The sequence below is a fragment of the Lepisosteus oculatus genome, chromosome 5 (assembly GCF_040954835.1).
Source record: "Lepisosteus oculatus isolate fLepOcu1 chromosome 5, fLepOcu1.hap2, whole genome shotgun sequence".
Taxonomy (NCBI): domain Eukaryota; kingdom Metazoa; phylum Chordata; class Actinopteri; order Semionotiformes; family Lepisosteidae; genus Lepisosteus; species Lepisosteus oculatus.
In genome coordinates, this window is record NC_090700.1 from 51,922,722 (window position 1) to 51,983,669 (window position 60,948).

The 60,948-nt window shown below is 36.4% G+C and overlaps 2 protein-coding genes across 2 annotated transcripts; both read left to right on the plus strand.

Annotated features, from left to right (window-relative positions):
* Positions 1 to 11,705: 11,705 nt before the first annotated feature.
* chrnb4 (cholinergic receptor, nicotinic, beta 4 (neuronal)) lies at positions 11,706 to 25,062 on the plus strand. Its single transcript, XM_015343422.2, has 6 exons — positions 11,706 to 12,005; positions 18,181 to 18,326; positions 19,383 to 19,427; positions 19,987 to 20,096; positions 21,853 to 22,861; positions 23,311 to 25,062. The coding sequence occupies exons 1-6, from the start codon at positions 11,915 to 11,917 to the stop codon at positions 23,449 to 23,451; spliced, it is 1,542 nt and encodes a 513-aa protein (XP_015198908.2). The 5' UTR covers positions 11,706 to 11,914; the 3' UTR covers positions 23,452 to 25,062.
* Positions 25,063 to 35,046: 9,984 nt separating this feature from the next.
* Positions 35,047 to 52,994, plus strand: chrna3 (cholinergic receptor, nicotinic, alpha 3). Its single transcript, XM_015343408.1, has 6 exons — positions 35,047 to 35,248; positions 37,422 to 37,561; positions 41,916 to 41,960; positions 47,906 to 48,015; positions 48,954 to 50,070; positions 50,610 to 52,994. Exons 1-6 carry the CDS (start codon positions 35,188 to 35,190, stop codon positions 50,736 to 50,738), a joined length of 1,602 nt encoding a protein of 533 aa, XP_015198894.1. The 5' UTR covers positions 35,047 to 35,187; the 3' UTR covers positions 50,739 to 52,994.
* Positions 52,995 to 60,948: the final 7,954 nt, after the last annotated feature.

Below are 60,948 nucleotides of genomic sequence, written 5' to 3' on the forward strand. Positions count from 1 at the left end.
ACTTTCTCAGATTGTAAAAAGTACTATTCTCTAAGCTTATAAAAAAACATGGTTTTTATTTTAGCAGTCTTCCATTTATCAAGGTCTTCTAGACTTTATACTATATGAAACCAAATTACCTTGCTTTTCTTATGCACTTCTATAGCTTTTAGATGCATTCAGTGTGATATATGACCTATGATACTGCATTTTGTGCATGGTTAGTATTCCATGATGACAGTAAACCACAGCACTTAAAATTAATTAAAATGAAAACAATAGTATTAAACATAGTGTGATAAATCATTAAATTATCATGATAACATACTGTATATACAGTATGTATACAGACAGAATAAGAACTAGTAGCTTTGAGATAATCATACAAGATTCAAAAAGACTGTCACTCTCCCTCACCAGCACTACTCATCCCCCATGCATACGCATATACAGACACTTTTGAAGGCATTAAGATCTCATCTTGGTAATACAGAGATTGATTCCAGCCAGCTGTGATTGGGAAAAGACTGTCAGTTAAATGGTGGTTATGAAAAAGGCCAGGCACATGCCTGATGGAATCAATTTTACAGGACATTTAATCTGTGGAGGCATTTTGATGAAGCGGACTTGTGATGCATGATAAGATTGGAGTGAACAGATACTCACAGACTCAGATACAGTCCACACACTTACTGTACAAATACACGCAACAAAAGAACCAAAGGCAGATCTTTAAAAATATTCTTCAGCATGTACTGTATATATCTACTAAAAAAGGTTCTTGGCAGTTCTTGGCAATTACTTATTCATCATTTACTGCATGTAGTTTTGGCTTTTGATTTATTCATTTGCTTTCAGATTCCTATTTCATTTTTTGGGGTTAAAACTGTATTCCTCATATAAAATAGTTTGTTTTAGTTTTGGCCTTGAAATGGCTTCTATGATTGAAAGGACATATCTCAAATGAAGCAGTTCAAGTAGGGAGCTGCGTCAGCTTACATAAACTGCAAAGGAACAAGTTAAAGGTTTATTCCATGCTGAACACTCCACCTAACACCGTTTCTGGAAATGTGTTTATTTTTTTTCTCCAATTCTCTTTCTCGTTTTGAACATTTTATACAGGCACCCACACTGTAGTAGCACAGCATATTAAGTCCTGCTTTGTTGGCAATAACTTAGGGAATCCTGGGAACGTTACTTATTATTACAAAGTGCATTCTGGTGGAAAAGACTGAAGTTATTGAGCCAGACAATAAATCAGCTATTGCTATCAGTAGGAATCTGTGAGAGAACTAATCAATGGAGGAAAGATTTGTAGTTTACAGACTGATGATGCACTTTATTTCCAATGTGGCTATAAACCACAGCATTGTAGAATGGGAAATACATTTAATGATGTTTACCTGTAAGCCTCTCTACCACTAGTGGTTATATATCCTCAACATCTGACACTAGATAAGTACATCTTAGTAAGGTATGACAATTTATTGGTAATTTAGCTCACAGCACAGGATTAGCTAGGTGTATAATTACTTTTTATTTCCAGCAGTAGATTTGGTCATACTATGTGGTATTCTTTATCATGGAATTTAGCTCTACTTCAAATGATTTCTCGCTGCTCTTTTGAATGTGTTTGTCATTTCACACTGAATAGCATGTAAGAATGAAAAGACAGCACCTCTTACTTTTTTCTAGACATTACTGCCAGGAACTTGTGGTTATTTTAGGTGTTTTCTTCTAGAAATATAGGCAAAAAAGAAAAGTAAGTGAAATAGATAAATATAAATCTTCAAAGTCCTAATCTTCAGTTCTGCATGGCGGTCACATTTTTTGTCTGATGTCTTGTGAGAGGAAGATTGTTCAGCTTTCAACAGGAGCAGTGTCTACATTTCAAACAGTAAACACAGTCTTACATCAGTTCATTATAATTAATGCTTGGCATAATTAAAAGCTATTAGGTATTATGAGATATTTTAAGGAAATACAATTAATTCTCTTTTTGCAAGCGTTGAATCTGAAGTTTGCCATAAAAGAGGCAAACTTTAGGGTCCGTTTATAGTTCCTAGCATTCACAGATGATTTGCTTATGATGATAAAATCTGGATTCAACATATGACACTTAATATTTTTAGACACTTGCAAAGAATGAAAAAATAAACAAATACATTGTTGAGAAGGGAAAAAGAAGCCTGTTTCCTACGTTATTCTTCTGATTTTCTTCAGGTTTTGGTTGCCAACATCGTCCTATAATTTGCACTCAGTTCATCGCATTGTGTGAGACAGAAAGGCAATCTCATTCATAGACTTGTAAAACATTACAGAATACACAGAGGAAGCAAGCAGTGAGTGCAAGCTAGATGGTGTTATTCAAATTGAACACTGAGCACAATTCAAATTGCCTACACAAATATTCTTACCACACATCTTGTATTCATGTGACTGCAATCTATTTCTCACCATCAACAGGGCATTAAATTTCTGGGAGAGTTCAGTAATAGCTGGAGCCTGTAAAGGCAATGGATATAAGGTAATCAATAGCTTGGCACAACCCAAGATGCACTAGTGTTTCAGCCAAGCACTCCAGGTAATGAACTGCCTGTTTGATATATTCCCCTCCAAGCTATGGACTCACAGGATGCTGCAGAGCGATGCAACAGCAGCAATTCTTTGATTAGTCATTTCACTACCATCAGCCCTCCCCCCCCAGACAAATTACCTGTTACTCCATGCTATTGGATGCCCAGTTTCTTATTGGGAAATGGAGAGCCTGTTGGAGGACTAGGGTTAGGTTAAAGTCTTCTTATTGGACACCACAAGAACAAGGGAGGTTGTGGGGCCTAAATCTGTCATTTTTTCTGGTATCATGTCTTAAACGGCATTTGCCACTGCCGAGAATATTGTAATATTCATTGTAAAGTTTAATCGTTTTTTTTTTCTCATCTTGAGCATTGATTTGAGTAATAATGACATCAAGCTATCATTGAACATCAAAGTCAAATGTTTTGTGGTCAAACCTATGCATTCCATCAACAATTAGGACTTGTTATAAAAAATACAGCAGGGAATAATTTATTCGGGACTACGTGCTCTTACAATTAAAAATGGAAAGTAGGGTATCTCAGTAACAATACTTCCTGGAATGGGCTATGGTGGAGCACAAATTGTCAATTCTGGATACATTTAATTTACTGGAATAGCAGACTTAGACAATGTATGTTACATCAGTCAGTAAATCCAATAATATAATTATATTTCTTTTGAATTTCTAGAAAGCATAGAGATGTATCAGAGATACAAGGTCGGAGTCGAAATGAACTGCTGAGATTACCTACTGTATGTAGTTGCATTCTCTGCTTTTTCTCATTTCTTTTTTCTTACTCTGCCACCTTCAAAAGCATTTCCAAAGTTCAGCCAAAACACTAATGCTTTCACGAAATGAACTGTTTTCAAAGTACTTTATTAGCCTCAAGCACTTCAGTTCATCTTCATGATTGATGTTCCTGGCCTATTGATTGACTGGGCACCTGAAATAAATCCTCTTATTGGCGCAAAGGTAGGATTTGTGGAGGATTTATAAATAAATATCACTCATGACCTGTGGGTCAGACTCCACAGAGTCCATTGTATTTGTTATACTCCTATTCACATAAGTCAATAAAATACTTCTAATGAGATAGGATTTTGTGGACAACTGTGTAGACTCTTAATGCCTTGTGTAGACTCTTAATGCCTTGTCTTGGAATATAGAAGTTGTTCACAGCCTGTAGATATATATCTGTCTTGATATATCAGGCATGTGCCTGGCCTTTTTCATAACCACAATGTTTTTCATAACCACCATTTAACTGACAGTCTTTTCCCAATCACAGCTGGCTGGAATCAATCTCTGTATTACCAAGATGAGATCTTAATGCCTTGTCTTGGAATATAGAAGTTGTTCACAGCCTGTAGATATATATCTGTCTTGATTGGAAGTTCAGTTTGAGATATTTTCATATTTAATGTGAACTGCTTCTGACAAAAGAAATAATCAAATAATGAAGTGGTCCAAAGGGATGATTCAACTTTATGCTCTGTTTTTACATTTTACAGCTATAGTTCTGCTTCACATACATTAAATATTTGTTTTTAATAGTGCTCAAGCCAGGTGGAAATTCCACCCTACCAAAGTAACACTTTGGTTCCCAAATAACATAAAACAACCTTCCAGTTCTATAACATTCTAATCTGCACATGATGTGAATGTGCTGAATGTGCTGATTAATCCAATGTAATACAATCAGAATGTTTTGAAATCAGTGTTAGGTAGTAATTTGCTACTTAACACTATTGGTAGTCCAGTAGGAATGTGCTGACCATTTGAGAACAACCCCTGTTAACTCTTTACTGAACGCCATCTGTGATTGATTTGTAAAGCAAAAATGCACACAGATGCAAACTGTTGTTCTCTATTAAAATGTTTCCTCTGTATTTAAAGTGTTTCATGTGTACTATTTTTTACTTTAGTGCTTCAGATTCTTTTGGGAGTTCTTAAAGTACATCTATATAGGTCAAATATACACAGTGCATACATAACACTTAAATTAACAGTAATAGTCAATATTAGTAAAAAGTTCACTGGAGCCTACAAAGCCTATTCTTGATTTGTTTTTCTGAAAATGAAGCTCAGGCTTTAACAAGCAACCTGGCAATACAGTATTCCCTTCAAAGTATGTTAAAAACGTTTGCCTAGATTCTAACTGTTTGCAAACCCTTGTTCTAACCACTTAAAATGTTGCCTGAGGCGAGGTGATTGGTGTGCTTTTTAGACCATATTTGTTCTTATACGTTTTTATTTAGGCTGCATATTCCAGCTGATAGACTATTTTTTTTTCTCCTGATGATGATAGGTTGTGTATTCTACCTCAACAAAATGTGTAATTACTGTTATTCCCTTTTTATACCATGTTTTTATATTCAAATCAAATCTAATTGTCTAAATACATCTGTCTAAACAGCAGGGAATCAGAGACAACCAATGTAGGCAGGATTACTACAGTGACACTAAGACAATGAAGCCAGAATATAATTACATTTTATACAGTATTTATGACCTTCACCAATATTAAAGGTGCTTAACCTCTGTTTTTCTAAAAATTTCTTTGGGATGTTTTTTATATTTCCATACTTTGCACACAACTGAAGAAGACTCCACTGCTGAAATGTTGTGTTTCATTTTTTTTCCTTTCATCATGGAATGAGGCCTTACATGTTCCAAAGTGTACAGTGTTCTGTGTACTTGATAAGAAGGTCGTGCATAATAAGGTGTATCTCTAAGTCCCATCAACTACAGTACCACTGCAGTGGGAACTTAATGTCAAAGACCTCTTCTTTACAGCACATATCCTTCATGCAGTAGCCCACATGCATCGAATCAATACGCTTTCATTGTTAATTAAAAGTAAGTGTTATCTCCAACTGATGTACAAAAAAGTAATGCTGGCTTTGTATTTTTGCTCTGAATAAAACACAAACAGCACTGTGGAGGTAATGCTGTAGGCTCAGATTGTATCTCTTAACCCTTATTTGCCTTCCAGCCTTTGCAACAAAGGAAACATATCACTTATAGTTGCAACAAATTCATCAAGGTATTAGCTGGAAGGACTGTAGATATTTTTTGGTATCACATGCACTGACATAGGCAGTTATTGAACAGACTTGATACAGGTAAAATTCATTATGCTGCTTAACATTTGTTATTAACAAGGCTGATCAGCAGGAGTCTACTGTGGAAGTCAAGCTAGTTGTGTGTGTGGTAACCATCGGAAGCAACACAAGCTGTACATCTGTAACGCATGCTTTGCACCAGGTTGCAGACGCTATTTTGTGGGATTGTGTTCCATTCCTTTCATACAGCTTGGACAAGCATTATTGGTCCAGCATGCCAAATGACAGCCCAGTACATCCCACAAAATGTTAAGTGGAGCTCATGTTTTAGTGAGTAGGGCATCCACAACTTAACTGTCGCATGCCTACTTTATAAGACATGTGTCACTTGCTTTGCCTTGCTTGAATGTTGTTTTGCCAGGATGATCCTACAGGAAGGGCAGCAAGTGTAGTCCCAGGACATAATCGATGTGTCACTGTGCTTTCAGGTTCCCTTCAATCGCTGTAAGTGGAATTCTATAGCAACTTGATGTTACTATTCCATCTTCTCACCACTAGAGGGCACCTCAAGCACTGGTTGCTGGCTCGACTGTGCAGCAGAGGTGCAGACCATGCAGATGGATGTAACCAATCACAAACTGTGTACTCAGGGCTCCACACATGCCTCCTTTAGCTCCATATAATCTGAGCTCTCATTTTCTTCAGTACTCAATTTAATATACCTCTGGTTAGACCTCATTTACCTGGTTCGTTTTTCCTGAGCTTAGTTTCCTACATCTTATCTTATTGCTGTTCTATTAGAGTCCTTGTTTATTTTCTTGTGGTTTCTTTTAATTATTTTCTCCTGGTTACTTCTAGTTTCCTTTTCACTGCTTCTTGTGTTTTACTTTTCTTTGGATTGCCTTCACAGTTTCTGAATGTGGCCTTTTCCTGGACTTTAAATGAGGATTTAGTATTTTAGCGTTTGTTCAGTATCTCTGGCTGTTTGTACGTGCACTGGGTCCTGTTCACTTTATCCGTCTAGGCAGCACCTTTACACTTGGCACATGACAGCATACGAGCTTCTGTACAGCAATCATCACACTTGGAATTTCCTATTGTGTACAACGGACAACAGCATATTATTCTCCATGTCTGTGTCATTCCCACTGATGTTCATCAGGGTGGGCGTTATGTATTGACACAAGCGGATTAGTTACCAAGGCGATGGGTAGATTTAATTCACAAAGCTATGTATACCATTTTACAATCAACGACATTCTTTCACTGACCAACTACAGAAAACCCCTGAGGAATCAAAATAACTTTTTCAAATGCATTACATTGGTCTAAACAAAACTTTGATGAATCAATAAAAATGACTTTACTCTTGGCCAGTCCACGAGTCCACTTAAGGTGACTTAGTTTAGCTTGCATCATTCTGGTGACACAAAAGCATTGTTTTTGTGATTAGCAGGATAGAAATTATTTTCTGTATTCTTCCTCTTGAATATGTAACATTCAACCGGTTAAATCAAATCACCACCTACTGTATGCCTAATCCCCTTTCTCAGAAAGGAGGTGGCTGAGTGCTTTCAGAGCCTATCAGTCTGATATGAATGATATCAAAACAATGCCAAACACATTTAATTAATATCCAAAATATGGATACGTTATTTTTCTAAAAACATTCCTGCATGAAGAGTGATCTTTTTTGAATATCATTATACTGTATTGTTTTAATATTAGGTAAAAGTTCTACTCCAGAAATGGTTTACTGATTTTGGATTTATTACATAAGAAGACTAAAAATATATCATAAAAAGCTAAAAAAGACTTCCTTACAGGAAGGATTGTACAGAAAGAGGTACAGTGCCCATTATAAAACATCAAGCGTTACAAAAACTTTCCATTCCTTCCTTGAGAATTAAATATTATGTTTTATTTATTAATTGTTTTATGAATTATATATTATTATATATAATATATACTTTAATATATGTTTTCCGTGGATTTTGTGAAGATCATTAAATGCAGAATGTTTGTTTTGAAAATTACCGTTCAATTATTGCATTAAAACGTATTTTCTTAACCATTTGGGAGGTGGTGAAAGTGATTTGTGCTCTGAAGTTGACAGCTATATAGAAAACATTCGACTTATGAAGACCTGATTCACACTAGTCTGTTATGAGCCTTAGAAAAGAAAGACTTGGCACTACAAGAAGCTCATAAAATTAGATTTATGAAGATCGCCATAAAGCTCAGTGTGGGGTGTATGCTGGTAAAAGAAAGGAGTTATCACATGTTTCTGGGCCTCCTTCCACAAGGCTTTATAACAGCAGTTTTGCAGTATGTTACCATCTCTGTTTGCAAATGCCACTGAAATCTTTCACGATTCAGGAAACTTTATTTGCTGTCAACCCAGAATATGATGTCTCCTTAGAGTGTATGTCTCCTTAGAGTGATAAAATTATGTGACATGTGGACAATCTATGATTTACTGTCATAAAGGAATTCCTTAGAGAAAATATGCTTAAACCTTAAAGATCTGAGATTTCTGGGCAATGTTCCTCAGTTGTAGACTTTCATCTGAACTGAAAGCTATCACATTTAAAACTGAGTTAGACCGGTGAGTACATACAGTATTATACATATTTAGGAATCAGAATTGTTTTGCTGGTAAACAACATGTTGCAGTAAGTGCAATGGTTCAGAAGGAGAAACAGTTAATGAGGAGAGTAAATTCTTAATTTAAGCCCTAGAAACAGGTTAGGGCAGTATTCTGCTCTGATTAGAATGGGAACTGTGGCTTACTGCCAATGTGTTTGTAACTTGCTTAAATATTGCTGAGATTGTATATTTCCCAACTTGCATCTCAATAAATCGTAAACAGTGCTTAGAATAATTAAACAGGGAGCCAATTTCAAGATAAAAAAGCCCATTTCAAAATCTCAGTGAAGGAGCTCTAAACAAAGTAAATTGTGCCATTCATGTGAGTGTTTTAAGAATCTGAGTAAAGCAGTACTTTCTTCACAACAACAGTCTTTAAAACACAATGTTTGCTTCACCATGAATTACTGTCTTAAAGATCATTACAAAGGCTTCCCAATGAATTACATGACATAGTATCTTTCAGTGACCATAAAGGCACCCTGACATAAAGATGAAATGCAAATAATATAGTGAATTGTTTAGAGTCAATATGATTGTGAAATTCCATTAACTTTCCAAACAAAATCTGGATACACTTTTAATATTCAATTATTATATGTTTGTAAGCAGTTTTATGTTGTCTGTAATCAAATGACATATTTCCTCTACCAAATTAGGAAATGGATCACACAAGATATACTGTAGAACAGTATATGAATTATTTTAGGAATATTGAAGATAACAATGGTTACTTACAGTTAGTTGTGTAAAATTGTAATAGTATTTTTGTAGGAGGCAATAATGCCATGGGACTACACAAATGCTATATTTGAAGAGTTGTTTACATCAGACCTTGCCAATAGCCTCACGAAACCCCAGTAATAAAGTACAGTATAGGGAGTACAATTAAATCTTATACAGTTCATTGTATGAAAAGGCGTAATACTTTTGAGCAAGATCTACAATATGTTCTCCTTATTCTAAACTACAGAGAATATTAGAAGAAGGTATTAGTCTTTACATTAGCCACATTAAATGTAATCTAACTGAAGGAATCAAGAAAAGGCTGTGGTGTAGAGAGGGTGAAGAAGAGTTACAACACTTCTCCTATTAAGGTCAGATTTAGAGATTCATCTTGTGTACCCTCTCATAGTTCACAAGGAACAACTAGAACCAAGAAATGAATTCTGTCATGCTTTAGGAACCTTTAGAATATCTGGTGAGAGAGGTTTGTCTTAACACTCATGGTTAATGGGCAGCCTCCTGGCCACAGGACGAGGAGGTTCGGACCCCGTTCAGAGAGGAATGAAACAAGGGGCTGCTTCAAGGCGGAGATGAGGTGGAGGAGGGATGCTTGAGACTAATCTGAAGGGAAGTGTTTGTGTTTGATACATAGAGCTAATTTCCATAAAGATGGTGATTTGGTACAGCTGTGAGTGGTTGAGTTGTCGTGGTTATCTCTCCCGTACCTCAGTTAGGAGAAAATAGGAAAGCGAGAATGCGGATGGTAGGTTATACTGTGCTAATAGACTATCAGAACCAATAACACTCCTTTTTTCAGACTGTTTTCAAACTGTATTGCTCCTGCCAATAACATGCCCAGTCTCCAAAGCAGTTTGTCTCTTTTATACAAACAGCTCCTCTTTAAACAGCTTCTGGTCTTGGAAACCTGATATCCTACATAAAAGCAACTAGATGGTGTTCTTGATTTTTTTTTAAAACTACGGAATATTCTAGAGAGAAACAAGAATGAGGACATAGTTTTATGATGAGGTATTTTTAAGAGATTCTGCAAGTGTACCTTCATATCTCATTGTTTTACCCAGCAGGTATAAATATTTTAATCCCATTGCTTAACAAACCCATGGTCCTGAAGAGTCAAAGTACATCAGCACAAGTCAATATTAAATCATCATTTTCTAAAGACATTGAACATTGTGAATAGCATAGTAGGTGATTTATTCATTTTAACCAATTTAAAGATCATTTGGGACCAAAATGCAAGTACTTTACCCACAATATGAGTATTTACTTTAGGTCCACCTGCCGTATCCACCAAACGTGAAACAAACATGATAAATATTAAATTACATTAGAAGATGTAATATAAAATATAAAAAAATATGAATAAACATAGACATAATTGATTTTTTATTGTTTCTGTCATAAAATGTATGAAGGAAAATAGTGCAGAAACTAACAATGTGAGATAAAGATCCAGGGCCACCATAAAATTATGTAATAGAATTTAATGAAAACTTTAGACTTTCCTTCTTCTTAAACTGAAGCTTTGCATTGTGTTTTTTTACCAGCTTCACCTTGCCAGCTTTGACAGCTATATGCCCAAATTTTAAATTTATTTGCCTTCCAATAACATATACTGTACTGTATAGTTTAGACTGGCCTAGAAAGAGCAGAAAACCAGCATCAGCCTGCAAAACATGAAACTGGCAAATCTCACAGAAACAAATATTCAAATTTTCAGTAGGTTTCCGTACTTGATGTCACTGGGAATCAGCATACATTCTGACTCCCCAAGACCCATAATTAATCAAAACTGGGTTTTTTTTCCAGTGAAGTATTTCAATAAACTTCTAATAGTGGATATGACCTGATTGTTAAACAAAATTGGATGGTTTCTCAACATCTTTGAAATCAGATGAGGAGGGAAATACAATTGAACTATAGACCATGAAGTGTAATATGCAGCCTTATATGTGTTTAAAGTTAGTATAAAAAGAAAAAAAAACCGTTAAGATTTTTTAAACCAACAAATTTTATGTATTTGATTTTTATTCCTTAAGAATGAAATCTTGACAGTGTTCCTTTGTCCTATAGTTGAGTAATGCTTTGCATCTTGCAGACAAAAATGAAATTTAGGAAATAACGCTAATATTCAGTCAGCATTTAGTATCATCAGAAAATCAATTCGTATACATTTCTATTGAAGTAAAAATGATCAAAGTGTGGTTGTGATTTGCATACTATAAAATAATCATTCTTACCAACACTATTGATTCACATCGCTCAGTTACTGTAGCTCACGGAATGGCGCTTTCTCTTGCTTTACAGACAGAATTACTTTCCTTGTTAAATTATGGCATTGAAGCTGCACCAGTTCATTCTGAAATAACCACATATGAACTGTTAAAAATGCTAACATTGATTACGCATCAGAGGAAAAGTTACGATAATAGGCGAGATAGTGGCATTCTTATTCTAAGTATTTAGAGTTGCCTGGTGGTCTCTTTATTTATTTCAGCCGAAGCTGGTATTAATTTTCAGAACTACGGGTAAAGCAGAAAGTTTAGCGGGAGATATTACACAAAATAACGGGAGACAATAATTTAACGCAGGGTATCTAGGGTGTGTACGGCGGTCACCAGTCACAGAGCCGGAGATGTGTAAGAGGGGGTGCCATTGCAGAGCACCGGAGACTTGGAGCGGAACCCCATGGAGATCTCTAGCTGATTCCCCGCGCATGACAACTGCTTTTTCCCCCTGCGCTTTCATTTACCAACAGACATGAAACGCTAACAAACTTCAAAAGAAGAAAGAGTTCTGGCTTTAGCTTGTACCGAGTGGGATGGATCGCCCTTTTTGTGCTTAGCACCCATCAGTTAAATATGCACGGCATGCTTATTTTTAAGGTAATCGAATGGGGCTGCGTCTAAGAGGAATAGATTTCATGGCACCAACTATGAAACGGACTCTTGCACTCTGTGTTTGCTTCTTAACTTTGATTAAAAGTGAGTACAATGCAATTTTATGCTTATCTTCTTTACATCGATTAATGCATTTTTATTTGTATTAAAATGTAACATTTGTAAAATGCTCAAACTAAAATAGCCCAGGTACTGTATGCCCTAATGATATTACTGTACATATACCAGTACTGTACCGTATATGTTTCGTTGTTAGTGATTGCCTTGGTATTTAATGGAAAGTTTTGAGACAGTGATTTGAATGTGCAAATAGCCGTTGCACGGAAAGTTTTTAATTTTTTACTGTTTGGGAACAGTTTGAAAACACGAGTACTGTAGGTGATTCTACACTTGAATACAGTACAGTATGTACAGTATGTCATATGGCTCGGGTCAAGGCACACCAGTGTGCACTCGCCTAGGCTATTGCAGTTTCCCGAGGATACGAAAAGGCTATTGCAGCCATTTCACCTAAAATTAAACAATACTGTGTAACAGTCTTTCGTTGTAAAACGCAATCTCCTAATAATACAAAGCTTAGTGAACCAAACTACAGAACCTGTCCCCTAAGGCGTAAAACTAGATAGCGCTCATAGCGCTCTCTGGCTGCTTCGGGGAGATTCAGGGTAGCTGTGGAAGAACAGATGTAAAGGTGGTGGGGATGTATAGTTCACCGTTTGCAGTTTATAATTTGGCGAAGCAGTTTTCAAAACGGGATTAACACCTTGTTTGAGTTCCGTTTCACAGTATATGGAACCATAGTATATGGAAATTATCTAAAGTTTTCTATAGAAATGTCCCAATAACGTGGAGAAATCTAGGCCTTTTCTGTAAAAAGATGTGTCAGTTTTGGTATAAAGACGCTGTTATACATCCAAAAGATAAAGTCAGGTTGGACTTGTACCGTGATGTACAGTAGTACAGGTAGCTACGCGAACAGGCCTTTTTGTAAATTCCTCTTAAACTATAAACATAAGCAATACACAACCCCACAATAATACTAATAAAATAAAACATTTTAGAGGCTATATTTTATTCTATGTGAAGCATTGGTGTGTATAAATATACAACAACTTGGTTTGATGTAACTCTTATCAATAATAAGTTCAGCAATGTATGCAACATAACAGGCAAAGAAAAACTCCAGTATCGGTTGTTCCTCTTTTTCCAGTTGTATCCAATACCCCCTTAGTAAAGTAGATGTCTAATAATGTCTAGTTAATAAGATATATAATCTAGTTAATTCTGTTTTCACATTTTCCTTCCTTGGACATTAACATCAACTTCTGGAGAACAAGGAATACAGGTTTGACTCAAATCAAAGCACATTGTAAATGTGTTCATAGTAGCATTTAAGAAAATAGAATTTGTATGTTATGATTTTGATTTTCATATTATATGCATGTCCTACTGTAAGTACAGTAACAGTACAATGTATACATTTGTACACTAGGTTCAATAAAATACAACGCTGAAAGTGAAATAACTTCATAATATTGACTAGTTAGTCTCTGATTTTTTAAGATCTAAATAAAATTATTTTTTGCTGAAAGCAAAGAGGTCACATGCAGGCTACACCAGAAACTGCTGTATTTTTAAATGTTACATTTTCTTCCACAGGAACTTCTGTTAACTCAAAAATGACCAGTGAAGTGAGCTAACTATTGAAACTCCCTCAGAATATGTGAGCTGGTTAACAGTTTTATAAAAAGAGATTAAATGTGCTCTTTAAACTTTACATGCTAACACTAGGAAGACCATACAATGTATAAAGGGGCAGTGCTAAATGGAGAGACCTATGGTATAGTAGTCAGTACACCACAGAGTGGGCAAATATAATTTGTAACTTGATTAAATGTTTCATATTTTACATGAGGGTTGGATTTTTTTCCTTTATTACAATAAAAAAGGTCTAGCAGTAAGTAATTAAGAATTAATTGCAATTGTAATTTGTGCATTTACAAAATGAGAGGACTGACTAAAATACCATAACATTTCATTGAAATCTGTTAACACTGTTACCAGTGGATGGACAGGTGGAAGGATGGAGACATACAGAGAGACGGATTTAAAAAAAACCTTAATTATCCAACAATGTGCTGTAAAGCAATAATACAATGAACTCTAGCAATCTGCTTTTTAAAAATACATTTTGAAAGCTACAAACCTACTCAGTAAAAACATCGTTAGCAACATCAAATATTAAAACTAGGCTCGACTACAAAAAAAATCAAAATATCAGCCCATAATAATAAAAAATACATACTTTACACAGAATTCCAAAGAAGACACTGTCTTTGGCTTTATCTACACAGCAGTATATGCCATCTGCTTGCAGCTGGTGCTGTAGATCATTATACTGTCAAAATAGCCTCAAAATGACAAGGGGTAACTCCTTTCCATCAATCAAGGTGAGCTTTCGAGTACCATTTTCAAAATTAGCACTAAAATTTTAAGACCACAGGGACAATGCACATACAAAAGTACTGGAGGTTATGTAAATCACTATTGATTTTTGGAATAATGAAACACCACGGTGACCATTAACTACAGGAAGTAATTACCAGATTTTATTTAAGGTGAGTGTTGGGTTGTCTGTGATTACAGTGCACAATGATTCAGAACATCTGTCATTCCATTGGTGCTGTTGGGTCATGCAGTTGTCAGTGTGATGTGCTCCTTTCACCTCAGATAGCGTGTACGTAATACTAAGGTTTTAAAGCCACGATGGTGGTTTTAAATGGAGGTTCAGAAGGAGGTCCAGCTTTAATTTCACTGTGTCTTACGCATAAATATCCTGCCTGTTGAGCACCCTTTTGTGCATCTCTCCCTCCCCTCCCCCCACCCCACGTTCACCTTTCAGTGGTTCCCTGGCTCACACCTCGCAAAGCAGGAGGGCTTCTTTCAGCCTTGACCTCATGATGAGGTCATCACTTCCTCAGCCAGGCGGGTTACACCAAACCGACTCTAAATGCCGTATCCCTGTAAACTTCTCCATCATGTCACATAAATTAGAGTTTGACCAAGATAGTGTAAGGGCCAAAGAGGTCTGTTAGCTTAGTACGTTGCCTAATTAAAAAAAAAGTCAAAGGTAAAGGTTTATCCTATTCTGAAAGTAAAAGAGACATATTTTTAGTTGTGGAGTATTCTTCAGATGTAAACTTGACTTACACGTCTTCAGGTTGTAAACATTTCCGCTGTGACCTACTATGCCTTCCGCTAAATCTTTTTTTCTAGATCTCTTATCATTCCTTCTCCTCCTCCCTGAGCTACTTGCCCCCTTCTCTCACTAAACTGGCGTTCTGTCTTTTCACAGAGATCTGTTCCAAGACCAGGCTTTCTAACCACCTCCTACTGTATTCCTCTTTTCTGCTAGCCTGAGCAGATGCGACCCAAAATTATCCAACCATTGCCCTTAAATAGAAAAACTCCTTAATAGTAATACTTGTGAGTAAAGTATTTGCATGTTAATTATTCAAACCTGCTGCCAAGAACACAATGTTGTACCTTTTACAAGCTATTGTACAAAAGGGTAAAGAGAGGGGTAATTAATAGGACATTTTTATCTTTTTTATTTTCAAATGCAGTATATAATTACGGCTTAAATATGCACAGTAATTTCAGTACCTACCTGTATATTTAGAGAATACAGGTATTCTCCATGTTCCAACGATTTAAATGTACTGTAAGTATAGCAAGACATAAATTGAGATTGGTGTTAATTTTAAATGTGTAATTCAAGAAAAATGTAACTGTCCTACAGTTTTTAAAGCTGACAAAATGGTCTATTTTGTAGAACTAATGGATTGGGAAGATGTTATACTGTAGGTGAGCAATTCAGTTACATTGAGGCACAATAGTTAAGATGAACAAAAAAAAGTGATCTGACAATAAGTCTGATTTGCAGAAGTTGCAAAGTGTTACTGTTAAAGAAGTGGTCATCATCCAGTAATAGTTAAAAACTGGTGTGGTAGAGAACTGTTTCAAACATTGTACTGCAGGCTGCTGTTTGCTCATTTTGATGCAGTGCTTCATTTCAGGAACCAGGCATGGCTGCTGTGTCAGCAACAAGTCATGAGACAGGGTAGTAAAATACACGCTATAAAGTTAAAAAGTGAAATAAAGACATGTCAGCCCAAAAGAAGGTTATAATAACCTGTCTTGACATTTGCTGTCAGTACAAGATTAATTTGAGCTCTGGATTTCCCATATGCTGCTATTTAGATCAACTATAGCAATACAAATCTAGATACAAGATGTTTGTTAAAGACCTAAGTAACTTGCTTGTTTTATGGAATCAATTACTGTCCGTATTTTGATAGACAATGTGTTTCACATACTGTTATAATGGATATTTTCACTTTTCTTAATTTCATATTATCTTTTATGAGACTGTGATTCTAGGTAGAATTTTCATTTGATATATCCTATAGTACAGTACATATACAGTAGTATATACAATACATTTCAATTTATGTACTGATACATGCTTATTGATAAGCTCTTAAACTCTAATTTGCTTTTGCACTCGGTGTTGCTCATCACCTGCATTTCCAGCTTCAGAAACACAGAGTGCTACTGTCACAGACTAGAAAGAATGGGTGTTTGGTGCCGATGTGGGCTGCATTGATCCACCAGTGACATCTTGATGTTGATTCAGTTTCATGCCCTATTCTTTGAGTTCCTGCCCTGATCAAAGGCCCTCTTAACACAGACACTGGACAATTACTACACCTTTCAGCAGGTAACATACAGTACAATGGGGAGTACAGTTTTGAGTGGACCTGTGATTGGGAGGTAGGCCCGAGAGTGGGATGAGACAGAATGCTGCATCAGTATACAGTATCTGCAGCCAGTTCCTGAAGAAGCACTCAAAGCTTACTCCCAGGTTAAGAGCCTTTTGTTTCGAAGGCAGAAAAGCCCCAGTCGGGACAGAAAATTGACACCTTTGGAAAAGGGAAAGTTTGTGGCACAAATTGTGGCAGTTGGACCCAGGAGAACACTCAGATGGCAGGGACTAGGGGCAGTAGAGCAAGACCCCAGCTTCATACTGTATGTCTCCCCCTTCTACCCCAAACCGGACTCGGAGACAAACAGATTAGTGATTGACTCAGTCAGGACTGAGGAGGAAGTCTGGAATTTCCCTGTCCCTTTGCTGTGGCATAATGAGACACACCAGGCCTCTGAACTCAGAGAATAATGTGGGCCATTTTCTGGAAACTGGGGTGCTGGATAACTCTATGGGTATGCTGTGTCATGTGATTTGTGTATTGAGCTATTGGTCATAGGAAGCCTGTGTTATAGGAAGGGTTTTATGTGAAGGGAAGATTCTTTGCTGTAAATAAATAGCACATATGATATTTTAACTCTCTAGTGTGGTCTGTGGATGCACTGGTGATTCTAGCAGGATGCATAGGACCTGCAGCAAGGAAGTAAGGGACCTAGCACCCTTTATAATTGCTGGGTGGCATAGTCGTATGTGAGGCAGGAATAATTCTTATTTGAGGGGTCATCCCTATCTGTGACACCGCTCCTCAGAATACAGTGAGTTCTGCTCGCGCCATGCAAAATGAATTCTGCATGATGGTGGACAGTTCCATTTTGGATCTAACATTTCTGTTAATTCTGTGAATTAGAATTCAAAGGACCTTTTGTGAAGTTCATGTTCTAATTCATACAATACTTTTTTAACAGAATATTAACTAGCCCTAATATAACGTGATTAGTCTGTAATTATTGAAAAAAACAATACAATTATTCTTGACAAGCAGTTGACAGGCATGCCAAATGCCAGAATAAACGACTTTATTATCGTTGGTTTTTACACTTTCAGAGAAACTGGAATCAATTTGTAATGTATAATAATTGCTCAAGTGACAGGGTTAGCTCATTACTTTAAATCTTGAAATATAACATGTCTAGAAACTCAAAACTGTTCCTAACATTTTAATTTTAAAACAAAGTCGACTGAGTATGTACAGTATAGTACGTTTTATATATGTTGTGAAGCTACAAATCTACTGCATATTGGAAGAAGCCATTATATAATATTCTTGTTGTACTGTATAATCACATATCATTATTATATAACGAACAACAAACAAGACCCTGCAACAATGTCACAGTCGTGGTTTTGCAGATATTAAAATGATCTCGTTGGTATTATTAGAAGATAACTTTCAGTTCTTGATCTTATAATAACAATATTTGTTTTTTGCAGAGTGCAGCTCGGCAGATGCAGAGGAAAGGCTTATGAACTGCCTCCTTGGCAAGGATCGCTACAACAAGCTGATTCGCCCAGCCGTAAACAGCTCAGAGCGAGTGACCATCACCTTGCAGGTGTCTTTGGCTCAGCTCATCAGCGTGGTAAGCAGGCCCAGCAGCAGACTCTATGTTGGTGGACTTCTCACCCTGCCAGGCCTTCTGCTTTTAAGGAAGCAAATAGAAACTTTAGGATTTCATTTGAAAACACATGAACAAGCTGAAGGACTTCTCCGCCTGGTTTATGATTGCTTGACAAGCTTTAGAAGCACAGCGGTTGGTGCGTGTGCAATATTTATGAGTACCTTTTTGTTTTTCACTGAAAACTGTCACATCAATCAGTACGTCGGGGTACCAGCTTTGCTCTTGTCCTGCACCTCCACATAAGGCTGATTAGGATCTGCTTCAGTCAGTATAGATTTTTATTTCTTCTCTCGCCTCTCACTTTATTGAATAATATATTGCGTATGATTAATTTTTTTCATTCTTTTCAGTTCAGATTATTTGCCACCCATCTGAATTTTTTTTCAAAATTGGATTTGTCAGTTATTCTCTGTTTCTTAGCAATCCCTTTTATAATCTCCAACTATTTATCAGATAAGATGTACTGTATGACAACAAACACTGATGGAGACATACAGCTTTAGAGGACCTATGGACACATTCCTCCTATATACTTAACTGTTAAGCATTAATCCTTTTGACATACTGTCATAAAATACAGTTTTTTACAGGAGAGAGAGCAACCATTTGGATGAGCAGTGAAAATGTATCACTGTAAACTCACCTTATTAATTTTAAGACACCTGTCAGGTAGCAAGAGTTGCTGTTGTATCAGACAGCAAATGAGGGATCCAGAGGAAACAGAGAACCCTGAATGAATAAAGCCCAGCCAGTACAGGAAGTGCTCAGCCGCCTTCTGGTGTGATTGTGGGCACTGGTTTAAAACGTTCTGGACAGGCATTCCTAAAAGGAAAGGAAAGTGTGTAAGGCTCTTTCCTTTTCTGCTGGTGAGACTAAAAGGAGGTGGGCTGGGCATTTATAACAGGAGATTATGTGTACTTTTTTATTCAATTTGTAATCAAGTAATTGTTATTAAAGACTTTTCCAGTGGTTTTTGTCTGTAAATCTGATTAATGTGGCTGTCTTCTCCATCCTCAGAATGAGAGAGAACAAATCATGACCACAAATGTCTGGCTAAACCAGGTATGTATGAAGATCAAAGTGCAAGATTCAATGATCAGTCTATTAAACTTAAATTCACATGTGGTTTAATATGATTCCTTTGAATTAGTGTCTTGTCATTCATCATCCAGAGGCATATCACCACACATTAACAGATATTGTGAAAAAATATATTTTTAATCAAATGAATTATGTAATATTTGATGTTACAGATGTTGTTTTCTGTATTATGCAGTGTCATATTTTAGTTCGGGGTTTTTATCTGAATATCATTTTGATGAAAAAGAAACAAACATAGCTATACAAAATGGCACTTAACAGATACAGTAACTGTTTTGTAAAGTGATCATTTGCCTGAATCCCAAAGAGGTCACTTAACTTGGTGACTAGAAGTGACTCTTTGCCACTTTATAAATGTAAAATGTTATTGCCATTACATAATTTACACTAAGCAACACAAAAGGTGTGAACATAGCTACACTTAAAGTGAGCAAGGTGTTATTAATTTGTGGCCTGGGTTCATGCACTTTGCTAACAAATGAAAGAAAGTCTGACCTTTAAATGTTTTCTGTTTCCTTAGCTATGGGTTGATTACAGACTTTCTTGGGATCCTTCAGAATATGATGGGATAGACAAACTACGTATACCTGCCCGGCACCTATGGCTTCCTGATATTGTGTTGTACAACAAGTAGGTAAAGATTAGGCTACGCTTGTGTTATATTGTATGTGGTTTGTATGGGATTAACAGCAAACAAAAAGACAAGTAACAAAAGAACAGAAAATAAATATTTTCTTCAGTCTGATCAACTGTTGGCTGGGGTAAACGTCTTTGAGAATGTAAGAGGGAAGGCTTTAAATGCTTTGATTGTGAGGAGAGGTTCACCTATTGAAAGAGTACAACTTTAAAAGCATTGATGCAGCCCCAGTATAATATTTGCATAAGATATGAGACAACTTCACTTGTGAATTTTTTCATCTGCTAAGACAACAGTATTGTCACCTTCTAGCCTAAACTCACCAGTTCTCAGGAACTATGAAATGATAATAACAATAACAATAACAATAATAAACTTTATTTTATATAGCGCCTTTAAAGGTGGCTTCTCAAAGCGCTTTACAGGATGACAATAACAATAAATAAGAAGAATACAACGATAAATAAGGAGAATACACAAGATAAGACACAATTACAATATATAGAGGAGACACTGTACTGTATGAAGTACCATCCTTCCGATTTTAAACTGAGGTTTATTAGAACTACTTTGTCATTAAGGATCCCATGGCACTATTAATTATAAGTATGAAAGTGCCACACTAAACGTGCATAATCTGTCCTGCTTAAAGATTCCCTTTGATTGAAATGGGGAATAAAAATGCCTCATGTCTTCCACTGCTCAGCTGTCCATTGGAGCTAGTAATGCATAATGGCTCCCACATTTTACTAAGTAGAGCTTTGTGAATCTTTAGTTTGGAAAACTCTGTACATGTACAGGGAACTAATATTATTTAAAACTATAGTACTATATATCATTTATATAAATCTTTAGAAGATCTTTAAATGTATAAATCTTTATAATTGGCTCATAACATTGGTAATTTATTTAGTCGCACTAACAGTATATACTGTATAGTAAATTGACAGTGTACAGCCACCTGGCTCCTTAATTCCAAGAGAGTTTTATGAAACTGCATACTGTGAACTACAAACTGTACATGATAGACTTTGTTCGTTTTTGGTGGCAAAAGAGGAGAGTTCAATGAAGAAAGAAGCAGACACTTTTAGAATGGAAATATAAAAATAGTATGAAAACCCAGTAATGTTGTGGGTGGCATGGTGACACAGCGTGATTACTTACATTGGAATCTTAAAGAATCCATTGGATTCAGTTTTACAAATCCCGATAAGTAATATGAATCTGCAAAATAATCCGTGAACATGTATTTACAGTATAATCTTATTTTTTCAGATTCACATTAACTGAAAAATTCATCTTAATTCAAACACTTATTTTATGATTCATTCCAGGCTTATGCATTATTCAAGTGAAATGCTATATTGCTAAGCTGTATTGCTAACCTATATTGACAACATTGTAAAATTTATGCTGAGGTTACGTATATGCATTTCCTTTTCAGTACTTATTTTTCCATTTAGTCTTGCTCAGTGAATCTTTGAACAGCTCATTTATGTCTGGGTGAGGGAAGTTATTACACAACTTTGATTAAAATCAATTAATTTGTGGCTGAGAGGTGAGTTTCAAATTTCAATTAATCTTGAAGCCTCTCTGGATTATTTAACCAGGTGATAACCCTATGCCAAAGCCAAACCCTTTACAGACTAACAGATGTAATGCACAGAATCATTAGTGGATTACAAGAAGCTTTACTGATGAAATGCAGTGACTGCAAAAGTGTTTGTCTTTATCTCTCTCCCACATCAGTGCTGATGGCACATACGAGGTGTCCCTCTTTACTAATGCTATAGTGCAGTTTAATGGCAGCATCTTCTGGCTTCCACCAGCCATCTACAAGAGCGCCTGCAAAATCGAAGTAAAGCACTTCCCATTTGACCAGCAGAACTGCACTCTAAAGTTCCGGTCCTGGACATACGACTACACAGAAATTGACCTGGTGCTGAAGAATAATGTGGCTAGTATGGATGACTTCACCCCAAGCGGTGAATGGGACATAGTGGCTCTGCCTGGAAGGAGAATTGTCAACCCCCTAGACCCAACATACGTAGATGTTACCTATGACTTCATCATCAAGAGGAAGCCCCTGTTCTACACCATTAACCTCATTATCCCATGTGTTCTCATCACTTCGCTGGCCATCCTTGTTTTTTACTTGCCCTCTGACTGTGGTGAGAAGATGACACTCTGCATTTCGGTCTTACTGGCTCTCACTGTTTTTCTGCTTCTGATCTCAAAGATTGTTCCACCCACATCCTTGGATGTGCCTCTGATTGGGAAGTATTTGATGTTTACCATGGTACTGGTGACTTTCTCGATCATCACTAGTGTCTGCGTGCTCAATATCCACCACCGCTCCCCCAGCACCCACACCATGCCACCCTGGGTCAAGGTGGTGTTCCTGGACAAACTCCCCGCCTTGCTCTTCATGAAGAGGCCCCACAACAACTCTGCCAGGCAAAGGCTTCGGCAGCAGCAGCTGAGGGCTTGCAAGGCTGCACTGGGCTGTGCTCCACCCTCTGCCTTTCTGTCTTCCTCCTCCGCATCTTCCCCGCGACACTTCTACAAAAACGCTGCATCCTTCATCAACTCGGTCAGAAAGAGTGAGTTGCGGATACCAGATGTCCACAGCAGTTTCCCTGCACCTCAGGACTTCCGGCAACAGAGCTCAGGTTACTTCAGGCCTGATGTTCAGGAGGCTATCAACGGGGTGCGGTTTGTGGCTGACCACATGAGAGGCGACGACGATGACCAAAGTGTGAGTGACAGCCACTTTTAAGAATAGATTGGTCAACCTAATTGTAGACTCTTGAGAGAGTTCATATATGCAAATGTTATACATATTTTAATGGCCAATTTGTAGGATAAAATATTACTATTCTAAGAATCCTTCTGAGACTTTTATCAGTTTATCAATTGATACTCTATATGTACTGTTTACACGGTTGAAGTAATTATGGCGAATAATGATAAAAAAACAGTAATTATAGGGACTACTAATAAAAACATATTTTTTATTAACATATTATAACCAGAGGACATTTTTCTTAAACTGGGATCTAGTGAAGATGCAATGACCGCTAATTGCATTTTAAAGGAAGCTATGTGTAAAGGAAACATCAAAGATGTTGATCACTGCGTATACTTTATTGTCTTATCTTTGTGTATTTTAGGAGCTGTGCATTTTTATTATTATTTTTTTTACAGGTCATTGAAGACTGGAAGTACGTGGCCATGGTTGTTGACCGAATGTTTCTGTGGATTTTTGTTTTTGTTTGCGTTGTAGGGACTCTGGGACTTTTTCTACAGCCACTGTTTCAGAACCAGAATGTGGTCAGCCATTACTAAGCTTAAACAGCAGATCAGACCTGTTTAGGAATGACTTTTTAATTAAGAGATGTGTCAGTTTCTGCACAAATTTACATTTATGTACTCGTTAAACTTTTCCTTACTCTTGGATTCTAATTCAAGAGAATTATGGTACAGTATGTATTTAATGTCAAAGCTAAAAGACATAAAATGGTGCTCATAACAAAATTAAGGGATACGTTAATTCTGCCCCTAAATGTAAGGAAACTCAATAAGAAAAGTGGCACATAAGTTATATGAAATGTAATAAAAATGTTTCCATTCCTACTAAATTCCATACCAGATGGTAATTTTATCTGTATTAATTATAAGCCTTGGGGCAAAGCTCCCCTGAATTTCATATGGAAAACCTTAAACGGATGAAAGCTCAGTAAAGAAAAACAAGAACAATTTGCATCATAAGATCTTCATTTTCGAGAATGTATGCTTTTATTACCTTTTTAAATTTTAATTTTCCATTCCAAATTATTCTTTAACTCATCAGATTCCATGAGCATATTCAACACATAAAAATGCTTTGCTCATTTTCTTGCCATTTGAAATTTACCAGATGGGCTGCTGAGAAACTGACGATCCAGAAAGCATATGAACCAAGGGCTGGCAATTGCCGTTTTCCCATACCAACGTCCCACAATGCGTCTCATGGGATGAGAGCTTAGTTTTGCCTTCTTGCCCTGCCAATTATAGTGAGTTTGTATGCCAACATGAGAATTGCCTTCTGAGGCCTGGTGCGACAACATCTGCCCTTTTCCTTTTGTCATCTGATCCATGTTTTATCTCAGACCTCCTGAGAAACAGACATGGTGTGTCAAGTTTATAGGACCACTTTATCATTTATATGGGCCTTCCTACAACTCAGATCCATGGTGTTGGAGGATGTGTGTGTACTGGGGGCATCAACACTGTCTGATTTCTGGTTATTGTCCTTTGGTTGTAAACTTGGAGGGGGATAAAACTGCTATCGGGGAGATGCAGCAGAGTTGTATTATACTACTGTATTCTTATTTTTTTCTGTTGTTGAATATTCAATACTTTTACAAACTAGTTCCCAAATCTATCGTACTAACAAACTGTAATACAATGTCTTTCAATAAGTCTTCACCAAATTGAAAAATGCCAAATACCAACAAAGTGCATGCAAGGCCTCAAATGTTTTAGAAGTTATCAAACTAAAATGTTTTTAAAACTACAGTTAATTAAAAAGTTTATTTTGTGAGTAATCTCCTGAATTAAAAAAGGTTGTTTGGAGTGTGGTATCATTTTTCTTCTTTTTTTCAACATATACAGTAAGCTGCACAACCACTACAGTAACTTTATGTGAAAAGATTATTTAGCTTCTGCAATGTCAGATGTCTAATGTTTGTGTTTTAAGATGCTGGTGACTCCTTCATTAACCTGCTTTCTTAATGCAGATAGTATTACAGAAAAACAGAAACTCAGAAATTACTAATATGTCAGATATACTGTATTTAAAGTAAAGGTTTATTAAAGAGATTGTCATGTTCATTTTTGCAAACTTGAAGAGACTGAAGACAGATTCCCAGTGAAATGAAGCAGAGAATAGTAAAATATTCAAAATGAATGGCATATTCCTATACTTCCAGCGGAACTGTAATGCATTTAAACAACTGTGATTGGAACCTAATTGTGTGCTTTTACACACCTCACAATAGTAACAGGAACAAAGCAAAGGTTAAAATGAAAACATTAAACTAAGCCTTGTTGTATTTACTAAAAAAAAGATGGAGAACATTGTTGAGAGATTGGTGATGCACTGAATGTTAACTCCTTTACATAAATGACTTATTTGTAAGAACATCATGTCTGCATCTACATCTGTGTCTAAGAGCCATATTCTGTATGCCAAAGAGGCTTTATAGGTCACAAAGGGCTTTCACAAGGAATATCTAAAACTTTATTGAAAGAGATGTTTTGACATGCAATGTGGCAATTAATGTTGCTGCGTAACAGTTGGGGGTCTTGAGTTTGACTCTGCCTGGGGAGCCTTCTGTGTGAAGTTCTCCTCTTGTGCACATGGGAATTCTTTTGGTGCTCTAGTATTGTCCCACCTTCTAAAGACACACTGGTTAGGCTAATTGATGTCTCAAAAATGTGGTTGTCTGTGTTTCCTGCAATGGATCTGCAGCAGAGTGTCCCATAAAAAGTGTAGTTCCCATCTTGCGCCTTATGCTTACTTCTAGTTTGAGTTTAATGGCTTTCTGATGATCTTTGTAAGGAAGAGAAATCTGTCAAACAATTGAATGAAGCTTGTAGCTTGGCAATATTGGTATTGATACACCTTTAGTTTATAACTGAGAGCACAGTATATGCTGGATAGATGTATTAGGTGCAGTAAGCCAGGGATTGTAGTTAAACATTTAATGTTTCTTGCTTAATGTAATTATTAACATTAACAAATAAATGGACGTTTATCACCTCTTGGGTTCAACACAAAATGCTTCAATGGAATAACAAAACCCACACATCCTTTTAGGCCATTGCAAAGGCAATCAAACATCACCGAACAATGAAGTGTTACTATATGTACTGTACAGAGGCTATGCACACAGTTATATAATCTCCAATAATTTTAAGCCTTTTATTCAGTAGCTGAATATTATTGAATGCAGGTTAGATGTAGCCATAGTTTCATTACTTTTTTTGATGATTGGTTTTGTTTAACCAATTTTGTGGGATATTATGGTTTGAATCCTGCAATGTATTAACAACAACAAGAACAATGCTTGTTTGCATTTGTTTTTTTAATAAAAATTGTAACAAAACTCAATTAAAGCAAAAAATGCTTAAATGTATTTGAATATCTATATTAACATTCAAAACTATTTCCATGACAGTGTTTTTGTGACTACATGTACAGTATACCAATACATCTGTTTTCTGATTGTTTTTGTTACTGCAAAAGGAGACAGTGGCATCACAAAATTTTTAAAGAAGCAGACTTCCTCTTTTTTACATATGGTACAGATTGTAATCAACAAACTGGCCTTTTATAAAGAAAACTTAAATAAATCAGTCTTTAAATTGTAAAAAGAGTCAATTCTTTCAGAAATACTTGTGGAGTTATTTCCAGTTTTATATTCCACAGTTATGGGTGGATGCAGTTTTGTTGTATATTATCTGTATTTCAACATATGGGAACAGCAAAGTGAATAGTTTCTTCATACAGTCTGGCACAAGAGTGAATATGAGCACAATCACTCAAAAGGATCTGTGAGCTAAATAAGCGATCTGTATTGCAAGTAAGGGTACATCTTGCAAAACCGAAGGTGATTAATCATTATGCAATATTTATGTCTGTTCTGTTAGTAAATTTACCAGAGTGCTGCCTTATTTATATTCCTATCTTTGAGTAGTTTTTCTACTGATTCTCATTGTGCTTTCTTATAAATATGAAAATGCACTCAAATAAAACTCCAATCAGGATGGAAATGTTTTTGTCACTCTTCATTTAAATGAAGATGCCATTTGATTTACAAAAAGGTCAGGAGTTACTATTTCTCAGATTTTGTTCCCAACATTTTTAAAAGTACATGACAGTATGCATAAAAACAAATCTATGATTACATATTAAAATTTTACAGAACTGCTAAAAAGACTAAAGCAGATTAGAATATTCAAGCCTTGTTAATTTGTTAATTATAAAAGACATAAGCAAAGTAATAACATTGTGGATTTCTGTGCGTTATTGCCAAACATTCTTTTAAAAAGACTAATGAAGACCAGAAAAAGCATTTGCAATTAATGAGCTATTTGCTTGGTAAGAGCATACATTGATAGTCTGTTCATTTTTAATTGGTAACAGATGCATTTTTATATATAGTCTTTGGTAGGCCTAGCACAGAAGAGGTTGGTTCTTTTCGAGACTGGCTCGTATCCATCACATTCCTTGATATTCATCAGCCTTACTTATTTAAACAAGTCAGTAGATGTTATAAAATGACAAAAAATCTTTCAAATAGATAATTGACATTTGTTGTACATATTTTTGGTACAATAATCAAATGAACTACATTTTCTCCCAAGTAAAGTTTTCAATAGAGAAAAAGCAATTTGCTTACACAAGATTGGCTTATTGCTGCTCTCTGCTGGCTCTACTGTCTTCATATGTATAAAATAATATTACTGGATTTGAAACTAAACAAATCTAAAAAAAAACTCTTCTTGTTTTCTGCAACATGAATCCTGCATTTGGTCCACAGATAGTCTTGAAATCTCAGAGTTAATTCTTTGATGGGTTATTAATTGAAATAGGTGCCTAAGAGATGGGGCAACACATGTAGATTAATGTGATAATAAATTGTCTTACGGCTAAATTGTTGTGTCTTGAATGAGTACGTGTACCATTGCAATATAATAGATGTACAAACACACTACTTAATTTTCAAGATGGCTTTTTGAACATGGATCATTTGTGATAAACAACCCAATACAATCAAGACACTGACTGGTAATACGACTGACATGACAGTGAAAAACTAACTTTGTGGGCATGTAATACATTTCAGTATATATTTGGTCCTTTCCTTCCTAATTTTTTATGTTCTTCAGGTTACACAATATGGCTACCGTATCCATTTTAACTACCCCAGCGATATCATACTGTATGCATTAGGGAATATGATCATGTTGAAAAATCCCTATTAAATGCTTTAGTAGTGACTTGTTCTCTTTGATAAGTATAAACAAAAGCACTGCCTATTGCTGCTCTCTGCTGGCTATACTGTACACAAACACTGAGTGACAACACTATAGCCTGCACAATTTGTAGTACAGTAATAGAATATTTCATATTAGGTGTACAACTGCACCCTTTGTAAAAGAACACTAATAATACTGTTTGCCTTGGTATAGAAGGCCAAGTGATTTACATCATTCATTATAACTTCAATGTATAAAAAATATAAAAGTGAGTATTCTAACCATATTTACAAAAATGATTTCCTACTTCATCACACTTGTCTGTTTGGTAGGCCTGGATATACCATTCCATGTTCAACTTCACTTTAAAATTAATGTTCACTTTGAAATTTGTGTTTGCTGTCAGTTACTGAGGTCGAATATAGATCATGTTTTTATTCTGAGTATTTCCTATCATTAGGGTGTGTACAGCATAGTACAGTGGGTAAATCTCTCTACTCATAACCGCTGGGTGGTGAGTCCAAGTTCCAGGTGCAGACTCTTGTTCCCTCAGTAAGGTACTTTACCATGTTTGCTCAAGTCCACCCAGCTGTGTGAATGGGGTCCTGTGATTGATGGAGGTAGGCTCGACAATGGACTGATGTCCCAGGGATAATCTCTGGAGCATTGTGACTTGAATGTAGAACTATCTACCTCTTTCCTATTGCACAACAGAAAGTGATGTGGAACAGCACAGGAATTAGAAGGCTATGGGCTAAAATCCTCAGTGATCCAACCTTGTACCCCTGAGCAATGTATTGTGCCCAGAGTAAATCAGTAAAATGCCCGTTTTTGTAAATTGGTACAGATATAGAATAATTCACATTGAATACGATTATCAGACTAATTACTTCAATACTACACACAAATCACTTTTAGGACTTTTTAACTCATAAATTGTGATTTCAAGAACTCAAATTACTTAAGCGCTTACCAAATGAACTCTTTCACATAACATCAAGACTGTGCAGTGCATTATGACAAATATTTGCATGAAATCGTTTAGTTCAACTTTATTTCATCCTGGAGCAGAACCACTGATTAGTCAGCTTTGCATTTATTAACGTTTTTTTAATGACAAATTGTCTGTTAATGATAGGACAATAGGATTGTTCTGTACTCATTAAACATGTATTGCTAAGCCCTGTGGAAAGTGATAATCAGGTACTATTTAGAAGCCAGATGAAACCTCTGTCATCGTATATCAATAAAACACCAAGCACTCTCTTTTGTAAATTCTTTAATTTAATCTGTTTTGCTGTCTCTATCTTCCAGAATCAAATTCCCTTGCAGTGCCTTGCATATTAAATTATATATTAGTTATTTATGAAACCTTCCTTAAAACAAAAAAGACTGAAGTTTCTTACAATTATCTTATTCACCTATCCACACTACAAAACTGAAAATGAGCGACAAAAAGGAAGAAAAACTGAACTGCATTTCACTTATTCCGCAGTACTGCCCGTATAATCTGATACAGTCATTCCATTGTTAGTGTACATGCAGTCTCACTGGTTATTAGTCACAGTTCCATTAGCACTACTAGATCTAAGTACATCACAAGCACTGGATCATAATGAATACAGCATGCAATCAGGCTTTTAAAAGAAAAGATTTACAATTCTGTGTTCAGACTAGATGCTGTTACATTTTTTTAATTTGTTAAAATACAACTTAAAGAATGAATAACAGAAGAATTACAATTTAGGAATTATATTCAATTTAATTTATTCTGTAAATAGATATTATGCCAATAACTAAACCAGTATGCCAATTTCATGTACTGTAGTTTATCATCACAATCTCATGTCTTCAGTTGTGATTCTCAGATGATTCAGATTACTGAGAGAAGCTACACGTATCTTCTTTGTTTAATTTTGGCTACAGGGTGGACAGTTTTCATGATTGGCTCATTTCTGGTTTTCATCTGAAAATGTGAACCTAAAAAACATGCAATATCAACAACCAATACCTAAACAGGACATTGGGGCTTTTGTCATGTAGAATAATGCAGCATTTTATTTTTCTTGTTAAATAAATTCAGAACTAAGTTTTAAAATGCCTGAAGAATGTTTAGTTACTGGTTTCTTTCCTTCTGCTTTACCACAAGAAATTAACCTGTACTTGTTGCTTTATAGCCAATGCACACCAACACAGCTCCTTGTTCTAACCTCTAAATGTTAAAACTTTCAATGTTGCACTCTTAGAAACAAAGGATGGCTCTTTAAGTTTCAAATACTTGTATCTGCTGTGGCACCCATTAAGGCGATATCCATACTGAGCTGCAAAAGAAACCTATTATAGCTACAACACATTTATAGCATTATCAGAAAAATGCACAATCTTTCTTGTGGCAGGCTCACATTTTATTGAACAGAAATGAAATAGGTCATTTCATTATGCTGATTAACATTTGTCATTGTGGTTTACCATGAAAGTCACAGCACTGCAGCGTGTGTGGTCACTGTTGGAAGTAATACAAGCTCTACATGTGTGACACATGCTTTGAAGCAGATTGCAGATGTTTTCATATGGGATTATGTATTCAATGGCACACGCCACCTGTCATCCCACCTCATCACACAATTTGTTCCATGGGGGTTTAAGTCTAGGGAATAGGGCATGTATAGCATAAATGTAATATTCTCATCGAGTAAGTTAGATATTGTTACATGTACCTACGTTAATTCTGTCATGTTAGGATGATCTCATAAGAAGGACAACAGGCGAGTCCTCAAGACTTGATCAACGTTGTGCAGTCAGGTTTCCACAAATCACTTGCTGTGACCTGGTCTTTCTGATACAGTGGAAGTTGGAATGTGAAAGTTATCACAAAGATGGAACATGTTAATGCATCGTGCTTCGCAATGTGAAGTGACTCTGGTCTCCCAGATCGTGGTCAAGGACTGACATACTATTTGGATGTAATGTCTTGCAACTTCAGTAAAAAAAACTGGCTGTGAAGTACAGTGTGCTGACTTTGTCAAGCCTTCAATATAGAGAGGGTATGAATATACTGTTCCCCTGATAAGCTCAGCATATTTTGTATTTGTTTCTTATTTTTTACTGTGCTTGACATTAAACAGGTTAAACTATCTCATTACCTGTGCCTGATCAACTCTTTTACTAATGAGCTGATTAAGTACTTAAACTAAAGTCAACGTCAACTCAGTGTGTCATGATCAGGCATAAGTGATTAATTAATGTAAGTAAATACAGTGATACATTTCTTTTTATTTTGAGTATATATGATATACTTCACATGTGCTTTGTTTTTAACAGAAAGACGACAGTGATAAAATATCTCATTTTTATTATTTTCTGTTATTCTGTTAGATTATTCTATTATTACGTTCATTCAGTACCTACTACACACAATCTCATTTTAAAGATTTTTCTTTGTACCACATCGAATTCTCTTCATAGCCAAAGGAGTTACTAGCAAAGTAAAAGATCAACAGCTATATCATTATTGTTCCAGAACCTCTGCTTAGTTAATTACATGCCATCTGGCAGAGCAAAACCTGATAATAATAGATAAAAACTGCAGATGATTATCTGACTAATGCTACCAGTTTAGAAGCTGAACTAGTCCTGCATATTGATTGAATAAATATCCTACCCAGGTTCTGTCATTGCCTTCAGAAACTGGATATAAACAATATCACCCTTGAATGACAATTTTCCATTTCAAATGTCACCCCAGGGATGAGACAAACAAGAACATTTTCTGGTGCAAGAACATCTTGAGACAATGTAGACAATGTCTTATTTTCAGTTTTGCAAGAGTGTTGGAAAACTGTCTTCATACCTTCTTTTCTTTCAGTTGTCTGGCTGTTTAATTGCATTTCCTGCTTTACTGACCAGAAATACCACCATTTTGCATCCGTCTGAAGGGGGCTTGGAGCTATTTCAGCCAAGCAGCACTTTCTGTAAGTTACAAATACAGTAATGTACTCCACCAGAAAAACAAAACAACTGTCACACAGCTAGTCAGATTTAAAGCCCACCAGCTAAAAATCCCACCAAAATTTAATTTAATATATGCATTATATTGTTAAATAAGCCCTTAAATTAATAATGTAACCCTACCTCTATTTGTATTAGATTCATTTTAATTTTATAAGAGAATTCGTATTTCAATCTGTATGAAAATGTATTTGGTGGGCTATTTTCCAATGGGTGAGTAATTGCTGTTTTTTCTCATTCTCTACATTTTGCAGGGATGCCTAACAACTAAAAATGAATGATGACAGTAGACAATTTGAACTTACAATAATTACAGCAAGAAACTTTTTTCTTAAGGAACAAATAAGGAATACTAGGGTTAAGAATATTCTATTAGGTCCATACCATGTAAATTTTGCCTCATTTCAGACAATTTTATAATAATAAACTGTTAATTTTAGATTTTTTTTCATAACAATAGTTTTGGAAGATTAAGTATATTTAGCTGTAGAACCATAGAATTTATGGAGCTTGAAGGACACAACTACATTGCCATGAGTAGCTGTAACAAACAATAATGAGCGTACTGTAAATGATTAACAGAAAAACTCTGTTGTTACAAGGCTAGATCCACATATTAAACCTTTTATAGTGTGTTTTTTATTATTTTTGTCTGACCTTTTAATGATGTACATTTGTCCTGAGTGAGGGTGGAAGAATAGCAATTAGGATTTCTCTATTTATTTGTAAGGTGGTCAGGTGTCCTTTATGGTATTATGTTTTTTTTTGTAAAAATGTATTTTTTAGCATAATAGAATGTTACAAAATCATCATTCTTTTATTATTAACATTTAAATTCTAAACAAATTAATATTGTTCTGTTTGATCGCATTATAGTATGTTATTAAACATACTAGTCTTTGGTACTTGATGTTGATCAGTAACGGTATACATGAGACCTTGGACACTTATTTAATGTTTGTCACTAAATTTCATGTCAAATAAAAATATATATCATTCTTTTATTTGTTAAGGAACTAAGAAATCAATTGCCAGCCTGTGTAAACAATGTATATGTTACTAGGTGCCAAAACATGGTGGTATAAAGTCAATTTATAATATGTTTTCCCCCTAAAGGTGTGCCTTCTGAGAATCAGATATTACCCTTCTGTTTTTTCCTTCACTGACAAAAATAACAGTTTAGTTGCTTTCCTTTAAAACCCCAAAACATGACTGAAAGGGCTTGAAGAAAGGGCTTCTCCAAAAGAAAAACAATTTCAGACCAACAGTACACTTCATTTTTGCAATCAACATACATGGTAGTAAATACGCAACAAAAGTAAGATATCTGAATTTATAAGACAAACTATGACAAGTGGGCTTTAGGGGGTTAATTTTATGGTCCATAATAGGAGGCAGTTATGTCAATAAGAATAAAACAAATGTTCTACAGTCAACCACACATGACAACTGTGGAGGAAGAGGGGATTGTGGTAAATATTTCTAATTGTGATCCTTTGAACTCTATCTGCACTGACAGCGTCTTGTGTCTGTCAGGCATGCAGTGGTCATTTGAAATCAATATTGGATGCTGTGGGGTCAGACCATCTACTGCTGGTCTCAGATAGTAAAAAGGTTTATATTTCAAGTGTAGAAGAAACTGAATTAACCCTTTAAATTGAAAATCAACACCAGTATTGTACAACAGCCCCCAGGAGACAGATTTACTCATCCAGTATGTCCTTTATATTACTCTGAACTGAACTGGAAAATAATTAAAACTTGATACTCCTCCATGATCAGGTTAATTTTTACTGATTAGATTCAACGTCATTTGCCTTATGAATTACAAATTCAGAAAGAATTGTTTTTAAGAAATGGTGGTGGATTGTATATGTATTATAATATATTATTACATGGAATATATTGTCGTCTGCAATAGAGGATATATATACAGACCTCTAAACATGTATTGAGCATTATGACTCTTAAACTTAGCATTATGACTATTTTACAGGAATAAAAATAAATAAGTGAAAATGAAAAATATCGTATTTGAGTATAATTTCCTGTTTAGTTCCTTCTAAATGGATCCCAAACAGCAATGTGGTCTCTAATCTAAGATGTTTCCCATGTTTCCAATAAACTTGGTTGCACAGTATGGCCCTTATAATCAGTAAGTTGTTTTTTTTATTCAGGCCAAACAGTCAACAATGGTTTCCTTTGCCTCCGTCTGAACTTTGACATATTGAAAGGCATGATGAATATTATTCAGTCACTGATGAATATCCAAGTGTTTGTAGTTGAATGTGTTGATTTCCAGTGATTTTCGTGTAAATGATGATATGGTCCAACCCTTATGAAGATAGCCTATAGACAACCAATAATTTTCTACATAAATTCCAAATTTGTACACAAACCTTTAGGTTATTTTCTTCAGGTCAGTAAAGTATACCAGAACATCTACACATGTCATACTTTTTATTGGCGTACTGGAGTTTATCTCTCATAGTTACAGAGAGCTCGGATTAAGAGCTCTTCTTTAGATATGGGGCTGTCCGCAGTGCTGAAAGTTCAAGGCCTGTTGAAAATTATTGTTGGTTGCAACGTTGGCTGCAGTAGTACGGTACGGTCAAGGTGTTGCTGATACGATACTCAACACACGAAATACTCATTAATGTACAGCATTTTCGAATGAAAACACAGACAACGTTCTCTTAATACCCGCGCGAAAAGTCATGTACAAAAACATTCCTGCTTGCGTTCAATTGCAATAAAAGTTTTTTTTTAGTTACTTTCAAGATTCGTGATGGACATATATTCACATATTTAAATGAACACGCCTCATACATCTGCCCAGCGAGGTTTCTCACCTGCAGTCTCAAGGCCGTACCCTGTTTGGACTGAGTGCGCTGTGACTAACGTGCTTTCTAGCCCTCCCTCGCCGTGCTCTCTCCCCTGCTCAGGCTGTTGCAGTGCTGAAGCTATAACAACACTCCCTTTCTCCCACTTTCTCACCGTTTAGTCTGCGCTCAGAAGCTCTGAGGATTAAATCCTACGGTCCCCGCAATGAAAACCAAGTGTTTTGTGTTTCTGCTGACATTTTCCTACATTGTTTTTCTTCTCTCCGGTAAGTACTGCAAATCCTTGAGCTAAATTTGCATGTGGTTTTCGTTTTAGTATTCTAGTATGAGGGAATTATTTAATACGCTGTAACCTGTTATAGTACAGTACATATGGTACCCTACAGTAACCTATGTGTGCCGCACTAGCTTTCTAAGAAGGTACAGTATTAAACTTTTAGCTGTCTCTTTACAAAGCAAACTTTGAAATACATTTCCTTCGGAAACTAACAGCGACATACTGAGATAAGCATGAAAACTTGTGCAAATCTACATGTATAGATTAATTTAATGATTCTAAATGATGATACATGTTCATTGTTTTATAATGCAGTTGTAGGAAATAATTGAAAATAGAATTAAGTCAACATTTAGCCAGTGTGTTTTCACGATACAGAAAGTAGTTAAGGTATGATCACATTTAAGATCATTTATTCTTATGTAACTGGGATTATATTTTTAACAGTTAAAATGTAATTGTAATTTAATCTCATTAAACAGAAGAAAACAATCGTCGTGTTACAGTTAAAAGCAACAGTAATTTAAAGGACAGCAAATGTATCCGTTTATTAATCATTTATAGTAAGTTAATTCAGTTGAACTGTTTTTTTTTTTTCAGTATTAGCGATTAACAATTTTCACGCCCTACCTGCAAATAGACAACGGAATGCTCCCTTACTTCAAATTTGTATTTTTCATCAAGTGAAAGAAGTGCTACAGTATATATCGCGTTTTTACTTCAACAAATAACAGAAGAAAGGGAATATGCCGCTATATTCAGTTACTTTAAAACAGCGAATTACAGTACACACATTTACCTGAGATTTCACGAGCATTAATAACTTAAAACACACAAATTGTCTTTCTTCCACGGTTTGTTTTAAAATCGGTAAGCAAAAGAAGCTGTACTGTACAGTACGTGTCCTAAGCTGTTCTAAAAAAAGGGCACGAAGGGTTGAAGGTGTTCACTTTATACCCTTCTGAGAGTGAAGGTATTAAGGGTACAGGGGTCCAGTGTAATATTAAAAATGAACAAGGATGCTTAACGTTAACGATAACGTTGTTGGCATCTTTCCTTGCTGCGAAAGATATCTTGCTCTCGAAGTGACGTTTGGGTGCCTAGCGGGACGGACCAGCGGCAGATATTGGACAGGAGCTTACTGTACTGGAGCTACGCCTCCGTCGTCAGATGAAAGCCATCAATTAGGAGATTAATTGTTCGGTCAGTGCAGTGGTATGACAGTTACAGCCACTACCTTAGGCTCTAGGTGTTTGATTCTGGCCTGGAGTGCCTTCTTGGTGGAGTTATCGTGTTCTCCTCATTTTTATATTGGTTTTTACATTGATGCGTCTTTTTCCTTCCTTCTTCCTAAGCCTTGCCGAAAAGGCTAATTGAGGTAAATTATGCCTGTGTGTGTGCCCTCCAAAAGACTAGCATCCCATTCAATGTGCAGTCCTGCCCTGGGCTCTGTACTTTCAGCATAGACTAAGGGTTGACACGACAATTCACAGCAATAAATGTTTTTTTTCTGATAATGGATAGACCGCACAGCAAGATCATAATTCCTTAGTTATTCATAGAATGTGGCTTGAAATTGCCAAATGGGTTATCTGACACTAAACCGCTTAAATATTGTGCAAGAGGCTGACATGTAAATATTATTTTGCAGTGTTTGTCTATTTGCATGTGATAAATTAAAAAGATAATTAAACCGGATTTAAAAATTAGAAGGATTAGTAAATATCAAGACTTAAGACCGTTCTGAAATAATAAAAATGTATGTGTCCAGCTTTAAACACTGAAAAAAATGATGTAGCTAGGTAAAAAGAAAAAAAGTTAAGTTAAAAAACAAAGGAAGCATTGTCTTCCAGACTCTGGAAGGTGGTAACCCCTTAAGATTACATGCTGCTGTTGGTAATTATTATATTTCCACATACTCTTAGAGGTTAAGACGTCAATATACACTAGTTAATAAGGTGTAAATCTGTTTTACTGCTGTTGTTTAAAGGGCTGTTGCACTTCTGAAATATGTATTGTACTGTAGTGCTTTTTTCTGCTGCAAATTAAGTTCACAGCTTTGGAATAGTCAAAGAGAAAGTATACTGTATATCAATGAGAAAGCGGTGCATTCTTTTGTTATTTCGGGCGGTGTGACGATGTTTCTCTTCTTTTTTCTCCAGGTGGTACATGTTCTGAAGCAGAGCACCGGTTATTTTCTGTTATTTTTGCCAATTACAACCAGTACATACGGCCTGTGGAGAATGTGTCCGACCCAGTCATTGTGCAGTTTGAAGTGTCCATGTCCCAGCTGGTTAAAGTGGTAGGCATCAACTTTCTGATTTGTCTTTGTCAGGCTTATACAGGTGGCTTTTGTCTTGAATGGCTCTATATATTATGAGAAAAGGGAATGTGTAGCTATGACAAATCATTACTTAAATAAAACATTGGGGCTTTTGACTTAATCCAGAGAGTGCCATCATAGTGATGCACTTCCTTAAATGAATATGCATTGATTTATGATGCATCACAAGAAATAAAAAGCTGAAAGGGCACTGTGTATGTTAGCAGAAAATGCAAAGGCTATGAGGTGGTGTGTTTTAAGGTAGAGTAATGATTTCTGGGAATTAAAGGACTTAAATATCCCAATACATAGGATAGCTTGATACTGCTGCCTACAATAGAGGACCATAAACATACAACAACATTACCTTATTAACCCTTTACAATTTCTTGCATTAGGAATTATCTTTTCACATACCCCAGCTTGCTCTCCATGAGACACACAGACAGGGAGAGAACCTGGGGTCAGAGCACAGGGTCAGCCATTGTACAGCACCCCTGGAGCAGTTGGGGTTAAGGGCCTTGATCAGTAGCCTAACAGAGTTGGATTACTCTGCTAGCTGCAGGATTTGAACCAGCAACCTTCTAGCCACAGGAGCAGATCCTTAGCCACAGAGCCACCGCTCTGCCCAGTACAGCCTATTAATTTTTGGATTTCAATGTCTTACATCAAATTAATCCATCATAGTCAAACAACTACTGTCAGCTAAACTGATTTCTCCCTGCAGAACTTTGACTGATGCTTCTTCAAATACTGTACCTTTCAGGCTGCTTCTGAAAATTCCAGTGAATTGCAAACTCCCTTTCGCTCCTCTCCAAGACTAAACCACCTTTAAGTCTTTAAAGTATAATCAGTAGGGCATTCAGTTTCTCATATTTAATTGCTAAAAGTATCCGAGTTAACATTCAAAGATAATGAAACCGCTTAATTTAATTAAATCAGTAAAATTAACACATAACCCAGACTATGTTAGTTCCTAAAGAAGTATGCTTTACTTCAGACTGGTGTCAGAAGTTAGTGACTGAAGAGGAATATAGTCTAGTTTGTTTTGATATGATACAATGGAATGTTATGTGACAGATAAGTAGTGGCCATTGAATGGGAGATATTGAATTTGAGCATTAAGAGCTAATGGATTAGTGTAGCTCAGTGACTAAACAATAATTGGAAGAGATCTGACAGAAAGTGTGGAAAAGTAGGTGTAGGAGACCGCTTTTGTTCAGAAACACGTAGACTTATCTAAAACAGAGAATAATTTTTATTTTTTTATAAATCATTAATAGTATGATTTTTTTAAGTGCAAAAAGCAAAATGGTGTTAATAAATTATTGCAATTTGTCAGCTTAAATGGGCTCAGTAAATAACTCTGCTAATGTTACAGTAGTATTCTAATATGTTCTGCTGATAGTACTGTCATTTATTGCCTGATGCAAGACAAATTTAAACTAGAGAATATGTATAAATGCATTTTGAAAAGATTCTTTTAGTATTTTATATTTATGACTCAGACAGTATGCCTTTTTAGTCACTCCTTGCCACAGGGGAAATACAGTGTAGTCTGCAGTGGAATAAAAAAGAATACTTATATTTGTTGCTTAATATGTAGAGATGGATTTAATTTACTTACAAGACTTAGAAACAACATTGAGCGTTACTTCTAAAATAACGCCATTGATTAGATAATTAGGAAGCAACGTCTTTTTTGTTATAAGGTAAAGCATTTAATTTACTCTGCTTGTTGGCTCATGTTATTGCATTTTTAGTGTCTCATACACTACTTATAAAAGTAAAAAGCGGTACTGTACACTTCTTATTAGCAGCTTGAATTGACAACTGGTTTATCACATATTATGTGCTTGCTTTTCAATGTTTAAGTTCTTTCAAAAATTAGCTGCCGGTGGCCTTTATAGGAAACATTTATCGCCATTTTGCTTATAAAATGAAGACCTATCTGGGATCCTTATGATAAGAACTGTCTTCTTAAGTCTCAAGGCTGGAGACAAACTGTGTACATCTGTATCTATCTCAACAGGCCTTAGGGTATGTTGACCTGATTAGGACCTATGAACTATGCATCAGTGCTTGTTGGATGCAAATGTTTCTGATGGGTGTTAGCATGATGCAGGTAGGGAACGGTGTGTGGGGACCTGACAAGACAAGAAAAGATGGGGAGGCTATGTGTTTAGTGCAGGTGATATAAAATAAAGAACACAGAACAAACCCAAAATAAATACTCCTTCCATCAACTGGACTGTTTACTCTGTCAAGTTCAGTAAAAGCATCCATCTCAGTACTCGACTGAGAAAGCCCTGAAGTAGAGGACTTTAATTAAATAAGATATATATGTAAATGCTTCAAATGAACACTGCATTGCAGCAGTGAACACTGGAGGGCTTTTACTTAATAAGCAGACAGCATATGCTCCCATATGCTGGAGAAAATAAAATAAAGATGTTCATAGTGAAAATTCTGGGTATCAGACATTTTGAAGCTAGTAAAAGAAAAAGTAAATTGTGTGGAATTGTGTATTACTGACAACAGCTTAGAAAGCTGCTTATACAAGATACCAACTAATTACTGTCATGTAGAACATACTTTTCTCTAAGGTTGTAAAATATTCTTATAATTAAACCTACAGCAATAGTAGTTCCTAATATTAATTACCAGTATGCTTACCATTACTTGAAAATCCTCTGTGTATCGAGTCCATAAACATATAACTTCTTATCACATTGTCTGGGTCTGAATCTGGTTAGAGAGACCAAATGAAAGAGGATTAGCTATTGAAAAAAACTTTCAGAAGTTGAAATTTAGTCTGTGATCTCTATGTTATTAATTTTTATTAATTGAATTGTTACTCTGATTGAATAGGGTAGAATCCTATGTGTTCTGATTCTCCTTTGATCTGAAAAGTGAAATCATGGACATGATACTGTACTGTACATGAAACATTAGAAGTGTAGAAAACAACGTATTAGCACAAAAAAATATCAAATAGTCCCTGTAAAAATGTCAAAATCAAACACTTGTTTTCTTCAATAACTTTGTATGTTGACAAAATATTAACTGCTTTTCAACCATACTTCTTCAAGGTTCTAACCAATTTCCCAAGCTAAAAGAAAAAAACCCTTTCCATCAAACAGCAATCAGATGTTGGCTCCTGACCTTAGGTGTTCTTGTGGCTTGCGCTTTTTGATTAATGACAGTGATTTCAGCTACAGTCAGCTCCTTGTAAAACCATTTCCATTTATGATGCCTTAGCTTATGCTTTAAAAAGCCCTATAAGATTATATTCTTAATATATCAATATTTAATCTTCTTTGATGGCAAAAAATCTAATTTCTGCTATTACTCCAAGACGAAGGTCTCTTTAATCAATTCTTCCTGTAAACACATTGCTTTACCATTGACCAACTACTTGTACTTCTGGACTCTATTGCAACTGTGTTTCAGGACCTGACAGGAGGAAAAGGTGTATCTTTTACAATTGATACCGCAACCCACACCATATTTTTAATCCTTACAGAAAAAAATCCTAGTGCACTATTGGGCTTTCTGGCACACCTTTCCTTTATGGTTTAAAAGTTTACTCTACCTATAAACCATTTTCAGTGATGAAATTAAGTTTTACTGTAACTCATATGAAAACTGCTGTAATGGTTAAAGTTGGGTTTTTTTTGTAATGGTTTTTGCTGGATCAGACAGCCACATGGCGCCAGTTTATTCACAGTTCAAAGCACTAAAATCTCTCCAGGACTTACTGACTCCTGGTTTCTCTTGTTTATCCTGTCAGTAGAGAAAAAAAAACTGTCTGGGAGCAGCAGTTATATTTCCCGGAGAGGATTGTGACAGTATAAAAGTGGCACTTGATCTCCCATTCTCTTCTGACTATCTACTTGAAACAGATGCTTTTCATACAAAGAATGCCTATGGATTTGAGGGCTCAGGTGTTTGTCTCAGTTTTTTGGAACCTCATTAGAAAATGCTCTGCTGCAGTACAAAGAACTTTCAGTGGATTTCTAAAATTCATTTTTTTATTGGTTCTATTTTTTAGTTTAATCAAATGGGTGTTTTGTTTTACATATCATAATAGTTTTTTTAAAATATTTTTTTCTATCTCTAATCTTTTCCCTTTTTTATTATTTTGCCCTGTGCAGAGAGTCAAATTTTAATACATATATTTGCATTGAATCACGACAGAAAACAGGACAGAGCTAATTAAAATGTGTGCCAGACACATTCAAACACACATTCTAAGCATGAACAAAAAAGTTGCAGTTGATTAATATTTAACTGTCTTTTGTTTGTTTTCTTTCATTTATTTTATCTTCAGGATGAAGTCAATCAGATCATGGAAACAAATCTTTGGCTGAGACATGTAAGTTAATTTTCTATCCTCAAAATTTTAAGGGATTATTATTTAGGGGGAAAAGAGGTGGTATCATAAAAAGAGGTGGTATCATTCATAAAATCCCTTCCTTTTGTGTATGGAATTAAAATTAATGTATCATTACATCACAGTCAGGACCTGCAATATCTGATCTCTAATACCACAATTTCAATATGAACTACTTGAACATATTGTCACGGACGTCGAAAGGGACCAACCGTGGGGAGCAGGAGAGCGGGAAAAGACCCATATGCATAGCGGCGAGACGGGAAAAAGGCCCGGGCTCGTTAGTGCAAAGAGTTCAGGAATGCCGTATAGAAACCTATGCCCTCAGGGAGCGGCCGTGGGGCGCCCTGGTGCTAGGCGGGTCTCAGGACATCCGAACGTCAATGCTGAGCGAGGACAGAGTCCAAGACCCGGAAATATACAGCCCAAGGGAAAGAGAGGGACCGGAAGGACAGCAGACCGGAAACTAGGGACAGGACAGAGAAGGAGCGCCCTCTGGCTGCAGAGGGCGTGACACATATATTTAAACTGAAGGCGAATATTAAAAGTGAAACATACCAAATACAGTTGACAGTGTTTCTCAATCTACCTTTCAGATTTCATGTCTACTGCATATGTTTCTACTAGCATTCAGCTACTAAATACAGTACTGTATATCTTCCATATCAACTGATGTCATTTTATCATCTAAAAAGTGATACAATTTACTGTCTAAAGAACAGGAAATCTCAATTATATGCACTGGATACTTCGTTGTAAACACTTTTGTGAAGATGTATCAAAAAGGTGTAAAGAAATCAAAATCCCTCTGAACTCAATAGATGTAAAGAGATTCTTCAGTAATACCTGTAACATATGGACTCCAAGATGAAAACTTTAAAAACTTTTGCTTTTTATATATTCCATTCTGAAAATATTTTGTTAATGTTTCCTTTGTTTTATATATCTCAAAGTACTATCTTTTACAAAGGAAAGAGAATTAGAGATTCACAAACTATACAGTCATCTTGTCTCAGTAATGTGATGATCAATGGAGGTACTAGTGAACAAATGCTTAACTAAGCTGTTATGCTCTTGTCCTATAAAGCTTTATTTTGAGGTTTTAATAATTAATATGCCCAAACCTTTTAAATCTTTTAATATCGATTGTTGTATTTGTGTGCATTAGACTGCCGAACATGCTTTTTTATTTCTTCTGCAATTATTCTGGGGAGACCTGTCAAATTTAAACTGGAATGGCATGGTGGGAAGCTTCTATAAGTAGTTATGAGGTATTGCAGTTTTCATCATTAATGAAACATTTATATTTTGATGCAATAACAGGACAGTTTATTTAAATATTAATTAATGCTTTGTGGACCACCTTTGTCAGAACAGTTCTACATTATTATTAGAATTAGTATTGCTGTTTATTCAACCTGTGGAAAACACAAGGGAAAAACTGTAATGTTTTTGTAGTAGACCTAACTGACCCACTATTAAATAATATTGTAGTGCTTCAGGGTTCATGTGGGCGTTCACCGCTGCCACATCAGGTCAGCCCCCTACCATCAGGAACTCGAACCCAGGTCTCTGGCATCACTCAACAGGGTCCCAGCCAGTTGAGCTAAAGGGAGATCTCCCGTCAGCCCAGCAGCTGCGGTCCCTGCTATCCACAGGGAAGGGCGGTGACGTCACCGCTCTGATAAGCCTGCTCTCGCAAGCAATGGAGGCTGTATGTATTACAATATTAATAAACCTTAAATCTAACCAGATACTGTAGATCCATTAGACACAAATTTGGTTTTAAACAACCTGGCTTTAATCTGGCACTTTTCATGTCCACGGAGCTCAATGTGCTTTCCGTGTACAACAGAGTGTCCACCACTAGTTTTCAACCAGCAGTAATTGCGCTTCATCTAAACCTCATAGGCTACAAACTCATTCATACAGGAGAGCATTTTACTAAAGAAGTCTCTGTTAAGTACTGACCACTTCACTGGGGAATAAATGCCAGTATCCCAGTCAATACTTGCACACACAGCTTTCCAATTAGGAGTCCAAAGCTCCTTCCCACTACTCCACACTGCATACATACAGTACTTTTTAAGGGAAAAAATACTGGCATTTAAATCTCTCAGCTAATATGTCCTTCCCACAAGACTTTGTAAACCTCTGCAGCTACAGTAGGATTAAGTCAGATTTGCATGGCCAGCCTCTCTGATGTACTGCCATCTACTGATGAATAACAGAACATGCAAAAAGGAAAACATTTGATATCTTATTTGTGAATGATCAAATCATAGAATAATGAAGAATAATTTTTAAATTTAAAAAAATTGTATAGATAAATAAGACTGAATGATCTAGTTAGACTGATGACACAGTTTCCAGATTTGTTAGCAGCAATTGCAAGACTGTTATAGCTCTCACTGTACGTAGTGAAAACATAAAATATACTGTTTACATATTAGTTGAATAAACCAGCAAAGAGAATGGGAAGAGGCTAGAGTCCTGGCTTTTGAGTAAGATTACACAGATTAATGCTCTCTAGTGAAAAAATCACTCCTGTCTATAGTGTTGAGGTACAGTAGGTTTGTCTCACTGCAAAATTAAAAGTTTAAAACAGATGATCAGGTTTGTAATTATGCTTTTATCACACTTTGTATCTTATTTTAAGAAAACTTCTACAGGCATCATCTTATAATGTTGGTAAATTATTTTTTTAAATCTTGACTTGACGTTGTATTAAGACATTCACTCTTTACTGCAGCGGCATACACGATCAAAATCTGTCTGTTCCAGCCTGTTACATTTAAACACATTTAAGGATTTATTTCTCCATGCAGAAGTTCACACAGTTTGGGTGTGACACCTCAGTATCTCAGGTAAGACAATAACTGCCAAAAATAATGGATTATTCTACCCAGTTTCTTTAAATGTTTTCTGGCAGACAGAGTCCTTAATGGAATAGGTATTTCTACTGTACGACAGAAGTCAGCATCTGCAAATGATTGTCTAATTCCAATTATTAAACTTCACAATGTTGTGTATAATGAAGCACAAAGAAGACTGGTTGTGGGGGAAAAGGCTTCAATGGCCCTATGGCCCTGTATCGGTTCTGCCTTGTCCCCATGTCCTTTGTGCTCTCCTTCAGATTTAATCGAATCTTGCAGAACTGTCAATGAGGAGGCAGTGAAAGGTCAAAGCAATAAACAGCTTTGTAGAATGGGAATGTCAGCTGTGAATAAAAATGTCAAATCTCTGGGATCCCTCAGACTGAAGCAAATGATATACGACGTGGGTCATTTTATTTACGTCTCATCCTCCTCATCCCAGACATGTGGATGGAGCCTGTTCAGGGAATCCCTAAGTGAAATGGAGGTCCTTTTCAATTACCTGCCTGCAATCAGCCACCTGTCTTCTCCTTTCTTACCCTTGGTGTCCTTCCTGACATCCCTGGAGAAGACAGAGAGAAATTATTTAATTCATGATTCCTGAGAATATAAAGGACTATTTGTTTCTGCACTTTGACCCTTTTCCTCTTGAAATCTGTCAACGGGCTAGCTTGGTTCTACTATTTACTTAGACTGACAAAACCAAATTTGACACTTTTTATTCCTGAAATGTCTGATGATTCTGACTGTTACAGCTCTATACAATGTTAAAAATTTATAGTAGTATTTTGAGCACATCTTCCCCCTGACAGATGAACCAAATTCCACTTCACCAATATTATATGCTTTAATGTGGCCTGTTCTGGTAAGGGTATTACTGTGGTTCTTTTTCATAAAGCAGAAAGGATTCCTTTTTTATCATATGAGAGGGAAAAACACTGAATAAACATTAAGATGATGTCATCAAGTCCCAGTGATGAAATGGTGTAAAAACAACATTCATTGATATATTTGGCTTTAGTTTCCTTGGTTTGAGGGGTGAACACTTGGTCATTGGGATGAAGAAGCCAGAATTGCTCACCTGTATTCCTGTACCTGTACACCTCATCTGTATTGACAGTGGGAATGGCGTAGGGGTGATAGTGTGATGAATGATGGAAGATAATGGTTAAGAGGCTGTATATACAGTATGCCCCCAGAAAACTGGTGATTGGTAGAAGCTGGAGATTTTTCTTTTTGAATATCCATTCATCATAAAAGCAAAGGTTAATGGAAATGAGTAATGCACTCTTAATTTAAAAGACTTCTGGAGAAACTAAAAATCACTGTGCAAATTCTAATTTTTCTTTTAACAAAGTAATGTACAGAGGTACTGTATACGTATACTAACTCATGAAAAAATCTGAAATAAACTGCTCAATGTTACTAAAATGAAAAAAAAAACACAGAAAAAAAGGGTAAATTCAGGACTACTAGGGTCATACATGGGCTGCCATTTGGATTAAATAGCAGTAAATTCACTGTTGAGTGAATAGTGACCCTCAGGCTGTATTCTGCATATTTAACCTTTAACTTTAGTGTGCCAACTTTAGTTCTATTTGCTTCATTGCAGTTCTTTTGAAACTTTTCCTATAATTTACGAACACAGCCTTCCAAAATATATGGAATTAAATTCCAAATGACATGCATGTGCTCAATATATTGTAATTATTACAGCGCTCTATCCCATGACAATGCTGTAAGTGGTTTTCTGCAAATGACAATATTCATTTCTGAAGCAAATAATCAGAGCAAATATATCTCTGCCCTCATGATAAAAAAAAATCAGGTTTGCCCAGAAATTTTAATGTCTATCTGTTATTAAATGTATTAAAAGCTTGAGGCCAGGAGGCACTAAAAAGAACATTTTAGAAAAAAGCTCAAAGAACTGAATTGCTCTGGGTAGTTTTGGTTGCTTATTCCCAACTGGCCTTTGACTTCCTCTACATCCATCAAAGACTCCAGAGAGAACTGTGGAACAAGAGGACTGCATGATCTTATAATGGACATTATTTCTGATCAAACTTCATGGGGAAGTATTATAAGCTCAATCTGATTTCATGCTACATGCTTATGAAGTCAGAAGAAGCATAGGGGGACTTGCTAATGTCACGAACACGGAGATCCGTGTCAGATCTTGTAGTAGACCCTATGCAATGTAGTAAGAGCTGGAGAAAACAGGAGGCGTGGTAAAAGGGAACACACAGGGGTTTAATAGTGCACAAAATAATAGTAATAATCCGTGAGATAGTGAACGGGGAAGATAAAACGGCATCCAAATCCAAATGGGTCCAAAGGCAGGTCAGGGCACAGTCCAAGAGTCCATCAACGAGTGATCCATCCTGGGACGCGACAAGGTTAAAATCCCCGGGAGGGGGAACACACAAACAGACAAAACATGGAGGTCCAAGGGTGACGGGGCAAGATCCTCCAGACCCCGGGCCCGGGAAGCGGGAGGTGTCTGGGATGAGGCCTATGCCCTCAGAAGACGGACGTAGGGTTTCCTGGTGCCAGGCTTGCCTTGCGACATCCTTACCCTAATGATGAGCCCCGAGGACTGGAGGAGCTAGTCTTTAAATAATAAAGCTAAGAGGGTCACCTGGGGAGCTTAACAATCACAAGGACAATAATGGGAGCAGTGGAGCACCCCCTAGGGAGGGATGTCGGGCGTGACAGCTAACTAAACAGTAGAATAGACTTACTGTAGAAGGAAGAATGCCATTTCATATTCTTTACTATATAATATAACATTTACATTACACTACAGAAAACAGTGAATTCTAGTGAATGTTTCTGAAAAAAAGATGAACAAGTGTTATATGAGAAACTGAGATATTTACAGTTTTAACATTGAGTGAGACAGAAAATGTTACGCTGAGACTATGAATCACACTGTTTATAAACAAGAACATGTAATAACAAATGAATTATTGTATTTTGGAAATGTATAAAATACATGCAAATAACTACACTTGTGTAGAAAATGATTAATCTCATTTTCTCTCTTCACAGATCTGGAATGACTATAAACTGAAGTGGGATCCCAGTGAATTTGGAGGTGTAGAGTTCATCAGAGTGCCTTCAAATAAAATTTGGAAGCCTGATATTGTCTTATATAACAAGTAAGCAGAATCTCCCATAGCCGCAGGGATCCATTTTCTGTAGCTTTTTTGATTTTCAAAAAGTCTGTTATACTTCAACCCATCACACTTCTCCATCACTTAAGTGAGTCATTGTGAAGACTGTGCTAACAGAAACATTTCCCAGGCCATTAGTGATTTTTTATAAGGATACTGTATATGCATTGCCATACTTGATGTATTATCATTTTCCTTTCATGCTATCCTAACAGCAGGACAATTGTTTAGGTCATAGAAAGAACATTAATGCTTTGGTTCTGAAATTGTAATATCTAATATCTTGATTTAGTTTATTTGTTTAGATGTTTCTTTACACAATGTGTTTTAAAGGGCATATGATTTCTGTTTGAACAAATTCACTCTGAAAGATTTGCTGAAGAAAGGAAAGTAGATGGTAGTAAAGGAACAATTATAGTTAATTATATGTTGAAAAGTATGAAGTGAAAGTAAAAAGTGAAAGTAGATGTGCTATCTGCTTTCTCTTTACAGCTAGTAATACAATCAATTATAAATCCTATTTGAAGACATCATTAATATTTTTTTTAAGGTATACTCTGGTAGTAAACCATTTGGCCTTTCTTAGTCACTTATGTTTGTTTCAATTAAAAAAACAGTTCTTTGAAACTAATTGCAGCATGAAAGATAACATTTGTAAACAGACATCGTATACTTTTTACATTAATTACAGCAGTATACATGCATAAAGTATTTTTAAGTGGCATTGTAACAGTACCTTAGTGTTTTTCTCAGCTCCTCTGCCAAATACAATGCAATATGAATGAAAACATTGTATGCTAAAGGTTTCACTTTTTCATTTACTTTCTGTACAGCAGTAGATCGGATCCAATCATTTTATTTGGCATTTCTGTAACCCCTATTAATTGGTGTGTTCTACTGTTTTAATCTGATTTTTTCCGCAGTGCGGTGGGGGATTTCCAAGTGGATGACAAGACCAAAGCCCTGTTGCACTACAACGGAGATGTCACCTGGATCCCACCAGCCATCTTTAAGAGCTCCTGCAAGATTGATGTCACCTACTTTCCTTTCGACTATCAGAACTGCACCATGAAGTTTGGTTCTTGGACCTATGACAAAGCCAAGATCGACCTGGTACTGATTGGCTCGACCATCAATCTCAAGGACTTCTGGGAGAGTGGAGAGTGGGTAATTATAGATGCTCCGGGCTACAAACATGATATAAAGTACAACTGCTGTGAGGAGATCTACCCTGACATCACCTACTCCCTATACATTCGGCGGCTTCCCCTTTTCTACACCATTAACATGATCATCCCATGTCTGCTCATCTCCTTCCTCACTGTGCTTGTGTTCTATTTGCCTTCAGACTGTGGTGAAAAGGTAACCCTCTGCATTTCTGTTCTGCTCTCCCTGACTGTCTTCCTGTTGGTCATCACTGAGACCATCCCTTCCACCTCTCTGGTCATCCCTCTCATTGGGGAGTACCTTCTTTTCACCATGATCTTTGTCACATTATCCATCGTCATCACAGTCTTTGTGCTCAACGTCCATTACCGAACACCCAAGACCCACACCATGCCGCAATGGGTGAGAACCGTGTTTCTTGGCATCCTCCCAAGAGTCATGTTCATGACCAGGCCAGAGAGAGAACCTGAGAAGACTAGCCAGTATCTCCCACCGCAGCCTTACCCTCATACCCACAGCCAGCAGAAGCAGCAGAATTCCAATGCTCCCCATCACAGACATCGCATTTTCATCAGCACTGAGCTATCCAATCTCAACAACCTGGCTGGCACTGGAGACTCCAAGTGTAGCACTAAGGATGGATTCCTCTGTCAAGAAGGCCGCTGCAACTGCTGTTGGCGCCAGCGCACCACCAAACTGCCGGCTGATGGAGGCCTAGGAGGAGGGAGTGGTGATATTGGTAGCTCCTACTCCAGCTCCGAGTCCCTGGATGCCCTGCTCTCCGTGTCTGCCCTATCACCTGAAGTGCGTGATGCCATTGAGAGTGTCAGATACATTGCTGAGAACATGAGGCTACAGAATGAAGCAAAGGAGGTGAGCAGAGGCAAGCACAGCCACCATGTTAGTATAAAGGAAAAAAAAAAACATTATTTGCCAAACAATGAAATCATTGATCGATTTGATTGTTTGGCAATAGGTGTTATTTTCTTTAAAAAGTTCATGACTATGGAAATGGAGATATTAGAGTCAGGTATGCACATTCTCTACTCCAAACCAAAACTGAGAAACTGAGGGACAGATATTTATTCAAATTGCACATTGAGCCCTATAGTTCAGAATCACATGTTCTAGTCGGCACTGTGTACTGTATATTAGATTATGAAGGTCAGGATTTTACAAGTGGTGATTAACAAGTTGGCCAGTGTATCAGCAGATGTCTGGACATACAGTACCAACAGCGCTGGTGCCACTGGCATGGTAGTAAAGCAAAGTGACAGATGACTCTGACATTTCAGGGCAAAACATGTACAGTCTCATCTCCACAGTGTCAGTATGAGTCTCCTGATAGTGAACCAAGTTAAGTAAAAGCACTGACCATTCTATTTGATTTTTTTTTCTCTATTTCAATCTAGATCCAAGATGATTGGAAATATGTGGCAATGGTGATAGATCGCATCTTCCTGTGGGTTTTCATACTGGTGTGCATCCTGGGGACAGCTGGCCTCTTTCTCCAGCCACTGCTCATAGGAGAAGATAGTTAACTGTCTGTGCTGTACTATTAGTATATTTCCCTCTGCTTTGTTCTATTTTTCAGATTTTTTATTAGAAGTATCCCAAGAAGCAGGGCCTTTAACTACAAGCAAGACATCACTGAAATTCATTTTTTGCATTTTACATTTTTCAGTCAAATTAAAATTTGAAATATTGGCTATCACACTTTTAACACTTTGCTCCTCAAAGGGCTCTTTTTATATAAAAAAAACTTAAAAATACATTCACTTGATATCTCTGATGTTACATCCCACTTAATATTGAAATCATAATGGTCAGTGTTACCTCTTTTATAGTTTTTGTGCACTCTGTAGTGTTAAATATTTTTTTCATTTACTTTTTTACATCATTCAATATGTATGCATAAAGCATTTTAGGCACAACATGAAGCTGCTCTGTTCTGAATTTGTAATTAAAGAAGCTATGTTTTTTTATTTGCTTAGGTTCATTCTCAGCGTTTTTTGTTGCTTTTAAATTGAAATAATGTTTGCCTTATCTTTTAGGGCTTTGAAGTCTGCGATGAAATTTATATAAAACGTTGCACTATACTTTACGTTTGGAATTTATTTTATATTGCGAATGCTTTATATGAACATTTGATGTCTTATTCGTTTTCTTATTACTGAAAAACAAGATGTCCGTGCTAGCCTGTTACTTAGAAATATGTATCATGTGCCTAAAAATAATAAAATCCACTATTCAATTATTACCAGTAAACAATTATTAATATGCAGTGGTAAAACCTTTAGTGCATATAAAGGCATGTTGTTGATACTAGTTATTGAACAGTAAAAAAGGTAGAAACAGAGCATTTTTATGTTGATGACATTGGTTGCTAAAGTCAGGTTTATTTCCGTAAATATGAGAATAAATCGTTTTTCTCCATTACAAGTTATGACAGACATTGTTTTCTCTGCACTTACACTTCAAGTGGATGATGCCTGAAAAGGCACAATTACAGTATATGCAAGCCTGTATATGACATGAAATGCATATGAAAATGTATTCTCTTTTAACATGTTACAAAGCTAGAACGACATGTTCTAGAGATGTTTTGCACTTTTTAGAGCTCATGGGAATAATGTGGCTAGACGTTTACCATTGAAGCGGCCTTATTTGCACATCTTACCTTGGTTACATTCCCAGATTATGGTGTTTCTTAAGAGTAAGCAAAAGGATAAATACGAGTAATAAGTGAGGAATATATTAAGCACCCTGAATGCAAACATTCAAATCAGCCTTACTTTTTGGTGTAGACCTAAGTATTTCTTAATGTGATTGCTTTTAAATAACTGATATAATAATCAATAATCCCAATCTTGCTTTAGGAAATCAATATCAACTTGATTTAGAATTTCCAAGAATAGTGCACTACATCAAACACAAGAAAATGAGAACACAATGCACAGATCAAGCTGAATATATTATGTTACCAGTTAATGTACTAATGTCCTATTTAGTGTATGATTTGTGTTAGCAAATTTAATATTTTATAGCCAGGTGATCATCTTTCCTATGGATTATCTGCTGTTGTACAAAGTTGAACAATATGAGCATGTAAACTCATGGGAAAAGGGTGCACCGCCACATGGAGAACATTCTATAGATAATATTACATGTTCCTCTTACAAAACATAAAAACTCAATGTAATTCATACTTTCATTATAATAAATGAATGGTTTAATTCGGTTGGAGTAAACCACACAATACAGGTATTGTACTGTATGTTGTCAGAATTTCAAGTGCACAGCATTGTTTTTGAGCAAAAGACTTGTTTCTTTCAATAATAAATATGGTATATCTTTCACACAAGTGGTTTTTATTATAATACAGAATTAACAATAACATTATACATTGAAGGTGTACACTGGTCACAGTCATATACAGTAAAGTAATGTTCTGCACTGTAAGAATACAGTACAGTAGGTCGCGTCAGAAATGACAGGATTAGTTTAATACATGAAACCCACCACCAGAGGGGGACTCTCTACCAAGTATAAGACATTTCACGTCTGTACTGAAGCTGTGCATGGCATATGAAAACCTGTATTTCTTAAAAATGTACTGCAATACTGTATATGTATAGGCTCTATTCACCTTTTAACAAGCAAACATGCCCTGGATGACCAATCAGTTTCTCTTCACATTAAATATCCCAAAACGTTATGATATTTTATCCAAAATTGTATCCAACTAATGTTGTTTTTAAAACCTGAAGGCTAAAACTTGAGCATTTTCTTTTGGAACCTGGGTTTTTTTAGTGAAAAAATAAATGACCATTTTTTGAAAACACTGTACTTCTGGTTCATTTAAAAATAAAACAACTATGAAGAGCATTTTTTATTCCAAAAGCACATTGTGTCCATCCTATTTATGTATAAAAAACCCAGTTGCAAAGAGAAATTAAAAAAATATATTGTGACTTATTGCACTAACATCTCAGTCCCACAATATCTAAACACAGTGTGTACACACTTATAATACACGTTATAATACACAATGTTAATAATACACAATGCAAAATAATTGAAAACATTAATCTTAACTGCTAATCAATACTGACTTAAATCCATCATTAGTTGGCTCTATTTTACAGACAGATGTGCACATATTTGTAAATGTACAAAAGAGAAACAGCATCAAATGATTATGTTGAACTAGAAAATCCTAAAATCATTCTGATAACTCATGGACAGAATTAAGCTTGAGTGAAGCCATTGATTAAATAAAAAGAAAACAAGTACTCAGTAACACATACAAATACTGTAGTACAGAAAATAGCAACCAGATACTGTATACTGTATTCCTGGGCTCAAAGAAAGGCCCATGTGGACTGGTAAAATAATTGAACTTTTTTAGTCTTCAAAGAGAGAAGACTGCAAGAAGATCTGATTTGAGTTTTCAGAATCCTCGAGGACAAGCCCAAGTCAAACAAGTGGACTTCTGAATCACCTGGAGGCTGATACCCTGTCTCCTTTCAAGAAACAGCTGGGTGCGATCCTGGGATCACTCATCTACTAACAACATAATTGTGTTATAACATGTTTGTATTATTTGGTTTATGGCATTTCTTAATTTTCTTATGTTAAAGCTTTTACATTTTCTACAGATCCATCCAGTCAGAATGCGCAAAGCATAATGCTGGGTTACAACGTGTTGTAATGCCCAACAGCCTTTAATTTTTTTTTAATATTCTGAAGCAGGAATGCACTTCTTTTCTAAAACCGCCATGTGGTACAGTGAATGCTTATCGTGGCAGGTGGAAGAATTCTGGCTGCCACATGAAACACCTGGGTCAGAATCCCAGCCAATTCTCACCCCATGAGGAATAATCTTTGTCCAGTAATCAAATTTAATTTCTTATATTTATTTAATTTTTTATATATCACAGTACAGTATGTTAAATATTACACATAAAGGTAGGGCTGTTTCACAAAGCAAGATTACTCATTCAAAACTAATTTTTACAACTTGAAACATTTCATATTGCTGTTTATCATTTCATGCATCAGTTTTGAACAATGTTAGCCCATTTCCCTTTACAAAACTGCTTTAACTTGGTGATGTTTAAGGATTGTGATTTGTGGGTTCCTGTGCTGGACTGTTTCTATTAATGCTTATGGCCTCATCTCTGACAAATTAACTCAGTTAAATATTTATGACATATTACATTTTCTTAAAAAAGGCTTTAACTAGAATGTTGTAATACGTACAAACTTTGTAACAGGAAGTCAGTTGACCTTTTATCTGAAATGTGTGTGGTGCTTTGTATATGTATTTTTACTTCACTCCTGTCTCTTGTTATCTAGCACTATTTATTTTAAAATAGAACTCATACTCAATACTCATAACATCTTTCTCTCAAGCCAGACCACTATTCTTTTTCTGAGAAATAAAGTCTCTTACTATTGGCTTCACATCACCTACATCAGCAATGACTCTGATTCTACTGATGATCTGTAAGTGATTTTGAAATATTGAAAATCTTCTTAAGAAGTTTGATTTTTAAAAGAACTTATTTTTGAGATCTGATGTTTAGATACTTGGGAAGCAAAAGCATTCCAAACTCTTTAATAAAAATGCATGCGTGAAATTTGTAGTTATGGTGTTTGCGACTGTGCTTCTTGTGTAGCCTGGGGATCTTAGTTTATTATTACAATGATACTATTAATAATGTTACAATTAATAATGCATAATGTGCATATAATGCATTAATACTTTACAATAGTTAATACTTTTTAAATATATATTATAGATATTTTCAGAAAATAGATTTTATATCCATATATATTTAATAATTACATACAGTATTACACAAAAGGGGAGAATGTTTTTTAAATACATTTGTTACAGAGGACAAAGGGAATTAATAGAAAAATATACAGATGTGCCTTATTTAGTGTATATGTATGTAGTATATAATAGAAAAAGAAATGTATAGTATTTAATATTTGTCTTTAAGATATATTCTATTTAATATACTTAATATTGTTTATTTTCTTTGATAGATTTGCCTTGCCTTTCCTTTTCCTTATACTTGTATTAGTTGTCAATGCACCACATTGAAGTATTCTTTCAGTACTCAACAGTACTTAACTGTACTTAACAGCAGTTAAACTGAGTTAGAAATAATGTTGCATTGTGCTTTTCCTCAAAGTTACAGCTATAAAACAAGTGGAAACTAATTTTACAGGTATGAATGGAATCTTACTTAATTTTATGTTGTGCACATATACAGTATGTTTGTCTTGTGTTTCTTTAGTAAAAAAGCTTATTGGTTCTCTTGGAATTGCTGTGATATCCTCAACTGTCACGGTCTTTCTACATTGCCTAATTTGCTCACCTTTTTCCATCCTAAAATAACCCCCAAATAGCTTTGGGAAACGATTTAAATTAAAAAGTTATATGGAGGACAATTTAGAAATGCACATTAACTTAGAATATGTGTCTTCAGATAACGAGAGGAAACTGGACTAGCTGGAGAAAACCCACACTAGCTGTGGTACATCAGAATAGCAATAAACATTTTAGTTGCACTATAAAGAAAATAAATTCAATATAATTTAGCAAATCTTTAGTTTTTAAATATAAAAATGTAAAAAAATGAAATTTACATTTACATTTTCCTATTATAGTGTGTAATTTTTCATCCGGAAAGCAGAAAATAGTTTTTCACATTTACTTTTATTGTACTTTTTTTGTCTTTTTGTCTTCTTTAATTCATGATGTACAGTGTCCTTAGGTTTGGCGCTTTATAAATACAAGTTGTTTTTGTTAATAATAATAATAATAATAATAATAATAATAATAATAATTAGAATGAATATCAGTCATGCAGATGTTTCAGATTTTTTCTTTTGATTTCTGTTTGTAAAGATCTTTTGATCTTTGATCATCTGTAGTTTCTTATTGAAGTTTATTAGAGCCACAGAGAAAAAATATTTTTTTAGATAGTATCTCGTTTATACGAGAAAATTATTGCGTTTAAACGCAATAGTTAATTATTGAACAATGTTGCCTACTGTATTAATACTGTATATTGCATTGTACTGTATATGCAATAATATTGTCCTGTGCAAAGATGCATTGACTTTAACAACAGCAGAATATCGTCACATGCCTCTTTTGGAAAAAAATAATCTAAAGCAGCACGTGTTCTATCTTTTGTATACATGAAGTACAACACCGTGCCAGTAAGCATCCCCAGGTTAAACACATATTGTTTTCGCTGTTTCTCTGTCACGTAGAAATGACCAACTTTCCAAACGCATGTTCTTCTTGATGTTAAGCTGCAGTAACGTATCTTGTACATACAGTAGGTTTTTGCCTACTTTTTAAAAATTGAACTGAATACATTCACGATGACTTGATAGTAAGATGTATACCAACTGTTATTGCTGGTAATGGTAAACGGCAAGCCAACAACGTACAAACTGTATAAGGGGTTGTGTGCCGTCCTGTAATTAATCTTTTTGTGCGGCATTACCCTATCTCTTTACATTCACTTCTGTGCAACCGGGCACACAAATACTGTCTCTTCTCCCTTCGAAATATACTTTTCCTGCATTTTGCTGTGTAATTCCAAATTCAAATGCATTTGATGTCATATACTGTAGGCTTTTGAGGATTTAACAATTGACAAACAATAACAGTAACAGCCAACAGTTGGTATTATGTCTGACTGTCAAGTCATCGTAAATGTATTCCATTCAATGTTTAAAGAGTCGGCAAAAACCCACGTAGAGTAAATGTTTCTGCAGTTTCACAAGAATAGCATAGTGTAACGCATACGGCCGACATTAGAGGTTGTGCGAGCCGGCTTACCAGTGCGGTGACGTCACCGCCCTTCCCTGTTAATAGGAGGGACCTCGACCGCCAAGCAAAGGGGAGATTTCCCTTTAGCTCAACTGGCTAGGTCCCTGTTGAGTGATGCCGGAGGCCCGGGTTCGAGTCCCCAGTGGTGGGGGGCCGACCAGAGGCAGCAGCGGCGAGGGCGCATACCCACCTGAACCCGAGAGCGCTACATTGGTGTCAGGAGTGGGATGGGATAGCCCTTCACCGAGGACGACGAATTAAGCGGGGGAGAGTGTAACGCATATGGCCGACATTAGAGGTTGTGCGAGCCGGCTTACCAGCGTGGTGATGTCACCGCCATTCCCTGTGAATAGCAGGGACTGCAGCTGCTGGGCTGAGGGAAGATTTTCCTTTAGCTCAACTGGCTGGGTCCCTGTTGAGTGACGCCGAAGGCTCAGGTTCGAGTCCCCAGTGGTGGTGGGCCGACCTGAGGCGGCAGCGGTGAGGGCACATATCCACGTGAATCCGAGAGCACTACAATATGTTTGGAAAGCCGTGTCATTTCTACTTGTCAGGGAAACAGCGACAAACACGTGTTTAACTCAGTAATGCTCACTGATGCTCTGACGCTCTACTTCATGTGTACAAAAGACAGAACACGTGAAACTGCACAAACATGTACTGTACATGGGTTTTTGCTCTTTAAACATTGAACAGAGTACATTTATGATGACTTGACAGTCTGCTTCACATCAAGAAGAACATATGTTTAGAAAGCCATGTAATTTCTACTCGTCAGAGAAACGGCGAAAACAATACGTGTTTAACTTGGGAATGCTTACTGACACGGTGTTGTACTTCACGTATACAAAAAAAGAACATGTGCTCCTTTAAATTATTTTTTTGCAAAAAAGAGTGTGACAACATTCTACTGATGTTAAAGTCAATGCTACTTTGCATGGGATAATATTAATATTGTGGCGCCCTCACCTGGTGTTGAGGTGTGCAGAGAAGGGCATGATGGGAGGAGGAGCCAAAGGGGGGACTGAGAGCTACTGGACAGCATGGGTTGATCATCTGGTGCAGTTGCACATTGTTGTGGGCTGTTGGGTTGTCATATAAATAGTTATCCCCGGTTTACACCCTTTTATACTTGTACCCACTTAACCAGCCTATACCTATGTACCTGTACCCCAAGTCATGCTAATGTGTTATAGGCTGGTTACACTGTCTTTGTTTCCCACTGTTGTTGCTACTGTGCTGGTAATAAAATACAGTCATCAATGGCCTAGTTATTCTAGGAGGTGTGGAGAAAACCCTGAAGATTTCCCAGTATGCAGACAACATGACTGTGTTTCTGAGTTCAGACAGGGTTGAAGAGGGCTGTGCAGGTTATACTCCAGCAATACTCCAGGGCCTTGGGGTCAAAGCTCAACCCCTGGAAGAGCAAACTGAAGTTCTTCCGACCTTGGAAGGACAGGACAACAGCACGCAGTGTCTTGAGCTCTGTAAGGAGCCCCTCAAAATACTTGGGGTTTCCTTCCACAGCCAGGACAATGAGACCATCAACTGGACCGAGAGGATTGCCAGAGTGAGCCTGAAGCTGGGTCTGTGGAAACCGTGGTCGCTGTCCTTCACAGGGAAAGTGATGGTGTTGAAAGCAGACATCCTTGCGGTTTACCTGGCAGTGGTGTACCTGCTGCAAGGGATGGTCTTTAAGTTCATCTGGGGCAGCAGATACGAGTACATCACGAGGAACCAGATGTGCCAGCGACTCGAGGAAGGGGGGAGAGATGTACTGCATTTCCCCCTGAAACTTGATTGCATCCTGTTCTGCAACCTCTGCCTGGCATTGCGGGAGCCTATCAGCCACAAGTCCCAGTACTTTGTCAGGCTCTCCCGATGAGGCACCTGGTCCAGTGGACAAACACTGGGCCCAAGGCAGAGAGGCAACCAGAGTTCTACACCCATGCTGTCAAGTGGAGCAGGAGATATGAGGCCATGAAACGGCAAGAGCACTGCACCGACCACAGAGCCCTGTACAAGGAGGTGAGGGGACAACTGGTAACCGGCGAAAGGCTGCAGGTTCCCAGACAAGTCCCAGTCAAGTCTGGGAAAGGATGCAGCCAAAGGAATTGGACAACAAGCTGAAGGACCTCAACTGGATGGCCATACACAAGAGGCTGGCAACCAGAGAGGTATTTTACAGACTATCGCTTACCCCCAGGACACGTGTTTCCTTGCGGACCTCAAAAGCAGGATGAAGCATGACGTTGCCAAATGGGGATTCTCCACAGCGAGGGAGCGCCGGAAAGGATTTTGGGCCCTGTACAGGACACTTAAATTGAGCAAATCTAGCCCCATCATCCACTTGACAATCACCCCCGTTCCGAAAGAATATATTGTGTGTTAAGTTTAAACCTTACTAGAATATTTACTAATTACAAGAATGTTGCTATTGCGAGATGTTGTTTTTGGAAATAAAGTATATTTTATTTGAACATTTTCATTGATCATACAAGGATTGAAAAGCTGCCCAATCCCTAGTTCGTCAGGCATTTTCTTTTTCGCTGTGGGGGTGCTCCCACTGGTGCTGGTTTCAGTGCCTGCCAGGATATCACTTCAGTGCTTTGTCATTAAAATTGGGTTTCCAATAACGCCGTAGCCAACTCTAATTTTTATGTCCACTATAACAGACATAATTTCCCTTGCTTTTAACTGAGTATTTGATCTTTTGTAAGAATAAAAATGATTCAAACGATGCTACACTATCATTCAACGAGAGCACAAAAAATCACAAGGATCCTCAAGACTGCAACAAAGACAACAGAAGAAGATACATGTATCAAATACCTGAGAATCCAAGCTTTTTTATCTATGCTAAGAAGTAGTCTTTAAAAGCCTATGCGATTGATTTGATTGACCGTTATTTATCGGTCAGCGCATTGGTATTCCTTTATCACACAGTAAAAAGTCCAAATTCCTTCCGGGGTGTGCGTAGAGTATATCAGAGAAAATAGCACGGCTTCGAAAGCCTGTCAGCCAATCAGATTTCAGGACCGGAACTATCCATTTTATAAAGTATTAATATAGTAGGCAACATTATTCACAGATTAACTCTTGTGTTTAAACAGAATATTTTTGATGGTATAAATTTGATATGTTTCTCATATAAACGCAATAATTGTCACGTATAAACGAGTTATTTTTTCTCTCTCTGTGGTGTTAATAAGCTTCCGTAGTTGCTAACTAATATATTACTTTACTGATTCAGACTAATTATCTTGGTTTGTTATGCTACTGTATATGATTTTGGTTTTGATTTGGGTTCTAGAAGCATGAGCTTTGTGTCTTAGTAACAAAGGTAAATTGTTTTTCCCAGCACTGTCTTAATTTATAATCCATAACTGTTGATAAGCAAAGACTGCTCTGTATTAATACTTAGATATAATGTAGAGGACTACAGTAACTGCCCAACTCACGTGAGGAAAGAACTCAGATAAAAACACACAAAAGAACTTTTACAGTTTTACAGTTTACAGATCTCACCCTGCACACATTTTATGTGAGAAAAAGAGAGTTAAAAAGTGGAGTTAAGGTGGAAAGCACAATCCTAACTACTGTACTGTATTATATTAACCCCTGAAAAGATGCAGCAAAGAAAATGAGCGCTACATGAATAATAATACTGGAGTAAGCTTTATCATTAAAAGGGCTAGCTAGAAAGATTCTGGGAAATACAGCTATGTGTACAGCCAATCAAATCTACATAGTAGAGGCCATGTGAGTGTGAAAATCAGAAAATCCCTCAGGTGATGGGAAAGGTCATCCCATTTTTTTGAAATGTACTTAAAATATCACTTTTCACTGACATGGTACTCTTGCTGTTCTAGTTCATGGCACCC

Coding starts and splice junctions, on each gene's coding strand:
- chrnb4 (XM_015343422.2), top strand. CDS start 11,915: ATGGGGCTGCGTCTAAGAGGAATAGATTTCATGGCACCAACTATGAAA. Junction 12,006..18,180: donor CTTCTTAACTTTGATTAAAA/GTGAGTACAATG, acceptor TGTTTTTTGCAG/AGTGCAGCTCGGCAGATGCA. Junction 20,097..21,852: donor GATATTGTGTTGTACAACAA/GTAGGTAAAGAT, acceptor CTCCCACATCAG/TGCTGATGGCACATACGAGG.
- chrna3 (XM_015343408.1), top strand. CDS start 35,188: ATGAAAACCAAGTGTTTTGTGTTTCTGCTGACATTTTCCTACATTGTT. Junction 37,562..41,915: donor TGTCCCAGCTGGTTAAAGTG/GTAGGCATCAAC, acceptor TTTTATCTTCAG/GATGAAGTCAATCAGATCAT. Junction 48,016..48,953: donor GATATTGTCTTATATAACAA/GTAAGCAGAATC, acceptor TTTTTTCCGCAG/TGCGGTGGGGGATTTCCAAG.